This window comes from Daktulosphaira vitifoliae, unplaced genomic scaffold, assembly GCF_025091365.1.
Source record: "Daktulosphaira vitifoliae isolate Bord-2020 unplaced genomic scaffold, ASM2509136v1 Scaffold_1, whole genome shotgun sequence".
NCBI lineage: Eukaryota > Metazoa > Arthropoda > Insecta > Hemiptera > Phylloxeridae > Daktulosphaira > Daktulosphaira vitifoliae.
In genome coordinates, this window is record NW_026099572.1 from 43,646,062 (window position 1) to 43,718,150 (window position 72,089).

Consider the following 72,089-nt stretch of genomic DNA (forward strand, 5'->3'; position numbering starts at 1 on the left):
GCTTAATAAAATTGAATTTTTATTTTGAGTTTACAGATTATTATTCAAAAGACAAGTATCATTAGTATTTTACCTTTTCCATCAAAAATTAGCTATACAAGTATTATAGACTGATTGAAACATAACTGACCATAATATAAATCCCTGCATGTTTATGGATAACTGTAACTATATATTTAAAAAATACAATTTATTTTTAAGATAATTTTAATTTTAGTTTAATAATTAAAGTAACACAAACATAATATAAACAAGATAATTTATTCATTGTTTTACATTCATCTCAATTTCATAATTCATTACTGGTGTACAATAATAGGCTTTTTATAACCTACAGCCTTAAAAGTAAATATAATAATAATTAACATAACACATTATTTACTATAATGAACACAGTAGTTTCGTTTTAAAATTCATCAAAAATCTCTGTACATTAAAAATTGAACAATTTTAAAAGTATTAATTACAATGCATGTATGTTACTTAATTAACATATTTTTATTTGGTTTGGTAAAAATATTAACATTAATAAAAAAATACGAGTCTGCATAATCACAAGTTTTATAAATTGTTAAATCTATGAGACATTTATAATAATATGTATATTCATTACTATTTTTATCAAATAACGTAAGCAATGTTTTGACAAAAATAAAAATAAAAAAAGTTAAGAAACTACTGCAATATTCATCTAAGGCTTACTACTCCATAATTTTTCTAGGAAAAAAACAATAAAAATAAAACTAGAACTTTTATCTAATAATACATAAAATTTGGTCTAACAAAAGTATATTTAAATTCGATTTAAACATAAACTAAACAATAAAATTTTGCAGCGAGTTCATATAAAATGAACTATTAAGTTTTTACAATTGAAGTTTTTTTCAATAAAATATATAACTATTTTAAGTTTCATATTGCAAAATATTAAAAGTAGCAAACATTATTACCCAATTGTAAAATTTAGAGCTATTGGTATAATTGGTCAAGGTCTACTAACCTTAATGCCAAACATTTGCAACTAATTCTTTTGCAATTTATCTTTTCTTTTAATTATATAGTAATACTAATCCCAAATTATAATTAACTAGCTTTCACAAATATTTTTTAATAGGCAAATAAAACAAATTATAAAGAAATAATTAAATATAAAACACTGGATTAATAATTTAGCTAAATAACAATAACTCTAATGTGGTAAGATAAAGAAAAACAAAATTAATATAATAAATTTTAGCGATCACAAGGTGACCGATAATGTCAATATCACGGTATCTTTTTAATGAAAACTATTTCCATAATTAGTTAGGTAATGAATAACATAAAATTAAGATTGAAATAGAGCAATATGAAGTTTACGGCAACAAAATGGTAAATTAGACCTCAGCTACTACTTAAATTATAATTACTGGATAATAACAAAAAATAATACTAACATAACTATTTTAGAAGTATATTTTATCTATACAGGTTATTAACATTCTTTCTATTTTTTATTTAAAGTAACAAAATTGCTACTTCATTTATGACCCTAGTAAATTAAAAAAAAAAATTATACAATGACTTAAATAAATCTCTAATGTTTGATGATTTAACCACCAATGAGTCATTACAAGTAGCCAAGGTCTACAATGGTAAGTAAAATATCACTTCAAAATAAGGTAACAGTATCAATTGTTTGGAAATGGGTCTTCTTCTAAACACGATTATCCTAAAAAATAAAAATTTCAATTAATTAAAATGATTATTTTAGAAAATTGTGAATTAAAAAATATAATAAATATAGCTAAGGGCGTAGGGATCCACCTCAATTATTTATTACTATTTAAAAATTTTTGAAAAGAGAGTTTGAATATACTAAACGTCTTACCCACATATAGCTATTAAAAGTAACATGATTGTGAGTATATTATCAAAATATTACTTTAAATAAAAGTAAAATTATTATTTAAATTAAAACTCTTATATTAATATTAAATTTATTTACTTTAACATTTATATTTGAGCTGGAATACTAGACGTAGATGCAACTTCCATCATCTCATCTTGGTTCTGATTTAGGAAAGTATTACTATTGACAGTAGTCAACACATGAGGTCTATATGGTTGTCGGGCTGAATGACTCGTAAAAGGTCTTGCACACGCATCAAATAACCTTGATTGATCAATTTCTCTACGATTTGTAGTATTAGGCCTAACAATTCGAGGTTGATTCATGGCAACTGGATTAGATCTAATTACATTTGGGTACGGGGATGGTAATGGTGATTGAGATGAGGATTTTTCAGTTTCCATTTCTTCATCAATCCTAGTTGCTGATAATTGGGCACAAGTTGAAGCTATGTGTTCAAAATCACTAAATGGATTAAGATTTCTAGGTACCTAGAGTAAAATTAAAAAAAAAAATTAATAATAAAATGTACCCCTGTTATAATAAACAAAAAAAATACCACTCTATGAAATTGGTCTGTAGATTTTTTGGAATCACAGCATCCAGCTTGAACTATAGTTGGTGTTGACTTATGTATTCTTGGGTCAAGTTTTTGTTTTTTTTGCATTACATTTTTGGGAAAATGGTCTTCTTCTTCCATTGATTTTTCCATAGTTTCTTCTGCTCTATGATGAGCATTAATTGCATGGTCGCGACCTGTACTTGTTCCAAAAGTATCTAATAAAGATGGTGCTATGTAGGTGAAACCCTGAAAAACAAATGTATTATACAAAATACAAATGTCTTTTTTTATTTTTAATACTCCATAAATTAAAATTATAAACAGATTAAGTTAAGATGCATAAAACAACACAAATATTTTAGTTTAATCTCAACTTACATCAAATTTGAATTCATCATTATCATGTGGCATAAATGAGTCTTCAACAGGTGAATCAACTGGAAGTTGATTAGTAAATCTGGAGTCAAACTGAGTAGTATCTTCTGCGCCTGCCTAAAATTAAAAAATATAAAAAGTTTACTACATTTTTAGTTAATTAAAAAAAAATGAAAATAAATGAGACAAAAGTTAATTTAGAAAAAACATAAAATAAAATGATTTGATTTAATAAATAAATTAAATCCCGCTAATAAAAAAGAAAATTATTAATTTCAGAATAATTCCAAACATACTAATTTTGGTTTATATGGAGCCTCACAAGAACGATTAATAATATCTCTCCACACAATTTTTTGGAAGAAACGATGATTTTTTATGTCATCTCCTTGATTTGGACCTGAACCAAGTCTATGGCTTACTTGCCTCTAATAAGTTATAATATAATAATTAATAAATCAGAAAAGAAAATTTTAATTTGACTTAAATAAAATAAATTGTACAAAATGTTTATTGAAAGATAAGTTTAAAAATTAAAATTTAAACTATATAATACCTTAAGTAACTTTCTCATTAAATCTTTTGCTTCAGGAGATACATAAGGAGGCATAATAAGTTTTCCTCTAAGAATTTTTTCAATTGTTTTTTTTCTGTTATCAGCACTAAATGGGGGCTATGAAAAATATAACATTATCAATAAGTATAAAAAAATGGAAAGACACTGTATTTTTTTCACTAACAGTTCCAGTTAACATATCAAACATTAAAGCGCCTAGTGACCACCAATCAACAGGTTTTCCATGGCCGCTTCTAGTTAATATTTCTGGTGCCCTATAAAAAGCAAATTATTATATTATATAAATGTAAGCATATGCTTATAATAACTTACATGTATTCAATTGTACCACAAAAGGTATGGGTCACACTACCCTCATGAACATGTTCTTTACACAGACCAAAATCTGTTAACTTTAAATGCCCTTCATGATCCAATAAAACATTTTCTGGTTTTAAATCTCTAAACAACAATATAATATAATTAATTAAATTATCAATTTTTACCAAATTTCAAAATTAATTATCCAATTACATAAAAATCAAAATGTTACACAAAAAATATCATATTTTATAAAATAATTTTTGTAAGAATTAAATGATTTAGTTTACCTATATATAATGCCTTGACTATGTAAATGTTGTATAGCAATAATAATTTCTGCTAAATAAAAACTGTAAAAAAATATTTAATTATAGGAACATCAAAAAATCTATAATTTAACACTACATTATTTATTTAAAAAAAAAAACATTTTTTCTAATGTATTCAGATTATACAAAAAGATAATCAAATTAATATTTAATTAATTAATTGAAATACATAAGAATAAATTTAGGTTTTTTTCTTATAGTAAGATATAAATTTTTACTAAAATCTTAATATGATAGTAAAATCTTAATTATTAATTTTAGATTTTTTTAAAGAAAAATCAAAGTTCTAAATCAATAAAATGAAATATTGTAATTACATTTTTGTATGCACTTTTAATTCATTGCAATACTAAAATGCGGGTCATGGCCAAGGAAACAATTTCTTCATTAGGTCAATTTAGCATGGAATGACCTACATTTTTATGAAGTGTTGAAATCATAAAAGTTACTCTCTAATCACAAATTAAACATGAAACATAACTTTAAATGATTTAAATTATTTAAGAACCTAATTAGACATGATCAGAACTAATTTACTATGTAAATTAAATGAAACATTAGCCTCTATTTAGCGAAATAAAAATATTATTGAGTTTAACAACAGTATATATTAAAATTTGTTTAAAATTGAATTCAATTTTATCTAATCCTTCCAAAGTAATAATTTATATTTCAATAATTAATAAATAATAATGATAATGTTCAAATCTTATTTTAAAAGCAAATTGAAAAGTAACTGAAAAATTAAAAATTTTTAATAAAATTACCATGCTGTGTCTTCTAAAAAAATTCCTTCACGTTCCAAATGCATGAAAAGTTCACCTCCATTTAAATATTCTAAAATGAGATATAATTTTCCATTTGTTTGAAATGCATAATATAAACTGACAATAAATGGATGCTAAAATATAAATAATGATTAATATTTTTTATTTTAAATTATATTAAAATAAAAATCAATTTAATATAATAAATTATTGAACCTTAACAGCTTCAAGGATGTTTCGTTCAGCTTTAGTATGAGCCATATCTTTAGAATTTCGTACTATCGTAGCTTTTCTAAGAACTTTCATAGCAAATATGCGATTTGCATCTTTACCAGTTTTTTTTCTAACTTGAAATACTTTTCCATAGCCACCTTTGCCCAAAACTTTCAAAATACTGAAACATTCTGGGGATAGCTTTTCCTTTGTTTGATTTACAGTTTTATCAGATAACTTTAAAGTTTCAACATCGCTTGACCTACAAATTATATTTAATTTATTTTTAAGTAAATAAAATATTTTATCAATTAATAAACTTTTCAAATGGCCGACTATCAAAAGTATACTGGAAATCATTTGAAAAAAGAGACATGGTACAGGATTAGAGCCTGCTATCCAAGGTGTGGTAGAAACAAACCTTACCATTAGATTATTATGCATTTATGACTCAGATCTCGGTACACTTCAATATAGGTTGATAACAAGATGTGCAACTGAGAGAAACAGAGTACTGTGATATTGTGTATCAATGTGAATAGTTTAAACATAAAAATGTATATCATAATACATTTTGACTAGAACAATTATAGTAATTAACTGCCACTGCATAAACGTTAGGCTTACAATAATTTATAAACTGGGTAAAACCAAATTCACTAATCATAGAAATACAAGAAACTAAGAATAGGAATTTTAAACTATTGCTTCAAAAATTAATGTTATATAACAATCTATGAAATTAAATGTGGTATTTTATATTTATCTCAGAAATATTAATTAAAAAACATGATTGAATTCACTTACTTTTCATCATATTCATAAATATTAGGCTCTTGAACATAACAAGCCTGAAAATATAAATATTATTAATAATCACAAAAAAAACAGCTTTGGTACATTAATAGCTTACTGCTAATGACAACTATTTAATAAAATAACAAGTTCAAATTAAAATAACTTTATCAAATATTAAACAGCTTAAAAAGGGTCTATATAGATCTTATGGGCAAAAACAAAAATGTTTTGCCCATTTCATAACTTGTATAATTTTTACTCAGTATTAATCATTTTAAGAAATACAACTGTGCAATAATTAGATAACTACACATGATTAAAGTGATTAGATTTTTATCAGATATTATTTATTTTAAAACAAAAAATAAACTATTAAATTAGTATAATACAAAATTCATTAAATTAAAGATCATTATAATTAATTCTTATCAAATAACAATTAATTTAATATAATCTGCATATATAATTCAATTAGTAATATAACACATAAAAAAACTACTAAAATAGTAGTTTATTTTAATTAAATATAATTATTACTATTCTTGTAACCCCAAAACTTTTACCACCTCTTAAACAGTCAATTATGAANTAATTAAATATAATTATTACTATTCTTGTAACCCCAAAACTTTTACCACCTCTTAAACAGTCAATTATGAAAATTAGACAAGTCATTATTCCTTATTTTGTAATACCTCGTGAATTGCATTAAGAATAGATTGATCTATAGTAACATTTATAATAATGGTTCTATCAATAACTAAAATTTAAAAAAATTATTGAATAACAATTATGATTCTTTTCAGATAAAATTAAAACACTATTGTAATCAGATTAATATTTTCCTAAATTGTGTGCTATTGAAATTACTTTTTTTTTTCAATTAATTGTTCCCGTTATTCTATGACCTTTTAAATATAAAAATATAAATAATAAATGTTGTCACTAGATAACTTTATATACTATTATTATAAATATAAAACTATGAAAACAATTATAAAATATATTATAATAATACATATAGACTATTTGAACATTTCTCATTAAAAAATAAGTTCAATGTTTTTCAAAAGATTTTTGCTTTAGTTAAAGTAATCATTAAAAAATAATTTGCTAATAGCTGTGTTAATGCTAAAATTTCCACACAAATAAAATATAAACCACTTGTTATGTAAATAAATAAACTGTCAATAGATAATTGAAGTTACAATGAAGGTCAATCAGGTTGTGTTAATGATAAAAATTTTAAAAATTAATCCTATATATATTTATGAAAATTTTTCTAACAAAGATTAAAATAAAGATTATTTTTACTTTTTGTAATCTATACACTTAAAAAGAAAATAGCTCACTAAGGAAAATTGTTTATAAATTAATTTGTAAGCATTTATAATTTAACATTAATCACTAAACAAACTACCATATAAAATGTCACCCTACTAATATTACATAATTCAATTATTTTAACATTATCTCTAAGTTAAATTATAACCAAATAAACAATGTAATTATTTATTTTCTACAAAGTTTAATTTTTTTAATGTTATATAAATCAGAGAGAAATAGTATTAATTAATGTCCAGATAATTCACATTTTTTATTTAAAATATATACACATCAATAATTTACTAGAATTAATGTTTAAATAAAAATTGAACACATTACATAAACATTTTTAACAAAATACTTAAAAATTGAAAAAGAAGTTTTGAGTAAGAAATACTTACAAAGCATAAAAATAACTTTAAAATACTTAGATTAGAAAATAAATTAGAAAATGTATTTATTTTTACTACATCTAATTTTATTGAATATTTATAGATGACGCAACTTTATTTACTAAGATCATCAAGTTCTAATCTGTATAATAAATAATAGAGAAACAATAACACATTTGAAGGGGGCTATATATAATTTATCCACTTTAAAAATAATACATACATATTTTATGATTTCCTAGGGAGGCTAATTATTTTCTCAGGGATTAAGCCCCTTAAACTACAGCTAGTTATACTAATGATATCTAGTTAGTATGCATTTTATAATTTTTTAAATTTATTTATTGTAATACAATAATAATAATATACGAATAAACGTGTATAACACGGAATAGTAATAAAACATGCTAGGTTTACATTGTTTACCTTTTTCATTCATAAAAAGTGATGCAGAAGTACTTTAGTATTCTAATTGTATTATAAATAAACATTAATATTTTATTAACAATGTTTTTTAAACATTTTATTTTTAATTTTACCTAATCATAATTTTATATAATACACACATCTTGTAAATAAATACAAATTATGCATAATAATTTTTAAATTCAATATAATACAGTGTCTAAAACCCTTTATTCAAGCACTTTTTAGCTTATAAGTGTACAATTTTAATCAGGCACTTAAAATTATATTGGCAACCAATGATATTAAAAGCATTAATAAGTGTGTATTTGTAATATTCTAAGAGTTTCTACATGATATAAAATGGTTTCAAGTTGAAATGTATAAAGAATAGTTTAAAACACAAATATTGGAGTAAAATCTTTTTTCAAAACAAGTCTCATAAACATAATAGTTACATAACCATGTGAATATAAAACTACAATTGATAATAAGCATAAATAAAATAAAAAATGTAACATCATTAATATTTTTACATAGATCAGCATCTGAGATTATTATGAAAAAATGATGTCAACAAAATCATCATTAAGATAAAACTAGGTTGTATTAAATTTGTTGAAATTTAAAATTTGTATGAATTTCCAAAACAACTTAAATTAAAGATCTAATTTTTAATTTTTATAAAGTTTTCACCGATATAAGAAAAACTATACACTGTGTATTTTTATTAATGATTACCTCTTCAATTTCCAATAACTCATCGTCAGAGTCACTATTGTTTTTTGGTTGTTTAGAAGCATCATTGTTTTGTAGTTCTATATCAAATACAACAACCTCGGCCATGGCTTTCACGGCAAAGTATTGTATTATAATTCAATGATAAAAATTAATTTCTGGCGACGTCAAATTAATATCGTTGCACACGGAAAATGGACAGCATATCGCTGTCAATAAAAATTCCGGAATATATCAAATTGTGTAAGTAAAATAAAACGTGAATTTCACTAGTATTTATGATGAACTTTAACAACTAAAATCCAAGTTTTATGAATTTCCACGACTGCGACGATATTGTAGTGCGAATGTTCACTAATCACACGTAGAAAATTCTATACATAAAATCGGCAATATGGCAAAACTGCAGTACTACGATTGGATCGGAATGAAAGGAATGTCGTGGTTGAGTAAAGTATTCTGTTTTACTTACAATCGATGTTGCGCATGGTATCGTTAGTTGGTGATTAGTTAGTTGGTAGGAGAAAGGCAAAAATATTTGTGTTACGGGTAAACGCTCTTATTACCAATGATCTATTGGTCGAATTTTTTTATGATAACATTTATATACCAAGCATATGTAATAATTCTCCATACGCAAAAAATAAGACAGTAAATAAAAAAATTAGACTTTAAGATTATGAGGTATTTGGATTTAGGTTTTACACTTCTTATAACAACTTTCATCAAAATATCGAACATTTATTATGAATTGGTATTAAACTACTTAGAAAATTATTAAACATATGTAGGATGTATTCGGAGAATAAATTTTATTTTTGATCTCCTGAAAAGTAAGAAAAAGTGATTTACTGCCTTATTCGTTGCCCATATCAAATTAATGAATGATAATTTTGCAATGAAACATTCTTATTGTTTAAGAGTTATATTTACTTGTAAAATGTATTTTAAGCCGACTGTTAAATTTATTGTGAAACTTATTTAAAATTGTATTTTTATTTTTAAAATAAATTGTTGCAGGGTAAACGGCACTATAGAATTGCAAATGACGATTCTTATAATTAGTATGTCGTAGAGTATTTTTTATTGTTCTAAAAATAAGGCTTTTGTAAGGAAACAAGAAACTTATTAAGGAAGTTAAATCTGTTAATTGATTCAAAAATCAAAATATTATTTAATACCTTTTTAAGTTTATTACTAAGTATTGAACTCGATTATTAAAAATGTGGTAGTATACCAGTGACTGGTGATGTTACCCTACTAAATTTCTAATAAAAAATAAACTAAAACAAGTTTTTTAACATTTTTTCATTATTACAAATGAAAATTAATTAAAACTTTTTGACATAAATCAATGGGCCGTATAAAGCGATTAAAATTTATGTAAATATTCATCCAAGAAAAATCATAAAAAATTAATAGTAATCATTCAAAAATAATTTTATATAAATTGTTAAATAAAATTGAATACCACGTTAAGTTTTCTGTGTCTATAAATCTGAATCATAGTTATTTTTTTAATACAAACATTAAAATAAAATAAATTAGGGAATTCATGTAAACACTATTATCACCTATTTAATTCAATAATTCATAATTATTCTTTGAATTGTGATTCAATTTGAACATTTTTGAAACTTGTAAAATTTTTCTTTTTAATTGTATAGATTAAATTTACTTTTTTGGTAAACGTAGAATTTACTACAGAGTTCTGGCTTGAAGATTAAATCTGAAAAAGTCTATTTATAGTAATTGTTTAATATTTACTAATGAATCTTCCTGTATTTATTATGTTTTTTATTTACTTTTCTTTTACCCAAAAAAGTAAAAAAGAAAATTAAAACAACATTTGTCCTTATATAATAAGAATTAATCACTTGTGTCTAATATTATTTAAAAGTAAAAATTTATTTTTGATGTTAATTTAAAACAAAAAAAAATTTAACTCAAAAAGCCACAAAAATTACTAAAAAATTGCTGATATATATTTCGGCAACAATGTTACCATTATCAACACTAAACACATAATTTTATCCTTACGTAAGCACATTATTATATCCAGTGGCGGCTTGTGGCTTGGACGACGAGACGATTGCACCCTCTACTAAAATTAATTAAAATAAGAAAATTATTTGTACTTTCTTAATTCTACATTTCTGTTAAAAATGCTAACTTTTAAATAGTAAAATAGTTATAATAACTAGCGTACGCAAGGGGGGGTTTTGGGGGTTGAAACCCATCCAAAATTATAAGCTAAGCGATAATTTTGGGCGATAAACAATAAGTACCAGCAGCGTCGGCCAAACAATATTTTGAAACGTATGTTAAAGTGAGACGCCAATCGTGTGCGTGCGGGTACGGTTTAGCTGCAATCTTATGTACCGGTTTTGGATGACAGGCAGCATCGTCCATACGATAAAATATTAGTATATTTATTTTTAGAATTAACTGCTTGTAGCTATCGGTTGCTATTATAGTATAATCGCTATTATTATTATTATTATTTTCATTTCTATTATCTACTGCGACCTTTAAAATAATAATATGTGTATTGTGTTTTATTTTATTATGTATAATTTGACAATTTTTTATACCTATGACTAGCGGTATTATATTTAAATTCGCATCCCCACCACCAGCACCCATGAGTCATCATTGATTATATCACCAAGTACAAAAGAGTTTAAGGAGCAATTTAAGGGAGCCTAGACACCGAAAATATAGAAAATTCTAATTATTGTGTATTATAACAAAAAAAAAAAATTATATTTTTAAGGGTATGGTTATACTTATAAACTGTTAAAATTTTGCAGATAAATGAAATAATTACTTAAAATATTTAATTTTTATTTCAAATATGATCTAACTTTTAAGTATTATTTGAGATTGGTAATTGCATCAAATATAAGTAAGTAGTTCTTACTTTATTTATAATATCATAATTTATAACATATACCTTAAAATATTAATCATAATCAATGTATTAAAATAATACTGATTACACATAAGCATATTCAAAAGGAAAACTTATCTTCTTCTCCTTCTCCTTAATCCCAACTACTTGGGATCGGCCACCCTTATCCTAAACTTCCAATTGACACGATCTCCCACATCCTCTACGCTCACATCAGCTGTCCTCATATTGCATTCAATAAAATCTCTCCATCTCTTTTAGTCTTCCTCTACCTCTTCTTCCTTCAACATTCATTTCTACAACTGTTATTACAGCTTCCGATTCTTCTCTTCCCATACATTATCAAACCATCTAAGTCTATTTTTTCTCATCTTATCCACGATTGACGCTACACCTATACTCCCTTTTATATGCTCATTTCTTATCCTATCTTCTCTAGTCACTCCACTCATCCATCTAAGCATTCTCTGCTCTACTTTCTTATCAAACGCCCTACACTTTGAACCATACATCATAGATGGCCTTATTACAGTCTTGTAGAATTTACCTTACAGCCTCATTAGGATTCTTTTATCGCATAGGACAGCAGACGCTTCTCTCCACTTCAACCACCTGCACTGAATTCTGTATCTTACATCCTCGTCAATACAACCACTCGTTCGCACAACTGATCCTAAATACCTAAAACTAACACTTCTCCAATCACGTCCTCACCTATTGTCACTGATCTCGTTATTTCACCTACCTCGTGTTCTCCTTTATCAAACTCGTACTATATACTCTATCTTACTCCTACTTATTCTTAAACCACTTTTTTCAAGAGCTAATCTCCACACCTCTAGCCTTTGATGATTTTCCTCCCTATTTTCTCCTATTAACACTATTTCGTCAGCAAACAACATGCACCAAGGCACCTCTCCTTGTATTTCTCTTGTAATTTCATTCATAACTATAGAAAATAAGAAAGTGCTTAAAGCAGAACCCTGATGCACTCCTACTCTTACCCGAAAACCTTCTGTTACTCCTCCCACACTTTTTACTCTAGTACAAGTGCCATCATACATATACCCTATTATATTAATGTACCTATTCGGGACTCCTTTTCTCATTAATACCCACTTTAGAAACTCTCTCGGTACTCTATCATACGCTTTCTCCAAATCTATAAATACCATACAAAGCTTTTTCTTTTTTTCCCCTAAACTTTTTTTAATGTTACCTCACACAAAATAATGGTTCCATTGTTGACTTACTAGGCATAAATTAAAACTGGTTTTTAAATACCAATGTCCCATTTCTTATTCTCTTATGCCTATAATTTCCACACTCCTGTATGTCACCTTTACCTTTAAATATCGACACCACAATACTATGCCTTCATTCATTTAGAGTTTTCGCTTTTAATAAGATTTTATTTAAAAGTTCCTTCAACTACCTTATGCCAACACTGCCTAATATTTTCCATACTTCTACTGACACTTCATCTGTTCCCACTGCTTTATTCTTTATCATTGATGCTAAAGCCTCTGATACCTCTTTCTCACTAATTAAATCTACCAGTCCCTCGTTCCACGAGATATCCTTTAATGTCTCTTTTGGGTATTCTTTATTCAATAATTTTTCAAAATACTCTTGCCACCTACTTTTCACATCATCATCACTCCAGAGTACCTTATTATCAACACTTTTTATACATCTTATATAATGATAATCTTTAGACCTTTTCTCTCTTATCTTTACAAGTCTAGAGATTTCTTTCTCGCATTCCTTTGTTCCTAGCCTATCATACAACTCATTATACCTCTTTAACTTCGCCTTACTTACCGCACACTTGGCTTCTTTGCACAAGCGTTTATACTCCATCTAATCTTCTCTCCTTTTCCTCTTCTGCCATACTTTGAATTGATTTTTCTTTATGCTTTTTCTACTTTCTATGATTTTTTTAACGTCCTTATCCCACCACCAGATTTCCTTGTTTCCTCGCATTCTACTCCTACTCTCACCAACAATCTCCTTTGTAGTATTCTTTATAATGTTCTTCCCTCTTTCTAAAATAAATATTAACCACAACAAGATCATAAGATACTGCGAAATCCACGATTCTTTCTTCAGCCTCATTCTTCCCAGCAAAACCATAACCTCCATGTACTGTTTCATATCCTCTCCTCTCATTACCTACATGTCCATTCATAACTCCACCTATCACCTTATCCTCATTGCCAGGTACCCTTTGCATCACCTCGTCTATCTCTCACCAAAACACTTCCTTGTCTATTTCATCACATCCTACTTGTGGTGCATAGACACTTATTTCATTCAGCACTTTTTCCTCGAATATCAATTTCACGACTATAATCCTGTCACTTTTCCTAGCTACTTCTATAACTTTACTTTTTTTTTCTCATCCATTATTATCCCTACACCATTCTTTGTACTATACTTTCCTGAGTATATTATTTAATAACCCTCACCCATTTCTCTTGATTTCTCTCTTTTCCACTTAGTTTCCTGCACACAACAAATGTTAACTTTTTTCCTCTCCAATACTTCTACTAATTCTCTACTTCTACCAGTTAACGTTCCAAGAAAAAAAATAATAATAATTAAATAATATTAATAACACTTTATAATAATTGTAAAGCATATTAAATAACATTATTGCTATTTGTGTTGCATACTAGAGCCTAAAAGTAATTTATAGCTGAAATATTATAAACGTATAAACTTTATTTGTATAAAAAAGAAGAGACAGAACAAATTAATATTAGCTACATAAAATTAATGCTTCACTTAAAATTTTCTGTTATGTTCAATCAAATTTTCAATCATAAAAATAAATTATGTGAGCTTAGTTATTAATTCCTTATACAGTCTTAATGAGCGTTAGCAGCTTATAAATAGGATTCTCTGAAGGAATATCCTGGAGCCATTTATCTAATAATAAGAAATCTGCAGATTCAACTTCGTTACATGGATCTTGTTCTTTACTAAGTGGCTGGAAAACAAAGTACTTCCCTGATAACAAAATTTAAATTTTACAAATCAATAAGTAAATACTTAAAATCTTAGTAGTCGTATCCAAACTATTTTTAAGAGAGGAAGTTAAATTAAAAATAGTTTCTCTCGATTAAAGCTAAAAATACAAGAAAAACTTTTTTATAATATTTAATGATCATATCAAAATATCCGGTAGTTTATATACTTTACCCTTAATAATAAAATACATAGTATTTTTTATTTATAACAATAAAAAACATAAAATAAATAAAAAAAAAAATTCTTTACTAAGTGTAAATCGATTTGTATTTCATGTATTTTGATTTCGATTTGAAATAAAAATTTCATATTTTACTTTGTTTTGTTAATAAAAAAAAATTTCGATTAGTCCTAGAAAACGGTGCACTTAGTTGAGAATTAATATTTTCGTTTATTATTATAAAGAACGACCACGACTCTGATCAATTAGTCAGTTATAATCCGTTCTATTCTATATTTGAGTAATCGATTGTGCATTATTCCACAGAAAACTATCTATAGTGAAAAAAAGGGTGTGCACAAACATGATAAAAATGTCATAATGTCTATCATAATAAGTGAAATGATAGCTAATAATAAAATTTGATTGGTATTCGATTAATGACAAACTCCGTTAGAAAATTTAAGGAATCTATCAATCATCTGTTTTATTGATATTCTACACACAATAAACTTCATATGCTATTCTATTAACTTAAGATCCAAACGATTTTAGCTTCAATGCGAAACTGAGAAGTTATTAATTTTACTTTTACCATTTTTTCTTAGCTCTCATGGAACCGATTTTTCGTAATGTCAGAATTGTAGTTAAAACTACTATTATCTGATATTCGCTGGAGCAACAACAATACAATCTCAGCTGGTGATATTTAGTACTTGGAAAAGTTAGTTTAAATTAATGGTAGTGCGTTAATAAGAATAAAAGTATTTTTGAACTATAAAAGCGTGTTTATTTATAAGCAAAGTCTTAGCTATATTAACAGATATACATTTTATACTAAGTGAAAGAAGATGAGCTAAGATTTAAAAATACACACAAAGAATACATGTACAGACTGCATGAGCAAAACTATGGTGAGAACATGAAAAATGAAAAGAAATAAATGAGCGGAAAATCTCTGGTTACCATAAAAAAAATATAAGTTTTACAAAATTTGGTTAAGATTGATCAAAATTAACACATGCTGCAAGTGAGTTCAAAAATTGAATTCTAGGGTTAGTGTTTTAGATTTATGTAAATTACTCAAAAATTACGACTCTTACAGTAAAAAAAAAAACCCAATTCAGCACAGTGGGGTCGCGGCACAGTGAGGACATGGCATATTTGTATCCAGTATAGATCTAATCTGACAGTGATTAAAATCACTATCATAAGAAACACTTCGATGCAAATCTGTAGATAGTGATTAATTCTAAGAAATTCGTGGATAATAACAAAAGCAACATCAACTTCTATTTCTTTAATTGTATTCAGATTAGTAATTCTTGGGTTCAAAAATATAATATATATATATATATATATATATTTTAAATTATATATTATATAATTTTAATTTTTAATATGTTAAAAGTAATTACTTTTAATCTACTTTTTTTTGCTCTTTAAAGTGAAAGTGTATAATAAAAAAAATATATAAATTTATTACCATAACGTTTAGCTTATCTTACACGTTTCAAATTGACATAATTAAATAGAAAAAAATGGTATTGTCAAAATTAATATGCACTCTCGAAATTTTATAATTACTATTTACAATAAATTTATTAGTAAAGATCGATTTTTTATCGTAATAGATCACTTAAATAAAAATCATAGTATTCATTTCGAATTAGCTTTTGGTATTTAAAAAGATTCTATAATTGAAATTAGTAGAACTGAATTAATTTTAATGATTTACTTTAATTAAAAAAACCAATGAAAAAAAGTCGTCAAAAATATCTACTCAATTGAGCGAATTATAAATGTTGATTATAATTGTAAAAATCGATTGCTAAATTCAGGTGAAACTAAAAATCATTTTTTTTTAGATTTGTAATTTATATAGCAACATGTTACCAAAAAATTTGGAATGTTATAAACTATTAGTAACACACACAAATAAAAAAATTAATAAATTACAAAGTAAAATTATTTACTTTTACAGTTGAATACTTTTATCATATCAAATTTAATTCGTCAATAATACATTAAAAATATTAGAAATGAATCATTTTGATTGTTAGTATAAATAATGCTGTTTAAGGCACTCTTTATTTGATTAAGTGATTTTTTTTCAATTTTTGAGGGTAATGCATTCAACTAAATACGAATAGTAATCATTTAAAAAAATAGGTTAACCAAGGGTTGGAAAAATAAATCGCAGCCACAAAAAGAAACACATAGTAAAATAATATTAACATGAATATTAACAATAATAACATAACTGTCTATAATTTCAATATGAATAAGAAATATCTTCTTATGAAGGGAGACTACAGTGATGGGATCCTTGATATTTATCGAAGTTAATGAATCTAAATGAGATAAAAATCTAATGATTTAAAAATTTTTCTAACTCAAAAAAAAATGCAAAGTATTAATTGCCACAGGTGGATTCAAACCTGGTACCCTAACTGTGAAAGACACAAGTGTTACCGATTCGACAATTATTCGTCGCTTTTGCAGTTTAATAAAATTAGTAATTTAAGCTAATTCAAATTTAAAGTTCTTTTTTCGACTTTAAAAAAGCAAAAAAAATTGAAATAAGTTTAACTTCATATGTCTTATGAACTTTATTCTAAATAATAATATAAACTTTAATTTAAGATTAAATAAAAGTGTCAATGTTTCCAGAACATTTTCAAAAATTACTTTGAAAAAGCTTAACTTGTGTGCAAAAAATGATTTTTTAAATTCCTCCTGTGGGAAGATTATATCAAATGAACGAAAAATATCTAAGGTTTCAATATAAAAAAAATAATTTTAATTTGTTCATTTTACAAAAAGTTATGGCAGTTGTAAGTATTAAAATATTTTAATATTTTATATGTTTAGTATTAAGTTTTTTATATGTTAAGTAATAAACAGTGATTTTTACACATTTTTACATTTTAGTAATGCTGCACTGACCTTGGATTTCTAGCTACCATATTTAACAGTTTATATAAAGAAATTAGCGATTAATTTTTTCAATCTAATGCATTCGGCTGATAGTGCAAAATACTATAATTTAACTGCCCCCCCTTCTGTACGACATCTCAAGCGTGGATGCCCACACGAACTTTTAATCTAATTGTCATTCTTCTTCTTCTCAGCTTACCAGTCCATTAAGGACCATTGCTGCCTTCAACAGGTCCACCCATCTCTCTCTATTGTAAGTCAATTCATATGCCACATTCTGGTCTATGGCTTTCAAATCCTTGGCAGCTACATCGATCCACCGGGTCCTGGGTCTTTTTTTGTTCATTTTTTCACGAGTACTTTTTTTATTAACTGACCATCCGCTCTCCAAGTGTGTCCAAACCACTCTAGTATTTCATTCCTTATAAAGGCTAGAATGTTTGGTCTTTTGTATAATTTCTGTAGCTCTTAATTTTTTCTTCAGTCAAACGTATTTGTTTCTCGGTTAAAGCGTGGTTCAAATATATTCCGCAGTATTTTTCTTTCAAATATTATCAGCTTTCTCTCATCGCCTTTTGTTAATGACCATGTCTCACTCGCGTGCGTCACTATTGGTCGCAAATAGTTATGGTATAAGCGTATCTTTGATGTCCATGATAGTAATTTTGATTTTAGGAGCTTAATTATACTATCGTAACACCTGTTCCCACTCACGATTCTTTCATTTATCTCATGGTAAATATTATTATTGTTATTGACGTTTACTCCCAGATACTTGAAGTTGTCCACTGCTTCAAATTTCCAATTGTCTACCAATAGGTCGTTTATGATTAGATTGGTCCTTGACATCACCATGTACTTATTTTTATTTTCATTTACATATATGCCCATTGACATGCTTGCCTTAATTAGTATCTCGGTTGTCTGGGCAACCTCCTCCTTAGTCTCTCTCATCACTACAATATCATCGGCGTAAGCCAAAATCACTGAATCTCCACTTATCTTCATTTGCCGTTGTTTATGGATATCTCTTACTATTTTTTCAAGAGCTAGGTTGAATAATGTAGGAGATAGTGCGTTACGCCCCCTGGCGTAAGCCGGTTTTTACCTCAATTGGCTCCGAGTCATTCTGCAAAAATCGTATTTTGCAAATTGTCTTATCGCTGTAGATTTTTATCAGATTTACATATTTCCCCGGTATTTCAAGTATTTCCAATCCCTTCCCTTACTCGCCCCTGTCAATACTATCATATGCCTGTTTGTAATCTATAAATACTAAATGCAGATCTTCATCAAATTCGTAGTACTTTTCCATAATTTGTCTTAATACAAATATGTGGTCGGTGGTTGACTTGCTCTTTCGAAACCCACATTGATAACTCCCGATAATATCATTGGCATATGTATTAATTCTTTTAAATATTATTGTTGTTAAGACTTTATATCCCACGTCCAGTAAGGAAATACCACTGTAGTTTTCTGTTTCTGCTGGGTTTTCCATTTTTAATATAGGACAAATAATAGCAGTGTTCCATTCGTCTGATATCGTTTCTGTTCTCCATATTTCTCTAATCAATTCTGTTAGTTTTCTCCTTAACGTTGTCCCTCATTTCTTTAACAGCTCTGCTACTACACCATCTTTGCCTGGTGCTTTATTATTTTTAAGGCCGTCCACTACCCAATCAATTTCCTCATGAGAGGGTTCCTTAATTTCCGGTTCTACAGTGTGGAATTCTATTTCTTCCTTTTCCGTGTTGTGAAGCGGTCTGTTTAGTAGCTTTTCGAAGAAATCCTTAAATTCATTAACTATCTGTTTTTCGTCAGTGATTAGAGTTCCGTTTTTATTTGTCAAGATTTTTGTTTGCGGCTTTTAGTCCGCTTTGATTACCAGCTTTGTTGAAGAAAGTTTTTGTATTGTACCTGTTAATCTCTAATTTTTCGATCATTTCCTTTTCAAATTGACGCTTTTATGTTCTTAAAATCTTGTTAGTAGTCTTTCTTTGTTCCTTGTATTTATCTGTAACATCAATTGATGGATTCTGAAGGGCTGTCTTTCTGAGCTCATTTCTTTTATCTATTGCTTCTTTGCAACCAGCTCTTCTGTCTCATTCTTTTTTCCATGCCCAGAGCTTCACTTGCACTAATGATCACTGCCTCTCTTAATTGACTCCAACCGGAGTTGATGGTTTGTAATTCACTTTCTCTGCCTGGTTGATTATCTTGTATATTGTCATGTACTTTTTCAACAAATATCTCTAGAGCTTCGGGGTCGGCTAATCTCTGTAAGTTATATTTTTCAATAGGTATTTTTTTCACCATATTCCGTTTTGTAGACAGCAAATAGTAGGTAATGGTCCGAGTCGGCATCCACTCCTCTGTAAGTTCTCACCTTTCTGATACGGCTGGCATTGTTTTTATTATTATAATTGTCATTATTATTATTTTTTTTTCTCTTCATACTATAACTTATGTATATCCTAATGTAAATAGCTAGTTGTAATTAGTTTAATCATAGAATAGTGTAAATAGTATCATTTTTTAATGACCTTGTATATATTTATGATAGTTAGTTTCTAAATGTCAAAAAATCTACTTTGTTAATTGTAAGTCTAGATGACGAGATGTCAGGAAGACTTTATAAATAAATAAAAATTACATTTTTCGTTTAATTCAACGGGCATTTACACACAGCAGAAAATGTGTCCGGACAATTTTTTTTTTTTGTACTTATAGTGCATAAAATTATCTTTAATTTGACATATATTTGAAGCTTGGAGTATTTCCGGAATATTTTCAAAAGTTAAGTTAAAATGTTTCTACTTTCCACTCATATTTTTAAAAATTTAAACCCTCCTGTATAAAGGGTAATGGTCCGATTTACAAAAAACGTAAGTCGGATGATATATATATATATATATTATATATTATTTAAAAACAAAAATTTGTATTGATCCATAAATTTGTCAAAAAGTTATAGTAATTTAAAGTTGAAAAAATAAAATATGAAATCGAAAATTTTAACATCAAAATTACATATCATTTAAATGCGCCAACTATTTTCATATATAAGATAACTCATCTGGAAAATTTTTTTTTTTAACTTATATTACATAACATTATTTTAACATATGTTTGAAGATCGGAGTATTTTCTGAACATTTTCAAAACTTAAGTTGAAAAAGTAAAATTTTTTTGCAGAAGTTGCTATTTTGAATCCTCCCCTGTGGGCAGGTAAAGAGTCAGATTTACAAAAAAATTATATCAAATAAAAGGCAAATGTCTAAAGTTTAACATAAAAAAAAATGAATTGTCTTGTTAATTTTTGAAAAAGTTATGGTACTTTTAAGAAAAAAAGTAAAAAAAATGACAAAATTTACCGATTTGAAAAATTGTAGTTTTTTTGGAGATATCCCCAATTTACAGGAAGTCAGGGATTTTTTTTCAATTTTTAAGGGTTATGTCTTAAACTATATAAGATTTGTGATCTTTTGACATATTGTTCATCAAAATCGGTCTAGTGAGAGCTGAGAAAGAGTGGCAACAGACACACACACAAAAAAAAACACATCATGATCAGCTTTCCTAGCTTACCAGCTCATGATACCTTATCATCTAAGCTAAAAATTAATCAATTACAAAGTAAAATTTTTAATTTTGTAGTTGAAACCTATTATCATATCAAATCTAATTCGACAATAATTACTTAGAAAACATTAGAAATTAATGATTTTAATTGTCTATATGGAGAATGTGAGCTAAGTAACTTTTTAATTGATAAAGTGGAATTTTTTTTCTCTATTTTTGAGGGTAATATGTTCGACTTGATACGAATCGTAAACATTAGATGTATCATAGAAAAAAGTAGCTCAAGTGAGACCTGAGAAAATAAATGATAGCTACAAAAAAAACCACATAGTAAAATAATATTAATATAAATTTTTTCCCACGAGAGGAGACTAAAGTAATGGCATCCTTGATATTTATTGAAGTTATTATATCTAAATGAGATAAAAATCAAATAAGTTAAACATTTTTTTCTTACTCAAAAAGAATTAAGAAAAAATTAAAAAAGATTCAGAGCCACAAGCGTGAAAGATACAAGTGTTACCGTCTCAGAAACCGTACGTCGCATTTGTCACTTAATAAAAATGGTAATTTAGCTAGTTCAAATTTTAAAGTTATTTTTTTCGACTTCAAAGAAACAAAAAAATTTGAATATGTTTAACTTTTTATAATATGTCAATTAGATTGATAGAATATTTATGAAAATCAGTGTAATCCCTTTGTAAAGTATTTTAAGATAAAATAAAATACAAAACCACGTATATTAACACAAAAATAGCATGTGGTAGCCATTTTCACCGTCAAGGCAAAATAAAATATTATTTTTTTTTTCATAATTATGTATATTACATTATATTTAATTTAAGATACATATAAAAGTGTCAGAGTTTTCGGAACACTTTCAAAAGTTAAGTTGAAAAGAGTAATTTTTTGTGAAAAAGTTGTCATTTTAAATCCCCTACTGTGGGCAGGTAAAGGGTCAAATTTATAAAAAAAAATATACCAAATAGGTAAAGACATCAATCATCTATAAAAAAAAATATTATATTGATTTGTTCATTTTTGAAAATGGCAGATTTAAGTAAAAAAAAATTCGAAAATTAGCGATTTATAAATTCATAATTTTTTTGAAGGTTTTCTCCACTTACGGGGAACGATAGACATTTTTTCAATTTTTGAGGGTAATGTCTCCGACCAGATACGATTTGAGATCTTTTGACGTATCGTTGAAAGAAATCGGTTTTGTGAGAGGTGATAAAAAGTGGTAACAGACACAAAAAAAAACATCGAAGCTAAAAAAATAATAAATAAAAAATAAATAAATAAATAAAAAAATACATCATAGTAAAATTAATACCTTCTCAATNAGCTAAAAAAATAATAAATAAAAAATAAATAAATAAATAAAAAAATACATCATAGTAAAATTAATACCTTCTCAATTTCGCATCGAAGCTAATAAACCTACTATTAAAATCGACTATCAAAATAAAAAAAACCTCAATTTTTTTTTAATTAAACAAATAATTGATCAAATATTAAATATTTAAGTGAAAATTTAAAACATAAAAATCGTAAAATTACAAATATACAAATTATTGTGGAATTTAACAAATTTGCATCGAAGCGCTTTTTATGATAGTGATTTTAATCACATTCTATAGATATCATCTATACACAGTCCAACTATCCCACGTCCCCACTGTAATGAGGTTTTTTATTATTTATAACAATATAAAAAAATTACCTTATTGTTATAAAATAAAAATAATCATTGAAAATTTTCTGATACCATTTATGGGACAATCAAAATCAAACTTTTTAAATAAAGCACCTTTTTTGAATATTTTAAAAATATATAAATAAAGTACTGAATAAAAAAAACTATAATCTTTGAAAATAATTAGACTGAAATTTTAAAATGGTCAATAAAATTTGTTAGGCCACATTTGATAATATAGTAACAATAAATATATGGGTAATCTCAAAATCTAAACTCAATAATTAACGATTTTTTTTTAATTTAATTTTAAAAAAAATTGAATTAACTGATTTTTTAGCAATTATAATTTTTTATTTTTTAGCCATAATTTTTTTTGTCAAATAAATTCAATTGACGAGTTAGGTCGATGTTATAGTATAGGCCTCTCGTATTTTGACTAGAAGCAACTGACATCTAAATTATATTATATAGATATGCTAGTAAAAATAAATATGTTATTATATTAACAATGTCATGAAATCTTTTACCATACAAACGTTCAGCAGCGCTACATAATCCACACCATTCTCGAAAATTCAAATCTTGATTATGTGACCATTGAATAATATTTTGAAAGTCTATCGCTTCTTGTTCAGTAAACGGTCTTCCCATAACTTCACTTAACGCAGCAAAAAAATGCTGGAAAAAAGTTTATATTTATTATTATTAATTTTTACAGTTTACACTATTATACATTTTACTTACTCTTTCATTAATAAGTCTGGTAGTAGAACTTAAATATTTTTCAAACACTCTAGAAAATATTATCATACAGCTACTAGCAATTTTTACATTACTTTTTAAGTAATCTAAGGGCTTCATGTCTATGAAACATTAACTTTTTATTGTTGTTTATTCTAATAAATACAATTATACTTTTTAAAACCTTTGAGGCTTTTTCGATCAATAGGCAATTCAAATCGTATATTTTTTCTAGAAAATGTTCTAGGCAAACCTGGTAAATTTATATTTTTTGTTGTCATTCCGATGTCTTGTTTAAGAACTTCTAATTCTTCATTAATTTTTTGATTAGTTATTTTCGATCTCATTCTTAAAGCTTCTTCTAATGCTATATGTTTCTTACGATAAAATTTCACGAATAAAAAAAATAACATTTTATTGTAAATAAATCTAAATAAAATACATTGATACTTTAAAGTACCTTAGTATCGAATTCAATGTCAACATCTACTAATTGTAATTCTCTTTGTAGTTCTTTTAACACGACTGGATCTATGAAAAAATTGTCCTTTTCTTCTTCATTTTTATGATTTTCAACATCTTCTGTAGCTTCATCATGCTCGACAACACTTCTAACAGGAGAATTAGGATTCATACTGGAAATCTATTACAGTAATAATAATAAATTAATAAATATCAACATTTTCCATTTGATATTAATAATTTTAAAACACAGGATGTCCCAGACTATTCTGATAGATTCTATAACTTTTGATCCACTAAATATATTTTGTTGTTAACCTTTTATAAGCAACTTTCACAATTAAGGATTACATTAAAGCATATGTTTTATTATTTGTCTCTAATAAGAAAAAATAAAAACAACATTTTTAAGTTTTTCGAAATTTCAGAATAGATATTTTTTGGCCCATTTTCACGAAAAATGTTGATGGGTCCAAAACAACATTAGGATAAGTACTTTTTAAGTTATAAGCAATTTTATACATTGAGTGGATGTGTAGTGCGCGTGGGTTCGTGCTGGTATACAATTTGTACTTCTCACACACACTATCTGATTGGATCGACCCGAAAGGATAATTTATTCAAGTCAGATCATGTGTACTCTATATGAACTATTGTATGACAAATGTCCTGTCGGGTCTTGTCAGGTGGCCATGCCATTTGACCAGTCAACCCTTATTATTAACTGACCAAATTGAGTGACTGCCGTACCATGTGTATGTATCGTCTGATTTGGTCAGACCGACAAGATACCTGATTAAATCAGATAGTGTGTAGAAGCCTTAATATTGTAAATACTTAACCTAAAATTGTTATCGACCTATCAACAATTTTTTTACAAAAAGAGCTAATAAAGTCTATTATAAAATTTAAAAAAAAAAAATGTGTTTTTATATTTTCTTATTAGAAACTAAAATAAAAAAATGCTTTTAACGTAATCAAAAAATGTAAAAATTATATAAAAAGAAAGGAATATTATATATTTAGCGGATCAAAAGTTATAGAAGTGTCAGAGTAGACTCTATATCATTTACTTGAGTTTCTAATGGTTCTTGAAATCCTTTAAAATCTTTTATGTTACGTTGTTTTGAAATCTTCTTGTCGAATTTTTGTTTAGCTTTTTTTCCGATTTTTACTGGTTTTCCTTTTCTCCAAGTTACTTCTTTAATTTCATTGTTATCTTTTTGCACGTCAAGTTTCCTTGATAAATCTAGGTGACGCTAAATAACTAAACTAGATAAACATAATTTTAATTTACAATAGTGTACAATATTACTTACTAAGTTATCGGCTATGTAGTCAACTTGTTTTTCAGTTATATTTATTTTTTGGCGAAACTGTTTTTTACATTTTGATTTTTTATTTGATGATAATTTTTTATCTTTAAGTAAATCGTTTTGATACACTGACTTTGTAATGGATGGCATATGAAGTACAGAACCTTGGCATAAAGAAAAAGCTTCACAAAAATCATAACTGACAACTCCCTTAGCAGCGTAAATATAAATTAAGTTATTAACAAATTTATCATTATAATAATTTATTAATAACTGATAATAGCTAATTTTCAACTTTAAATAAGTTTTATATTTACTGAAATAAATTTATTTTTATATCATTTATAAGAATTTTTTCCTACCAACAATTATAAGTACTTTTTAAAAATACAATAAAAATATTATAATCAATTAAATTTTTTTGAAATTAGTACATAAATAAGTATACATACATTTATGTATGTTTAATATTTACAAAAAATAATCGTACTGAAAATTTTATAGATGACTGTTGACTCCTACTACGACCCAATTCTAAAACTAGCTTTGATTTGTCTAACTTTTGCTCTTGTATAGGTATTTTAGGTATAATTGTAACTGGTAGTGGACTGGTAGCTCTTGAGTCAGTTTCTGTATATTTTCTAAATAATTCCTCTGGTACAATTATGTTGATTTCATCGATGTCAGGAATATTGAATGATGATTTTGGGTCCAAAGTCTAAGAAAAAAATAATAACAACTAAGTAACAATAGACTTAATAGAATTTACGAATTATATAAACTACAATTTAAATTATGTATTAACTAATCGAAAGTTGTTGTTAGAAATTACATTATTCCTCCCAACATTATTTGAAGTTATTTTGGTTTTAAAAGACACATCATTTATATTTTGTCATTTGAAATAAAATAATATCGTCAAAAGATGATGTAAAAATTACATAATCTATTTGTGTTCAAGGTTTCTTTTTTGTGTTCTTTGTGTTTGGCATCTGTTTAGCACGGAAAATGGTTGATACCTGCATAAAGGAAGTGTGTAACATGCTCAATTTTTACTATTGGATACCAACTTACTAAGGCATCTTTAGCTTTTTTTACAAGATCCTTAATTTCATTATCAAGAGGATGATTGCACAATACTGAACAACCATATGGATATGGGTTATACAGAGTTGCCAAAGGTTTCATTACAAATGGCGCTGGATTACATAATAGTCCAGTCAATTCGATTGACCTTTCCTAAAAATAATTATTTTATTTATATAACTTAATAAAATAAAATAAATATATATGTATACATTTTTTCTTAGCTTTTATTATTTAATTATTTATTGTTTTTATTATAATTTTCGTATGTAAATTAATACATTTCAGGGTGTAATATATACATTTTTTATGAATATTTATAATTATATTTTCCGAGCAATTTCAAAAGTGACGTTTTTTTAGGATTGGTGAGAAGTGAAAAGCTCCATTATTACTCTAATTCTTGTTTCGATTTCACAGTACACTAATATGGCAATAAAAATAAAGTAAGGTTTAACTTTTAAAAAATGTCAGAATAGTTTTACAAAATTTTATCTCACCTAGTATTAAATTTTTGGAAATTTTACAACACTATATTTAATAAAAGTTATTTATAACATTAGCTATTTTTACAAATATATTTACAAATTATTTTATAATTTTCATTTTTGAGATAAATATTTTTAATTTTCAATTAATATTTCTAATTTATTTTTAATTTTATGTTATTTTCTTAGATAGCTCATTTTCATTTATATTTAAAAAAATTAGGAGTTTACCGTTTTAAGGAATATAAGATGGACCTAAAAATTATTAAACTACTAATTTAAATAAAAAATAAACAATACTAAACAAAACTAAACAAAACTAAAAAAAAAAATTATTAAAATTATTATATAAAAATAAATTTAGTGTTCAACAATAAGCAATTACCATTTTTACCTAATATGTAAACATAAAAAAAATTGCTAGAGTAAACAAAATAAAATTTTACGTGACTCTTTTCAATGGTTTTTATTTAAATATTAAATATTCTAAGTATTTAGAATAATGTGTTCAATTTCAAATACAGTTCTATGTATTTTGAGTAATATTTTTGTTTATTTATTTTTTATAGATCCAAAAAATACATTATTGTAATTATCTCAGGCTACTAAAGCTTAAATATTAATAATAATACTAATAATAAACAAGAGCATACAAGTATAATTCGTTATTTATAAAATAATAATAAAATTTATTTTCCAAATAAAAAATAAAAATACTTACATGTTCTAAATTATCATTTTTATATGTTTCCGATAACGGTGCAGCTAATAATCCTGTTCGACTAACCATTTTATTTTATAGTTATGATGCTTAAAAACGACTCATTAAATCTGGATGTAAAAATAATTAATATAAAATTTTTTTTCAAATAATTTTATTGGGCAATTCTACAAAAACAATGATGAATTTTAATTATACTATTTAACTACAATAAATATAATACATTTTTCTTAACTAATAACATTTAAAAAAATATTTTTAAAGTTCGTTGTGTATGATCAATGTATCCATTAACACTTCGATTTAACGCATAAAGAATAAATATGTTACCCTGACAACAGTTGAGTTGTTTGGACATAAAATCATAAAGTATAAGAATGCCGTAAAACACAAATAAAAAAAATATGTTTCAATTTATTTATTTATATCTTTTATTGGCTTAGAAGATTTAATTATTATTCATAACCAGTTACTTGACGTAAAATTCAGGGTTCAGAAAAAGTTTTTTTTCACTTTAATTCAACAGTTATATGTTATTTTAAAGTTCTTTTATTAAAAAAAAAATTGTCTGTTTTTTTAATACTGTTTAAAATATATTTAAAACAAGTTTATTTAAACGAAATAAATTATACTTTATTTTAATTAAATTTATGTTAATTAGAAATATTCTATAAAGAACTTAAATACTATTGATACTTTATTAAATACTATTGATATTTAATAAATACAAAATAGGATAAGTAACATATAAATTTATTTTATAGTTTGCAAGTAGAATTCAAAATTTTATTTTTATTTTTGTAATTTTTTGCCATCATTCACATTACATTACAGTTTTTTTAAAGGTAATTAAAAAATATATCTCCTTTTTCTATTTAAAAATTATGGTTTTATCAAACATTTTTTGAAATTAAAAAAACGTATATTTTATACTACTTTTAAGTATTTTTTTTTTGTGTTAAGTCATTAATATAACTTATAATAATCATTTTTTAAGGTTTTTTAGGTAAAACTTTCGAGTTTTATTAAAAATATAACCTGTCTAACTGATTTTTGTGATTTTATATGCCAAATATAATTCATTAAGTAAATAAAAATGAAAAAACTCAATAAAAATATTATTTAAACTATCAAAATAAAATGTAATATTTTTAAAAAATTAAAAAAGATTTAAAAAGAAAACATGTTTTTAAAGATTAAACATATTGTTTTAATCATATTATGTTTCATTTCAATTATTTTAAACAAGATAAAAAAATTGTTAAAAAAAAATATTTAAAACTGAAAACCCTGCTGGTAAACATTAAAAGCCATTATTTTATTTATAATTTGTATTGAACACCTCGTAATATCCTACTCTAAATGATAAAATAATACTTTTACAATAAAATTTGTACATTAAATTGTTATAAACTTCGTCATTTTTTATCATGAGTGCAAGAGCGTCACAAATCAAAATTTATAATTTTTGAAATTTGCTATAATTATATACAGTATACTGTACTTGATATTAAATGTATTTAGAACTATTGATTTATCATTTACCACTAGAATTCTGTTAAATCAATAATAATTAAGAGAATTTTTTTAGTTTTATTTAGTATTATTATAGATTTGGTTTAGTATTATTTAAATCTTAATTATAAGTGTTTAAATATTGTACTGGTCTTTTGAAAGTTATTGACATGTAGACTACATGTAGTATTATTCTATCAAGTTTATTATGAATTATTTGCAAGAATAAATATATTATATTTGAGGTACCTTATGTATACAAGGAATTGTTTGTTGCATTGATAACATCAGATGAATTCTATTAAAGAAACTCGATAATAATCTTTAATCATACATTTTAATCAATTTTTATCATTATTTACCATCGTTTTTAAAATAGGTTTAAAGTACCACAATCTTTTTGATAAGACAATTATGAAAAAAATAATTATTTGTTTATTAAAATACTGTAATCTACAATTCATAACTTTAAAGTCTGAAGATCATAAATTAAAACACTTTAAAAATTTATGTAACTCTTCTCAATGTATTAAATATTATTAAACTAAATACAAAATTTATGAAAATGGCCTACTATGTAAAATTGAATACATGGCTGATAGTTTTTATTTATAATTAATCAATGTGTAGAATGTAATTAGTTTTTCTCTTTTAGTGAGTTTTAAAAATACAATGTATTAGTGATATATGATTTTTTACCAACTTAGATTAATAAATTAAAAATAATGATTTTATTATGTAACCTATAATAATAACGCTTTGATTTATTTTTATCATTAATATGTACAAGTAGTATCTAAAGAGAAAAGTTTTTCTTAAATTATAGGAATAAGTTTTGATTTTTAAAATTAAGGTTTTAAATTAAGTAGGCATAGTCCTATCATTATATCTGCAAATTAAATCTATACTTATACATGTTTTTTAAAAATGTTTTCAAACATGAGGATCATTATTAACATTAGTTTATTATGGATAATTTAATAATCGATATATATTGCCAAACAGATTTTTCTACAAGAAACAATATTTAAATGCAAAAAATTGCATTAACGCATAATATATTTATGTATTTACATATTATTTAAATATACCAAATGAATTAGTCATATAAAAAACAGCATAAGTTACCAAATTAAAATTTTAAATATATTTAAAAATAAAAATTGAACATGTTAGTGACCTGTATAGTTGTGATGATTCTAATTTACTGCACCTGATGTTTTAATTAAATGTAAGTCTGCCAAATTTCATTGTTATAAAGTAGGTGTAATTTTTTTTATTACCATAAGATTTGAAAAAATCAAACTTTAAAAATTAGTGACTTATGTCAATTTTGAAATAATCGATTCAAAAGAGCTTTAAAAAGTAATGGTGTAATGAAATATTTTACGTGTATTTATCCAGTGATATTAAAGTATTATATAGTGAAATTCTACAAAAATTATTTTATTATGCAATAAATAGAATTTGCTTGAAATGTTTAAAATGTAATCATATCTGTTCTTTGTGAATGTAAAGAAAATAATAAACAACTTAACTTTAAACTAATAGGTTATCATCATTTGCTAGAAGTGTATACTTTAATATTTTTTTAAGTAGAACATTGCAGTATGAACACAATTATTATTTTAAATAAAGTAGTATCATTTTAACTGTTATGATAACCTCTTTGATAATCGAGCTGACCCCTTATTACCTCATATATTTTTAAACAAGATTAAGATAGTAAAATAAATTGTACTTCAAATTATACTCAGTAACTCTTATTAAAAATATTTTTAACAACAGCTAATATTATACTAGATACACGTAAATAATAATTTGTAATACACCTTCAACTAATAAGAGATTTTTTTTTATTATAAAGAAAAATCTATACTTATTTATTTGTATAGTTTATATAATAACAATACCAAGAAAGATTTATAGTAAAATATTAATCTCTTGCAATCTCTTTAAGTTTGATATTTAAATCAAAACTGACACTTAAAGTATGATTGGACTGATCATTATAATCTGAATTGAATTATCCATTAGACAATATGTCTACAAGAAATAATGAACCTACGAATTTATTTTAGAAACTTTTTGCTTATCGCCCCTGTGAAAATGTTATATTTTTTAATTTTTTCAAATTAGTTCTAGGGACTAAGAATAGTTTAATCCGGTCCTAATTATAGTATAATAACAGATATTATCATAAATATTAATAACCCTAAATAATTATATACTATTTTTGAGATATTTCTTAACAGTTCATAGTTCGGTATAAAAAAAAACAAACAACATAAAAAAGAAATGACTCATTGCTTTAAATATACAAATAATGATCTTCATTCTTCATTATGAACACTTCTACTCATAATTATTAATGAAATCACAATAGTTAATATGTATTTCGTAAATAAGAAATTTATTTAATACTATAATCTCTTTTTCTGTCTGTATGTATATTTAATTCATTTCCTTTTATATTAATAAAATATCTATATTAATTAGTAATTAAAAAAAAAAAATTATTTTTTATAAGGGTTAAACCGTATTATTATTATGTAACATAAAATGAAAATTATTTAGTAGTATATCGACTAGGGAGGGAGAAAGCAACAATTCTAGTTTGATGTAAATATCTATATTTATTACACGGTACCATATTACTATATGCATCAGTTTTTAAAACCGGTGTTTGAGGTCGTCTCCTGTAGTCTGCTTTAACATTCCACTGAGAACGCATCCGACTCCTACGTACATAAGAACATACATACTTCCACAAATATATTATTTTAAACACTCGTTACTCATATAGTTAATCGATTAGTTAGTAATAAAATAATGGTGAACGAAAGAAGTAGTTTGACCAAAGTGGTTGGCAAGACCAAGCAAATGTTACGCTATGGAGCAACATCAGGCGACCACGAATCTTTCGAATACACATCATTTGGTGGAAAACGTAAATATAGCAAAATCAGGTAGGATTTTACGTCTAATACTCGGTTACTAAACAACAGCTGTATTTTTTTTTTAATGTAAACTCGTTTAATTTCAATAATCACTGTAATGATTCCCACTCGGAATGCTTATGCTTCTGCTTAGTTTATTTTGCTTAAAATATATTTTTTTAACCAAAATTACTTTTACTAGATCATTAATTTCTCTCTTATTTCAATACTTGTTAGTATTAATGCATATAATTAAGTATGCATATTGGTTCTAGTTATACATTTATTTAAATATGTAATTTATAAAATCTAATATTATGTATTTTTGAGTTATATTTAGAACGAAGAAATACATTTGTTAATTTTAAAAACCAACACTTCTGTATCAAATGTGTAATTATAAGAACCGTTTTGTATTAGTTATAGTTTGACAAAATTGATATTTTATTTTTAATTTTTATAAAGTTTATTTAATAAAAACAGCCTTTATAAAATTTTGTTAGTAATTTCATAATCATAGATGTAGATAGGGGGTGTTTGCTAGGAGACTTGACCTCCCTAAAAACTTAACCACACCACACTACACTTATGTACCTCATTGAAAAATTCGTCTAAATTATAATACAAAACTTCTGATTTGAAATACCTAATGATTCCATTATTTTTAATGATTATTGAATACATTTTTGACCCAAGGTCTCATTATATTTAATTTACGATTAGTAATAGTTACTCTAATTTCTTATAATTTAACAAGATTATATTAACTATTATGTAACATGGAACACCCATCGAATTTTTATATCTTATTTATATTTTGGATTAGCATGTATAAAAACACATTTTTTAAATTATTTAATTGTTTTTCATAGTAATTTATATAATGAGCCTTTTCTAATATATATTTTAGAATTTGTATTAACCATGATTTTAATGCTTTACAGAAAAAAACATAATATTTCAACTAAATAAGTGAACATAAGTTTTATCAACGTCATTGGCTTCAAAACAATAACAATTTAAAAACTTATTATAACATTAATTTTAACTCTCTTCAATTATTTCAACCCTATTTGTTAGTAATTTTTAAGAAATAAGTAACCATGTTAAGAGTTTCGGTATTATAAATAAAATGAAATTATTTATAGGTAATTTGAAATACTTTCCAATTTAATGAGGCTAATATGAAAATAATAGTTAACCTAATATTTCAGGTATCACTTAATGACTATTAGCTGTATTGACGTATTTACCATAATTTTTCGACTATCATGTATTTTTATAATATAATTGTTAACTTTTTTTCTCCTATTTATACTAAAACATTCGCCATCGTGTTTTAATTAACTTTTACGTTAATTAATAATAACCACATATTGTATACTATTAAAATTTAATGAACTAGAATATTGTAAATAACTACAGATCCAGTAAAATAAACTGAATATAATTTTTGTATGTAAAATTTTTTTCTCTTATATAAATAATTGATAGTATAAGTAGTATGTTTGTTATGGCTATAGTAAATATAAGCCTACCACCATAGTTCAGTGAATGTGTTACACGTCCGGATGAATTTATAAAAATAATTAAGTTCAATAAAATCTGTTAAATATATTGGTCATAATTTATAATAGTTATTTTGTTTGTTACCATCATTGGTTTTTTTTGATAAATTATTTGCTTTTAAAAAGTCAGCCGGTTAATGGGTTTTTAACTTTAATTCTAAAACATAACGAAATTCATAAACCAGTTATGAGACATTACCTACAGGGAAATACCAGTGAATTAATTCATTTATTTTAAACATGTAAACATAGTTTTTATTTAGATTTTTAGAAAAAAACTAGTTCTGAATATAACGTTTAACCTTTGAGTTTATATAATGAATTTTACTAACTTATGGTTTCAGGCGTAAAAAAGCTGTAAATTTTTCAATTTGATGATATCTTAGCATTATGGGGGGCACATGGAAAACAAACGCTCCGAAGCCTCATTTCGAATTCTACTAACCTAATCATTATTAATGATAGTTATTCTGGTTTTTTTTTTTGCTCATCACTTTTTTTTATAATAGCAATATTTTCCATTAGAGGATCCATCTACGATGCCGCCTCGGGGCCCATATCAGTCTTAATCCGGCCTTGTATCTTTAAACAAACTTATTGCTATCTGTGACGCCAGTCAAATATTTTTAGGTAACAACTATGTACAATTATAATTGATAATAGATTTAAAATTAGGATACAGAGCATTTAACCTTCACATTCATAAAATGGTTAATTAAATGCATCCTTTTTAAATTGGTACTTACAATTCCTTCAACTTCATATTCACTTACTAGTAAATATTTTATTTAAAATGAATTAAGATACACATCCGTGTATATTTTAAATAAGGACGTGACGAAACTTCTTTGAGAATACTAGTTAGATTAATTTTTATTTAAATCTTGAAAGATTTGAACTAATTATTTCACAAAAATAAATTTTAGCTTTATACATGCCGAATAATAATCAATATTATTTAAGCTAATATTTTTCACATAACTTCTTAATATTAAGTAAAACTAGAAAAAATATCAAGATAAATACACTTAGATTATAAATAAAATAAAATTTGTAGTTAATATCATAAAAATAGTGCTAAAAGTAAATTTATTTTTCAAGTTTGAGTGAGTCATCAAATGTTTAACAGCATTATAACTTGCGGCAATAATGTATTTCTTAGTACGGTTATATCATTAGAATAAGTTCATAAAATAAATTGTTTACCTTAAACTTGAAATGTACTCTACAGACATATAAAAATAGGCTCATTTTCAGCACCAGAGTAAAATAGGTGGATCATGAGAGAAGAAAAATACTATTTTTCTTCTCAGAACCCACTTCTTTTAAAATATATTATATTTCCTATACAGTGAATGCGTCATGCATTTACGTAATTATAGTATTATGAAGAAAAAAATTGAATTAACAACTAGTCTCATTTACATATTATCGTAAAAAAGCGTAGTGCTAACAAAAATAATACAAAATATTTACGTAGGCATGCAGTAGATGAGATTTATTCTTATTAATTGATAACAAATATTTTATATGATATTTTTATTAATTCTCAAGTATTAGAATTTCCAATAGTCAAGCGAGAGAAAAAATATGATTCTGTGGTGGTTTTTGTTTAAGTTCTTAACATACTTATATTAACATTAATAAATCCATTCATGCGTATAACTTAACAAGCTTATTAACTCAGAAAATGAAATTCTATAAAAATTTAATCAACGCTTTATCATTTATATTATTGCATGTTTTTTTCAATGCCGTTAACAAAAAACAATTCTAACCTGATGTAACTGGACTGATATTCAAATAGTTAAACACTAATTGTATGCAATGTTATTTATATACCTATAATTTATGGGCTCCAGATGATTATTTTCGTTTTTTTTTATAAACTACATTTAAGTGAATCAAGGATACAAACCTGTTAAATTATTATAAACATTTCATAAAAACAAATTGTTGGTATTAATATTACTGTATTGAATACTTCTCGTATTTAGAACTACTTAAACAATTTCAGAGCATGGTATCATTTTTGCAATACATCATGCACAAGCATTTATCATAAAATATCACAATTTATAGTAGCATCAAAATAAATGGTGCATGTAAAAAGTTACCGAAAATGGTATTACTATGGATATCATATAGACGACAATATTTGTTTAATAATGTTTCAGTGAAGACGATATGCATTATAACATAAAAGCGGACTTTTTGTTGGAATCTGTAAATCGTAGGTTCAAGAAAATTGTATTAACTACATATGCCTTGGGAATGGTGATGATGGTTGCTGGTTGCCTATTGATACTTTGAAAATCAAAGACTTTAAATTTTTATTCACATCTAAATTAAATAAAAAATATAATTTTATTAACAAATTATAGCAACTAATAAAAATTATTTTTAAAAACTTTTATTATGATTGTAAAATAAACCACTAGTCCTTGGTAAAATAACATAAAGACTTAAATGATATTGGGGATTTGTTAATTTTTTGTTAATGTTATTGTGTGTTAAGTTATTTTTAATGTTAAAAAATTTCAGCTATGGTGCTATTTTATTTGTTATTAATCAACTATTTAGTGTTCAAAATTAAACTAAAAAATTGTTATGTATGACCTTAATTTATTTTTTGTTTAAATTATTACAAACATTTAAAATTTGAAGAAAAAAATTTACTGAAGTGTATAGTTTATGTTTCCATTATATGTCAGATAAAAAATTTTTACTACACATTTTTTTCCGACTTCAAATTTTATATTTTTAAGCAAATAAAATTTTAAATTATACATTACTCATATAAATATTAAGACAATTTTAAATGTATATGAGTTACTATTCACGTGTTCCAATTAGTAATTTAATATTATATTGTACTTATCTTGATNTTTTACTACACATTTTTTTCCGACTTCAAATTTTATATTTTTAAGCAAATAAAATTTTAAATTATACATTACTCATATAAGTATTAAGACAATTTTAAATGTATATGAGTTACTATTCACGTGTTCCAATTAGTAATTTAATATTATATTGTACTTATCTTGATGACGCACACTGTTTGAGGTCTCAATCTTTTTTCCCGTGAAAGTTTTTATTTTCTGTGAAAGATTTATTGAATAAATTTTATTCAAGCTTGAACTTCATTAACTTACAACTCAACTTTGGCATCAGCACTATTTTTTTTTATATTAGAAACTCATTATCTTGTAATAAATTTAAGATTTTAATTTGTGGTCCAAATTAAACTTAAAAAGGAAAATTAATATTTATTTATTGAGTAAATTATTCAATTAATAGTTATTTAGAAAATTTAATTATAAAAATAATATTTTGTAATTTTAACTATTCACATTATTGAAGCTTATTAGAACTACTTTCTTGATAATCTAAATACAATAGAAAACATGTTTTTGTGACAAAATGCTTTCAATGCCAATAGAAAATAACAATATGCTAATTCAATTTAAAAATAACAATCCTAGATAAACTAAATACAAGAATTACAATTTATAATGTGATGTAAATTTTTTTATTTGTTCAGTTCCTTATAAAGCCAATGACTATAATTATTTTTATAATATTTCATGCTTTGTATCCATTACATGATTTATTCGTCAATAAATGTAATATAAATTTTATTAATTAACATTATGATTTACTAATAATATAAATTATTTTCATATAAGTTTTGTGTATATAATATCCAAGTAAGCAATCATAAATTAACTAAACAATTTACTATTTGACATACTTATTTGTATATTGTATAAGAATGTTATTTACTATACTTAGTTTAATTTATTTACTTCATTGTCAACCACAGATTGATTTATTTTATTCGATCATTAATGTCTAGTTAAAAAAGAAAAATTACTTTTTTTTTGCCTGTTAAATACTAGTAGTTATTTTCTTCTTTCACTGGCTTTTAGTATAATGGATTATGGTTTAATGTTTAAGTGTATGATTTGTAACTAATTAATTGAAATGGTGATGGTTATAACAGTGATTTATCAAAAATAAGTTTCAACAGTATTTCATAGATATTTTGATGGATTTGATTTTTAGATTCTTAAAAAAGTTATGGACTTGGAATTTTTCATCAAAGAATGATCATAAAGAAATCATGCCCCTGGAAGATGATATTCCCATACCACAAAAACAAGTGACGGTAGCTACGTATGCCTTGTGTTTCATCATGATGTTAGCTGGTCTGTCAGTTAAAAAAAATTAAACGATATAAAAATATTTTTTTTTTAAATAAGCAGTACATCTTTTATATAAAATTATTGATTTATTTGGTACACCTCTGCAAAGCTTGATTATGCTTTAAGGTTAATACAAATATTATTTTTTTTGTATTCTGTTTAATTTTTTACTTTTTGTTATTTTAGAAAACTTTGAATTATAAAAATAGACGTTTAATGTTACCTAAAAAAAATTAAATGTTTGATAATTAAAAAAAAAAACTCATGTATATTAATCATTAAATATAAACTAAAATTTTTACTAATTTAATAGATTCAAATTAGATATTAATTATTAATGAAGATCCTAATATTGTTAATTTTACATGATTTTTTTTTATAAATATCGCAAAGTCTACTTAATTATTCATTTTTGTAATTATACTTAGCTTCATTACGACATTTATTATTCTAGACTTATCATTGTTTTGTCACAATTGTTATGATAATACATTAATGTAAGCTCAACATTGCCATTTTAAGATTTGGTTCCTAGTTATTTCTAGTTTTAATTACATTTTAACATTGTTAATATATATATAAAATAAAATTTTATTCTTCACTACAGAATTCATTTTTTTTCTCATTTTTATGTGATATGAATTGTAAGAACAAGATTTTGGGATATATCTTAACTTATATAAAAATATAACATAAAAATTATGTGTTAAAAAATTCATATATTTCTGAATATTCAAAATATTTAAGAGTGTAAAATATATAAAAGTAATATCACAATAATTGAAAAAATATTTAATTTATGGTTGAGGATCTCGTACAAAAATAAATCGGATTTATACTGGGTCATGTGTTAGAAGCGTAGTTTTAGGAGGATTATGAGAATAGATCCCCAGAACAAAGTTGTTTACATAGTGAAGATATAATTTTGTGTCGTTTAACGAGGATTGTAAAAAAATGTATATTACACTCCGAACAAAACCTATAACTATATCACTATCGTGGGCATAGATTTAGATAATAAACTAGATTACTAACTAGCCTATATTGTATTGCCTGTGTTCGCTGGTAATGCCAAATAGACGCCATTTTTTTGAAGTCAAACATTTTTCCTATCGGAGCAAAAAATTGTTAAAACAAAATAATTTGTACACGAAGTATAGGAAAAAAAGTTAGGCCTCAAAAAAGATAGTGGCCATTTAGATTTAACCGTATTCACGATTTATCAATCTAGTTTATTATGCATATTTGTATGGTTCCGAGTTACTAATAATATTTGATATATTATTATATAATATTTAATTTGCAAACAAGTGTTTATAAGATTCTTGGTTTTAATACAATTATTAATAATATAATCACTTCAGTACTGTTAATTCATAAGCGTGACCTAAATGAGGACCTGAAAAATACTATGAAATGTGCTGTTTTAGATGAATAAAAGTCCACCCAAATAAATTTGAATCCAAAAGATAGATTTAAAATTAATAAATGTTTGAATAAATATTTAAAACATTATTCTGTATACAAAGTGATTAACGATAAGACGTTCTTTTTCTTGGAAATGAGTTAACATTTTTTATTTATGTTAAGGAAATTATTGTTTGATTCAGAAAACTACAATAATATATAGTTAAATAATTTGTTTTCATCCCGTCTGGAACAAAAACATAAAATTTAATTCTTTGATAAAAACTCCAATTTTAATTTGGTGATATGATAGAAAAAAAATTTCAAATAGTTTTATTCATACATTTCTATCTAATCAATCGTAAATATTTTAAAATTGTACTTATAATGCAAATTTATTTGGTTTTTAATACCGGAGGCAAAAGATTTCTCGGTAGTAAACTTGCGCTGAATATAATAGTATACTTCTAGTAATATACATGAATTATTAAAGATAAGATTTCTGTGAGAAGAATTTATCGATTTTTATCTCGACAAATGACAACTACTGTATACTAAATAGCTATTTATCAATAGAAAATTGGCTAAAATCACTAAAGTTCAACAATCAATAACAGAAGAATAGTTTACTTTGTAAAAAAAAAAAAATAAGAATAATATCGCTTGATGTTTTTTTCTATCATATAACAAACTAAAAATAGGGTTTCAACACTAAAGGGATGAAAAAAATTATTTTACTATATATTATTAAAGTTTTTTGAATCAAACTATATTTTTCTTTGTGAAAATTAAAAATGTTCAATAGTTCTAATGAATATGTGTCTTATTCTTAATGAATCATTTAGTATACATTGGAGAAATATGTTCATTGTACATTTATATCTATTGTATGATGCACTTTAAATTTATTTAAATTATAATTAGAAAGCTTTTAGCATTATAGAAACCAAACGAGAACCATTATAGTTTATTTTTGGCCCAAAAAGGAGCCTATGTAAATGGCAATGACCATATATATATTTATTTTTGTATCCGTGTGTGCGATTACTCCCGTTTTTATAAGTGCAATTTTGCACAATACTTTCAAATACCACAAAAAGTATCTAATTTAAGCTATCAGTACCGTAATTTTGAAAAATTTTTCTCAATCAAAATAAATAAGAGAAATATACTAAATAATTACAAATGTCATAAAATAGTCGATGTTAATACTTTTGATTTCCTCTTTATATTGAAATAACTATTTGAAAATTGGATATTAATGCGAAATTTATATTGATAATACTACAAACATTTGACTTGCAGATAACGTACTTTATTCTTAAATTTAATGATTAACTAAGGGACATAAAAATCATATCGACATTTTTTTCTTCTTAATTTTTAATAATATTCCAAAAAATCCTTCCTATATTAAACCTATGTAAAATTAAAGCTAATAAAATGTGATTTAAAATTAAAAAATTATCTGAAATCATAATTTTTGGAAGTTGTCTTGATTTAAACCAAAAATCATACAATTTTTGTTAAAAATTGTCGATTTTCAAGCTTTTTTAATAGCAACGGAATACCTATATTTTTATAAATTTGAAAATTAAAATTTTAAAATGAATACTTTATAATTAAATATTATAACGTTTTGATAAATACTTTTTATTCGTACCTATAGATAAAAGTAGGTTAAACAAATAAAAAAAAACCTACCACAATTAAAACTCCTCTGACTAATCGGTGGCAAACAAAATTATACTGTGATACGTACTTTTATTCGTCTTCCAACACACGTTTTATTTCATGTCCTTACCGGAAAGCCAAAATCCATCTACGAAATACTAATTTTAAAATGCCTCAACTCATTATTTGTATAGTCTAGTTTTTTTACATAATTTCATAGTAGTTTTGATGCATATGATTTATAGTAAACGTTTTACATTTAGTGAAAAGAAATTTTATAATAAAAGTCTTACAAAAAAATTCTGAAAATATATTAATTATTCGCTATATTTGTTAAAATGAAGTATATCACATTAATAATAACAGTTATATCATTTTTTTAAATATTGTACAAATTACTATGCCAAAATTATAGAACTATAGTTGAACATTAATGAAATATTGTTATTCTTAACATACGTTTGAAAACAAGAAAAATATTTTAACGTAATGAATACTTAAATATTATCATAAGTTAAAAATTTAAGAAAGATTAACAGCATATAATAATGTAGAATATAATTTGTTTTATCAGTTATTGTTGATAATTTTTTACTAATTAAAAATTAAATTTGTTAAATGATTTCTTAATTATTTAACAAATATATAATTATTTATTGTAAATAAATTAGACTAGGAACTCAAATCGTTAACTATTAATAAGGATTCACAATATTTTGTTATTTAATTGTACTAAAATGTACTTGTAAAATTTTAAAAACAATTAAAGTTATTTATTAATAGCCAGATGTATTTCCAGGTCGTCTAAAGTCAGACATTGCAGTTATTTGACCGGTTTTAGTCCTATATATAGCAGTGACGGCTGAACCTTCATTTATTTTAAGTCTTTTTACCGGATGACCAATTTCCTTTAATTTCTCAATTACATTCTAAAATATTGACATATATTTTTGAAACATCATTGAATTAGTAAAAATAAACTTTTTTTAAATTTTAAATAATCTCAAATTACAGAGGGCTGGTCTACAGAAACTTCATATTATCTGAGGCTGTTGAAACCCATTCACCCTTCTAAATTACGTTAATGAGCGTTTTTAAGACTTTATTACAGTGAACTCTATAGTATAACTTACTTTTACAAAAATTTATAGATTTTTCATAGAAATAATAAGTTCAAATAAAAGTGGTTTGTTAAATATGATTGAATGATATTTAACAAATATCATAACAAAATTATGAACATATTTATAATTAATTCCTACCCTAAGTACGCCGTATTCATAATCAACTCTCATTGGTACCAATTGATGATAAAACCTTGGTTCATCTACAGCTTCTTTTAAAGTTTTATTAAACCATAATATAAGACTAGAAACCTAAAAAAAAATAAGTTTAAAAATATTTTAGTTATTAATATTACTTGTGTCGTTTTTATAGATTATTAAAGATTTTTTTGTTTAAATAAGAAATATAATGATATTAAAATTCAATTTATTTTTACATAAAAAAAAATTATTAGTCAAGTAGCCAGAAAACTTTAAGTGGTAATTTTTAATATAAATCTTTTATTATTTCTTAAAATAAGAACATACAAGTTACTTATGTGTTTAAAAAAGTATATCTTAATTAAGCATTCGAATGTTTTTTTAATGTTAGGGTAAAATACAATAGCAGTTTAGTGAAAAAAATCATGAAATATCTAAACCCCGCATGTTAACTATCATAAATGTCATTGTAAAGATATTTCCTAATCGCCTAGATATTCTGTGATGTATAGGTTGTATTTTGTCAGATAATGGGATTATGACTTCAATTAGTCTCCCTTGGCAAACTGATACATTCGTTAAGAATATCAAACTAGTAACAGTACAATAGGCTCTCTGTCTGAATAGTAAAAATCTTTCATTATATTTTGGGAAAAACTAATTTTTTAGCAATTGATTCTGTTCAAGTTTACTTTCACTTGAAAAATTATATAAAGTAAATGAGAAGCATTTTAAATTCTACTATTTAACTATGGTTAAGCTTATTTGTTAGTGTCTATATCATATATCTAATGTATATGTTTGGTAGAGAACGCCTTTAGCAAAGACCTATTGGACCAGTTGTCACAAACACCGTTGATTATACCATATCGTGTGACAGTTAATCTCTAGCGTCTTTGCTTTACTCACCCCCTTGCCCTCCAGGCACTGCAAATCCATGTCAATTGACATCCTTGTACAGTTCATCGTCGTAAGTCAATGAGTTTGTTGTTTTATGCGTCATCTTTTTTTGTAGCAAGCGCCTTCGCTTGAATGGTAAATTGTTCGGTCATTGTACGCCGTTATTTTATTATTTGTTTGTTACACCCTTGTGCTCAAAGTTTTCTTGCCCTTGCACTAAATAACTTCATTGCCATGGTCACTTTTACGCCGTCTGTTTTCATCTGCTATTACGTGCCTGCACTACACTTCCACTTGTGATACTCAGATGTTCGACACCATTACCACAAAATCTCATACAGTCCACTCACCACTAACAACAACTTCATCTATTCAGTTGAGCTTTAAAACATTTTTTAATGTTATTTATTATTTGTTTTAATTTAGTTTAACTATTTTGTTTTATGCCGCTTCGCCGGCCATTAGTATTTAAGGGCCCCCCGTTACCCCTTAAATTTAAGATACTCTTTGAAAAACTTCTAATATATATGTTTGTTATTTAATTATTATCTACTCTCGTTACTTATTGGGTGTGTGGTTAACCGTCATCCTCCCAAGTGAACCCTCTTCTCCCGCTTTAATAATAGCGATTTTAAACAGGTTTAAGGTAAAACGGAACTCTAATGCGGTACACAACTAGCCGTCCTATGATCTAGCTGCTTCATACAAAACAGTGTAAATGGTGTATCAAGTATATTTTCTCACAAAAGCTGTAGATAGTGTTATTTTTGACCCTCCTGCTCCTCCTATAGCTAACACAACGTTTCCTTTGTCATCTGTTATTACTGCAGGACACATCGACGACATTGGTCTTTTTCCTGGTTTTATAAAGTTAGCTGGTGATGGAGGTATACCAAAGTAATTATTGACTCCTGGTGTCGAAAAATCATCCATTTCATTATTTAAAATTATTCCTGTACTTTCAGAAACAACACCAGAACCAAAACTAAATAAAATTGTTCAAGTTAGCAAATATTTAAAAATTATTTTCGTTGTTGAGAAAATATTTTGATAGTTAATTAATTAAACATATTGCTGTTTATAATTACTATGTATTCAAAGTGCTAGTAGCAACAGCCGCGTTTCCAAAATTATCTAAAACGACAACATTAGCTGTACCGTGATCTGCAGGTATTGCAAAATCAGCTCCATAATACCTTGGATCTAATGAAGTAAAATTATCGCTTATTTTGTTTCTAATTTTACTCATGTACTCGTCTGATTTAATTTTTTCAAAAATCTGAAAACAAATTTTTGTTAACAAAATTGACATCTTAATTTTTTAAGCAATAATTAAAACTAAATAAATATGTACTTCGGTAACATTCACAAAATTTTTGTCACCTAAATGAGTTCGTTCACCATAAGCAAATTTAAAAGCTTCTATTATCCGTTGAGCATTCAAACCATCGTTGGATGCAGGTAACTTCCCATCAAGAACTCTTAAAATATAAGCCAACACTACACCAGAACCTGGAGGTGGTCCAGCAAAAAGTTTAAAACCGTTTTTTATAGTTACGTTGAACGTCTCTTCTATTTCGACTCTACAAATTATTATATAATTAATATTGATAAAAGTGGCTTTTAAAACTTATTATGAACAAGTTTGTAAGGACCCTTGTATTGATTATAGATGTCTCGCACTCTTAATTTTTAAAGTCACATTTTATTTCTTTGTTAAATGAACCTATGAAATATTTTACTTGTTTCTAATGAGCAGTATAAACAAATCGTAATAATATCAATAGTAAAAAAGTAATTTTTTTAAAAATGATTTTAATGTGGAATTCAAAAAAACAACTGCAAGTATAATATGCTTGAAAATAATTTTTTCTTTGATTTTTACAGGTTCCTATTTACAAAATTTTCTGCCATAAAATTGGAGGGACTTAGGGTGACTTAACACCAAACATGAAAAATAGATGACTTTTCTTACGGCCCTCGATTTTTTAAATATTTTTGGTCATTTTTTTTGCTAATTGTGAGGTAAGTTCATGTAAGTGAAGTAAGAAAAACTTTTGAAACTACTCAAGAAAAAGGATTTTTTTTAGTCCTGCTCCAAATTGTATACAAAAATTCTACCCAAATATTTAGCCCAAATTAATTCATCTTAATTCGTTTTAAATAGTTCTATTTTTACTAAAATTAAGTCATGAATATTACTAATTAATTTCAATTTTATATACATTCATTAATTTTATGTACATTGAATAATTGTTTTCATAAAACTCACTTGTAATTTGCTAAATCTTCTGCTGTAATAATTCCTCCGTTATTTGCAATATCTTCTATAAACTTGGCTGTCAATGACCCGTTGTATAATGCATTTCCTCCTTCTTCTGCTATAATTCTCATTGATTTTGCTAATTTTGGTAACTTGTAAGTGTCTCCAGCCCTTTTTACGTGACCGGTATTTTTATCAACAAACTTATCCCTAAAATAAAATAAATTTTTTAATAAAACTTCAAAATTAATTAATAATTTAAAAATTTACCTAAGTTCCGTATAATTTTGCACAATACTTTCATATCGTGCCAATATTAGCGCCAAACGTTGACTAACAACAATACCTTCTTCACATTTTTTAATAGTTGGCTCAAATAATGATTTCCATTTAATGTTACCGCTACCATATTTATTATACACATCCCAATATCCTTTAAGTTCCCCTGGTATAGCAACCGCTAAACCTCCTGTGTATTATATCAAACTGTTAGATCTATTTAGTAATAGTTTATTTTGTATAAAATGAAAAAATTAAAATATGATAAGTAAATTTTTAAAAACATCTTGCATTAGTGTTTTATGTAAATTAATCAAAATAGATAAATACTAACCAATTAAAGACTTATGCGGATCATTAATGTACATTGTTTCATTTACATTTGCTGGAGCCGATTCTCTTGCATTGATTGATATTGCTGTTTTAGAAGTGGCATTATATAATGTCATCAAAAATCCTCCTCCTAAACCCATTAATTCAGGACAATATACACCATCACATATTAATGTTGCAATAACAGAGTCAACAGCATTCCCTCCATTTTTTAAAATATCCCTATGAAACAATAACTAATTTAATAATAAAAAAATTACCAAACATAAAAAAAAATGTCAAACTTAAAGTGAAACTAAATAGAATTGTTAACAGGAGCGCCAAAACTATTTTTTACATGGGGCGCAAAGATTTAATAACTAAAAACTTTTCCCTTGATTGTTATAAAACTAGAAAAGCAGGTAAACTACTATTTGTGGTATTTAGCGATCATATAAAAATAAATCCAGTAGTTCAAAAACTTTATAATCCATGTTATTTTTTATAATATTATTAAGAATCATTGAAAACATACTAAAATATAGTTTATAACATTAGTTATAATTTTTAGTTTCGATACCAAGTTAAGAATATATATATTGGTTTTGTCATGGTGTGTTATATAAGTCCATGAAAATTTTCAGCTCTCACTTAAGTGATTTTAACTATCAATACGTCAAAAAAACCCGATTTAATATAATCAAACCTCTCAGTATTTTGAAAAATCCTTCGATTCTATAAATAAAAAAAAAAAATCTTAAAAATACTCTACTTTAAAAAATGGCATCTTTAAAAAAAATTGTCTACATTTTAAAAATGCTATGACTTTTTTGAAATCACTGAATATAATGAAATTTTAATATAGTAAATTAGAGGGAATAAGCTTTTTTTAATATGTTTTTATCACAAAATCTGAAATAAATAATAAAATATTATCTTTAATTCAAATTATTAAAGAAAATATTTTTAAATTAACCCATATCATTATCAACAATACATTTTTTTAAATTATTATTATTTGACAGATTTAATTGGGATGTGCGCGAAATAATACTTTTGCTAGCCGTTTTTTGACTAAAGGGACAATCACCCCGCCGGCTACGATGTCACTGAGTGTGAGTTTTTCTCAACAGTTTCTATAAAAATTTGTACTTTCGTATTAGCATTTAACTTGAAAATTTGAATCCAAAAGATAATTCAAAGAAAAATATATATTAAACTCCTCAATTTTAAAATCATACTTATCTTTTTAAGTTTTATTTACAGAATAATTTCTATAAATAAGAACATATTTCTAACAAATTTAGACTAAAGAATAGGTACATAACTATTAAATAATTTTTGAACATATTGTTAAAATTCGGATTTTTGTAACGCAGTGCTGCGTAAAATGATGACATATCGATGAACGATTAATTATAATTAATAAAAGAATAATTATTCTTCAATACGAAATAAACAAGAAACATTAGAATAATGGTGATAATAAGTTAAAAATAAAAATTAATAATATGTTATCAAATCTGTTACTGTAATATATTAAAAATAGACTAGGAAAGTCATAATTAAATACGTAATACAGGCATAATATACACATATATTCATTTACTTAAAAAAGAAACGAAATTAAAATCAATTAAATTTATTATTTATAATTTACTCTCTCCGTAACATGTAAAATGAAAGATAAACATATTTTTAACCATCTTAGCACTTATGTGTAACTTATAACATACTCTTAATAGTGCCAAAGTCATATACTGTTATGACCTTGATAATACATGGCCCATATTGAGTCGTTAATGAACTAACAGAGTTATTTTTGGGAAAAAAGGAAATTTCAGAGACGTTTGTACTTTAAGGGTGTTCAAGTCTCGAAAAGTATTAAGAGTGGCTAAACAAAATTATTTATCACCTAAATGTACTAAATCGTCCTTTCATAATATAAAAATCTATACCCGGGAGGGTATCCAAAACACTTTTTTGATAGGGGCTCAAATATATATACAAGACGATTGACTTACCACGAACGACTTAATAAATCAAAATATAAAAATAATATTAATAATTTCTTTTTTTGGTTTATTTTAGTTTATTAATTTTCTCAATTTATCATTCATGAAGTATTTTTTTATGTTCGTAAACCTTATAAGGGTGTGAACTTTAATGTATCAAATTTCAACACACATAATTAACTAGCTTATTTATTAGATAATTATTTAATTAAAAAAATCAATAGTCAATAACAACATTTAGACCAGTATTTTGGAATTAATTGACATGTTTATATTTAGGAAGGAAGAGTACCATCGTATTAGTTAATAATTTCTATAATAGTGATCCAAAAGTTGTTATGGACTTTTCCAATCAAATAAGATCTTACCTCTACCTTAAAAATAATCTTTTAAAAATTAAAAAAATAAGATTTATTTCTAGATACCTCAAAATTTAATTTGATTTTAACAAGAATTATTATATAAGTAGCTAACAAAAAAATTATAATTAATATTTTTTATTAACAAAAAATTTAAATTGTAAATAAAGATATAAATATGTACTTTCCGATTTGAGCACAAGGTTCACCGTTAGATACTACACCAGCGTTCTCATAAACAACCATTGGTATAATAGACGGTGGCAGTGGAAATTCTGAATCTAAAATTTCTGAACTTTTTGGAATATCATCATGAACAAAAGAAAACACAAAAAGGATTGAAATTACTACAATCAAAGCTACTACACCAGCCAAAATATTGCAACGACGTGAATTCAATCTGAAAATATTTTTTTAATTAGAATATTGTAATCCTATTAATACAAAATAACAAATATATTATGATAATATTAAATTTAGTGAATAAAAATTATTACTGATATTTATCTACTACTATCTTGTAGTATATATATTTTAACTATTTATTTTTACAGTTCTTTAACATTAGTAGAAAAACTATTATAGTATCAGCTGGGTTGATTTATTTCAACAAATGGATAATTTATGAAAAATTTTGGGGGTTAAAAATATGGTTCAATAATAAATGACATTTTCTTAAAGAATATATTTTTTTATGAATTTTTGAAGGATAGCAAACAATTTTTATGGTATCTAACCTCCTCCCTAATTTATATGTTATCAATATTCCAATAACTTATAACTACGAGAACGAAATGCCAATTATCATCTAAACTTGTTATTAATTATTTTTTTATTTAATTACTTACAATATATATATATATATTTATATATATACATTGTTATATACATAAGTGAATTTATTCCAATCTAATATACTTCTGATCCTTCAAGAAGTAAGAAGTTGTTCATGATTTCATAATTATATATATAGACATAAACAATTACATAAAGTTATTTTTATAAGACACAATTTATTATAGTAAATAGATAATTTTTTAAAAATATTATTGAGATGATCATTATAAAATAATGAAACTATCAATTAATTAGGCATACTATATCGAGATTTTCTAAAGATGAAAATTATCGTGGCAAATTTTTAATAGTATAAGAAATCAAAGTAAAATAAATTACAATGTATTTTGAAGCTTGTTCAAAGTTCAGTAAGAAGACCGTAAACATATATGACATATTATCAATAAAGAAATAATTCGGAACATTATAAATAAAAATTTTATATTTGCTAACAGTACACTAGATTAAAAGGTACATGTCATTATTTTTCAATACGTTTTTGTCATATCGCTTTTGAATGCTCAAATATATTCAAATCTAGTAGTATAGTCTGGATTTTATACGACACCATTTACATATTTCTATCAATCTAAAGTGCTTATTAAATTTTAATTGTACCCATAAAAATATTGCTTAATACTCTCATGTTAATTAAAAATGATTAAAAAATATTTATATGCGATCAGTCTTTTAACATTATATACTAATTAAAAAGTTTTTTAAATATATATTATGACTAAAAAAAACATTTTTTATATAATTTATGTTGTACTGATTCGTTAACATATTAAAATATTCACTATAAAAATTTAAGATAATATGATAAGGCCCGGATTACCCTTATTTTAGGACTCAGAACCCCAATAGATATACTATTTTGATAAGCTCCAAGAAACGTTATTTTGTATTTTTTTATAAAACAATGTTTTTTTTTTACAACAAAAATAAAAATTACAAATGATATAAAAAAAATTAATAATAGTAATATATCCTTGAATTTTTTATAACTTTGAAGTTTTTCTACTAATTAGGCTAAACACGAGAATAGATCCTTTTTTCTTTGTAGGATCTTATATCTCGTGAGCCCATGAGCAATGATCCACATTGACTCCCCCTAAATCTAGGTCTGGATACAAATCATGCTGTGATTATTACTTATTAACGTGTTAGTCATCCTAATTATTAATAAAAACGATATTCATATAACATTAGGTTTTAGTTCAATATAAACAATTATAACAATTTAAAATAAATTAAAGTAATTTTATTTTATAAAATCTACTGAGTGAAAAATTGATTTCATATCTATAGAAAAATTTAGTTAAAAATATCTTTAGTTATTTATAATAAGATCAAAAAACAAGATTCACCAAATTTGACAATTTAAATTTTTATAACTTGATATATAAATTGTAGATATAAGGAAAATACATATATATATATATACATATATATATTGATAGCCGCATTGATCTTTCTGTTTTAAACCATACATCCTATAGTATAATTATAATTAAATTGCAACTCAACTCAAGTTAACTTATTATATTTATAATACTATAAATTAATGGTATAAAGTAGCCACTAATCAAATATAAATAATAACTTGTAATATAACAAAAATATATTACGATTTTTTGTATATCAGAGACGTTTTTTCATTACATAAAGTCGCATCGTCCATAACTAAATTTTGCCACAATCAACACATTACACGGACAAACTGATAGTAAAACTAAAAGCTACGGTAGACCAACACCTTTATTTATAAGAGATAATAAAAAAATCTTTTGATTATGCAATATCACAATTTGATTTCATTAAATTAACGATTATAGTTTTGATATACGAATAAATATAGTACCTGGATAACACGCCCATGTCTTGATTAGCTTTAATCCAATCTGAAAAAAAAATCCATATGTATTATTCTCAATATTCAACAATGTATATTATTATAAATAATAGACCACTAATGAAAATGTTGCTAAAATCCATTATATATTATAATTACCGCTAATTATTGAACTTTCTTGACATTACACGCCAAATAACATTTTTAAGAGTATTTCTCATATTATATATAGATGATTACATTGTTTTACAACTTATAGTTTACCTATGCAGATTATTTCAAGTGGAAGTTATGTTAATTAGTATATAAAATAATAGCACATGAGTGTAAATTACTTCTGTATCGAAACGTATTAGTATTTCTTATAAGAATGATAAACATTTGTAGTAGTTTTATGAGTGACTAATCAATAATAATCTGTAGCTATGTACATTAAACCTTATAATGTAAGGATCAAATTAATCTTTTCCCTCATTCCACTACAAAGAAATATTTGGGAATTTTATTAGAAATATTCATTTTAAATGTTTATATATATTAACAAAAATTATCCAAACACACTTGAGTATTGTTTATTCTTTACAGTGGTCCAAATTTTAAAATATGATAATTTTACCATTGAAATTTTTTTTAATGTTATCTGTAAATATTTTATTAAAAATTGAAATGGCTTAAACATAAATTGATTAATTTCCGTCACTCTTTGCACTTACAATATTATTATATACTATTATAAAGAGAGTGATAATAAAATAACAATATTATTAATATTATGTTTTTTTTCTAATTAAAAACAGATTTTTTCGTAAAAATATGGTTATTCCTATAAATTAGAGATTGAGTGAATATAAAAACTGCTATCTTGTAACAATGGTATATCATTTAAAAATTATAATTTTATGTAAATTTGAAACAATAATTGATGTTAAAAACCTACATTTTAATACTTCTTTTATTTTTATTTGCTGGTATGATGTTTCTCGTGAATGAAAAAGGAAGGTGAATGATTATTGACAAAATGTAAAATATGAGTTGTAATATTTTTGTACTATACAAACACTCCTAGTTTATTATTTGAAGAATCTTGACAGTACTCCACACAAATGAAGACAGTTGTAGCTAAATAAATCGAGACTTACACAATACTTATGAAATTGACGTATTATATAATTACATTCTTTTTTGTCATCTAAGCGAATAATGATTTTAAGCTAATCAAATTCCACTAATCATTACAAAAAAAAAGTTCATCCGCAGTAACTTTTTTACTGTAGTTCTTTTTAAGGATGAAGGTTATACGTTAATTTATAAATAGATGATTTAATAATCTATTCACAAAATAATTGATGTCAACTATTCTTCAAAATAAAGTTGTTTACAAAAAAAAAGATTCGTATTATTTTTTGTATATTTTTTGAGAATTTTACAATTTTTCAATAGTATGAATATCATTTATAATTACATTATTGTTCCGTAAATTTAGAAATGTAAATATTTTCTATTATGTTAATCGGTGATAAAAAAGTTGACCTAATATTTCAATTTTATCGATTTTACAATTTATGTACCAAATTCAATACATTGTATAATAATATGTGATAAGGTTTTTTTATACTTATTATTTATTAACTATTTAACAATTAAGTTCAACTTTTAGTATTTATTTTCAAATATCAGTGGTTCCATTATTCCATAAATAGTAAAACGTTGTTTATAAATTTAACATGAAATATTTGGATAACCATAATTTACTACTAATTATTTAATTATTATTGAATTTGATTAATTTGCCTACCTTTGTTTTTTTTTGGTATATGATTTATATAAATTATACAATAAATAAACGTTGAAAGCGTTGTCAATTGGTTATTAGGCTTTACGTTGATTATATAAATTATAAAATATCAATTTATAGTTTATAATGAAGGATTATAATTTATTATAATTTCTTCCACAAAACACTAACACACAACTCGCGATTTGGATTAAACTTGCCGGCGTGCAAGGAATAGGTGTACAGTACTCCTCCCAAGCATTCCAACTGGTTTTATGATTATTCTGTGTGGTCATGTTCACAAATCACATTTCACGACACAATAAGAGACTAACATGGAGAGGGGATCTATACATGTGGCCTTGAAAATCTTGGAATTCTATTATTACTTTTGGAGTAAACAAAGCTGACAGATCATTTTGTGTCACCAAAAATAAAACGTAAATTATTAAAGTTCATTGATTAGAATTTTCATTAATTAAGTTTCGTATAACATCTTGTTTGTATAATATCACATAATGAAAGATAGTTTTTCATTATTCATATTTTAAATTCTAAATAATCCAACTAATGGTAATATTACATATGAGGTACAAAGTGAATAATATACTTCGGCGTTTCTAGGACATACTTGAATTTCAACAGAAATATTAAAATGTAGATTCAGATTTAGACTTTGGGCCCGAGGTACTTCGGTACCTTGAAAGGACCCTCTATTGTAAATATCACTGTCATAAAAATGTGATGAACAAAAAAAAAACCAGAAAACTGATGTCACCAATCATTACACAATTTGTGATGAGGCATCTGTGTCACTCCTTAATCGGATCCTAGTAAAATGTATATTCATATCCAATTGCTTAAGATTTTAAATTCAATTATACAGTATTATAAAAAGAAACGATTTTGCGGTTTAGGCAACAAAAATGTGTTGGAGTTCAGATCGTAAGACGATTAATTTTTTTTTTAATACAACATAAAAAATGTTTATTGATAATACCTAATTCGATAATGAAATATATAACTTCATAAAATTAAACTTTTTATTAAATTATTGCTAAGAAAAAAGAAGTCCGAAAATTTTTTTTCTATAATAAAGTACATTACATTAGCTTCAATTTAATATATATATAAAAGTGTCAGACTTTCCGGAACATTTTCAAAAGTCGAATAGAAAAAATTAATTTTTTGTGAAAAAGTTGTCATTTTAAATCCCCCCCTATGGGCAGGTAAAGGGTCAGATTTATAAAAAAAATATACCAAATGAGAGGTAATAAATAATATCATGCATCTATAAAAATTAAAATAATATTGATTTGGTTATTTTTAAAAAAGTTATGGCAGTTTTTAGTAAAAAAAATTGAAAAAATTTCGAAAATTAGCCATTTTTAAATTTGTAATTTTTTTGGGGATTATGGGGATCGAAGGAAATGTTTACAATTTTTGAGGGTTAAAATATAAACTAAAAATCGAGAATTTCAACACAAAAGTAGCATATTTTTGAATACAGTAACCATTATCACTATGAAGACAAAATAAAGTCCGAAATTTTTTTTTTTTATATTAAATTATATTACATAAGCTTCAATTTAAGATTTATATAAACGTGTCAGTATTTCCGTAACAAATTCAAAAGTAAATTCTTTGTAAAAAAATTGTCATTTTAAATCCCCCCTTTTATGCAGATAAAGAGTCAAATTTATAAAAAATGATAAGTAAATATCTCATGGATATAAAAATATATGTATTATCAATATATATATATATATATTGATTTGGTAATTTTTTAAAAATTTATGACAGTTTTAGGTAAAAAAATTGAAAAAATGTCAAAAATTAGCGATATTTAAATTTGTAATTTTTTTGGAGATTATGGGGATCGAGGGAAATGTTTTCAATTTTTGAGGGTAATGTCTTTAACTAGATACGATTTGTGATCTTTTTACGTATCGTTGAAAGAAATCGGTTTGGCGAGAGCTGAGAAAAAGTGGTAACAGACACAAAAAAAAAACACATCATAATAAATTTAATACCTTCTCAGCTTCGCATCGAAGCTAAAATTACAAAAAGTTAAAATCGTAAAAAATCTTTAATAATTTAATAAAGTGTAATTGGGTCATATAACAATAACTGTTAAACAATACACGTATATAAGAGCACTCAAAATTTATGCTACTGATCAGCATAATCGCATGCGTCTATTCAAGATAAAAATTTATACGGTCTGGCTTATCTATGTGTATTTAATCTATGGTGATAGTGACAAAAAAATCGTTAATGTCTTATAATTGTTAATAACAAAAGAAAAAAACCCAGCACAGTTAATGGCAGCACTGCTATAAAAAAATTATGGCAGTTTTAAGTAAAAAAAATTGAAAAAATGTCGAATATTAGCAAATTTTTAATTTGTAATTTTTTTGGAGATTTCTCAATTTACGGGGAACGAGTTAAATTTTTTCAATTTTTGAGGGTAATGTCCTTGACTAGACACGATTTGTGATCTTTTGACGTATCGTTGAAAGAAATCAGTTCGGTGAGAGCTGAGAAAAAGTGGCAACAGACTTCAAGAAATACTTTAAAAATTTTAAATACTAAACTAAAAAAAAAAAGATGTTAAAAACCGAGACATAAATGATATCAAATCATATTTATCTGAACTTTCATTTAACATTTTTCTTAATTTAATTTAAAAGTTATGTAGTGTTCTCTTCTAAAAATAAAAAAAAACCAATACATTTTAACTAAACCAAGCAAAAATTCACTGACATTCTTAAGACACGTAATCATTTAATTATTGTTTACATAATACTGGTCGAACAAGTAATGAACGATATCACGGAATTTCATAAAAAATTAGCAACAGAATATTGCTTAATGTTTATTATTAAAAGTTGACATACCCCAAACATTTTTTACTTCTTATAGTCTATAAAATTAATGTCAGGTTGATGTTGTCTCGTTGACTTTAGTAAAACATATAATACAGTTGATCATGACCTTCTTATTTTGAGTTTGAACTACTTGATATTGGTTATATCATATTTTCCTGACTATAATCATATCTTTCATCCAGGAAACATTTAAAATATTTATAGAAAGTACTTGAGTCTGAGAGTGCTATAATACCGACAGTAGTTGCGCCATTAATCTTTCCAAACAATGCTCTTTTATATTTTTTAACTTTTGATAATCGGATGAATTATATAGATTTCGGTAATTCATTTGACTTTTAGTCTTTAAGACAACAGCAAATGGCTTAAATCATTTAAAAAATAAAACAATTATTTTAACCGGATACTAAATATTTTAACTTATTGTCAATTTTTCGATATTTTAACAACCAGATTACGCGGTTTAAAGTGTAACTAATAATTAAATATTTTCTCTATCAATATAATATATTCAAACTTTATTTGATTTCATATTTCTTTAATAAAATAAATTTAATTAGTTAAAATTCCGTGTACATGTACCTCTACTTGATATAGATAATAATAAAATTGTTATTATTATTATTAACTTATAAATATTAGTGTATTATCTATATCTTTGTAACCTCTATTACAAATTTTCAGTCACTATGAAGTATGAAGGTGATAACAAGATAACGTTATCATTGTAATTGATTATAAATTAAACATTCGAATAAAATTACGTCTTCCTACTTAATTTTTTTATTTATATACAATAGAGTTTAATTAATAAAAATAGCATTGTAGACAATTGAATATTATTAATTTTAAACATGTTTATATTTTAATGATTAATCGTTTAAAAAAATGTAATTGTTTTTCTGTAACTTATAATTAAAAATTGTCATTATGAATCAATTGTTGAAATTATCTTAATTGTTTTAAATATATTGCTGTATTTAAAAATGTCTAATGTTTTTTGTCTGTCATGTGGAAAGATTTTCTATTCAGTTTCATACGAAGAAAAGTCGTTTTATCCTTGATATTTGGATGTTCACTTACATATTGTATTGTTAGTTTTCTTTTAATTGTAAGTATACAAATTATAAAGGTATTTATTTATAAATTTGAATTACTAATACTGTACATTTCTAATATTGTAATTTGGAATAATGTCAATCAAATATTGATGCTTACTGTAAAAAATCATATTTAAATCTAAATTATAAACATGGCCTATCTACAGTATTATTATATTTATTTGGAGAACTTGTCCAAATAATGTGTATAAAGCATAAATATTCTAAGATATTACTATCCCATAGGTTTTAAAATATTCATAAAATAATAAGTAAAATAATTTATTTTTAATGTATCATAAATTTTATTCATGTTCATATTATATTATTTCCCACTAGAATTATGATTATGTATTGTACATTTAATTCTATTAATCAGTTAGACTATTTTGTCTTATATTGTACCGGAGTTAGGGAAAGCCTTCAAAACAAAGTAGTTTACTACCTCTTTAGGGTTTTTATTAGTATATAATTATATTTGATGTGTGATGAAATTGGAATATTTTGTTTTACTTGGTATTTTGTCATTTATATCCAGCATAATTTGTGTTAGATTAGTACCAGCCTGAGTTTTTAACTAATATTTTAAGTAAATTAAACATTTAATAGTCTCCGAAAACGTTTGATACATGGAAATTACCTCACAAACTGGATCACAGTTCTTTTGTGTGGATTTCTTCAGAAGGAGAATGGAACAACACCTTACGAAAAAATTGCAGGAACACTGTTCAAGGCAAAGAATTAGTTGCAGATGACAGGGGTAATCCAAATTGTTTTATTGTTGTTATAATTTTTTTTTTTTTTATTTATTTATTTATAGTTAAAAATAAATAAATTATCAGATTAAATAATTTATTATGTATATAATTTTTTAAAATACATTTAAAATTTTGCATATAAAAAAATCAATTTCTAAAAATTTGTGTAATCTAGTGTAAACGTAATTAGTAATTTTGCAATACATTATAAAGAAATAATATTTTATAAAAAATAAATGATTTTGACTCGTATCATTTTCAGTAATTTTGTATTAGATTTAAGATTTATATTTATGTTTTAGGTTATATTTGCCAAAGAAATGATCTCTTAGCTAATAACTGTTGTGGAATTACTGAAAAACGCTATTTATGTGAATCTTGCAATACAGATGGCTGTTGCATGGTATATGAACATTGTGTTTCATGTTGTCTTGATCCACAAAAAGTATTTAAATAATTTAAACTGTTCAGAAGATATTATTAAATTGTCATTTAATTTTTTATAGAAAAAATTGTTGCAAAAAGTGTTAGGAAAGGCTTCAGAAACATTTCGTATATTATTTGCTGCAATTAATGACCATTTTGAACTGTGCTTAGCTAAATGCCGAACAAGTTCTCAAAGTGTACAACATGAAAATACTTATTTAAAACCGAACAAACATTGCTATACTACTGCTGACAAACTACCTTAACAATATTTAATAGAATAAAAAGGAAGTCTGTTATTCTTAAACTTCTTGAAATACTTAAATATTGTACAAACATGTGTAAACTGCTGTTATAATAATATTTCTTGTAAGGACTTATAAGTACTACATGGGTTGATAGTTGAAGTTAATTTTCTGTGTACATTAGTGTACTTATTTATCTAATGTTAATAGGTATGTTAAAAAATACTTTCATAAATAAAACTTTTATCATTAAAATAATAAGTAATATTTTTATATTGGAACCATATTTATTTATATGAAAACTATTTTAATATTTTTGTAAATTATATGTTAACCTAGATATTAAAAAATAAAATATAAAGTCTTATAATTCAATCATAAATTATTATAATTTATAACTCAATTATGATTATAAAATTATAGTCCTGCATATAATTTCTTATGACTTTTTTTTTCTGTTAATTGAATGCTTTGAATGCTTGAATGTTAGTTACTTATAAAATCACTTAATATTTACAGATTAACATAATGTTTAAATACTATTATTTAGGTCTGATTGTCAAATGAATGACTTTTGTGGTTTTTGCATTTAGTCCTAAGATTTCCCATAAACGTTCTGATTTGAAGTTTTATTTGACTAAAAATATATGTGTAATGACATATAATACTTAACAATATTGAAAAACCAATTTCATTGGGATATAGTAAACTATTTTTTAAATAAAATCACAACAAATTTATTTTCAAACCCATTATTAATATATGTTTTTCTCACATCTCAACTTCTCAACCATACAAACCAAAAATCTAAAAATTCTTAAATGAAATCTTTAATTCATTTTTTTGTTTAAAGTTTTTTTATACACCATATGAGCAACTTTAACTAATTGAATTTTAAAATGTTCTTAAGTATCTTGTTCAGTAAGTAATAATTTATCATAAATTTATTTGAGGTATTTATTAAAAAAAAAAAATACTCTAAATCTAGCTTACAAAAAATATCAAAACATTATACAAATAAAACTAAATTTATTTTACTCTTGAAAATAATAACTGCAATTATCAAATAAAGAATAAAAAATTTAACCTACAATAGAAGTAATTAATACTTTTTTAAATGAACAATCATTTAGCTTGAAGTTACTTAACAAATTATTACAGTAGAACATAATATATAAATTATCATTTTTATGAATATACTTTAAAAAATGTTGTATTAGTATAACACGTAAAATTTTATGATTGAACATTATTTTTAAAACTTTGAATACAATGATAATGAGTTTAACTGTATTAATGAAGTTCTTCAAAATAGTAATTTACCTGAAATGTTTTTTTTTTTTTGTAAAAGTTGACGTATATAATAAATTTGGAACTGAATAAATTTTGATTTGGTTTAAAAAGCATTTCACAAATAATTGAAATTTAAATTATCATGTTTAAAAAAAAATTTACAAAAAAAGAATAAATTTGATCGAAATTATATTATTAAAAAAGAAATCCATGTAAATTAAAATATAAAATTATTGTTAAGTCAACTTTATCAAAAATATTTCTAATAGATAATTACTTGAAATACTTATTTACTCATTGATCATAATTAGCAATATTTTATGTTAAAGTCTATATAATCAATCAAATGTTTTTTAAATATTACTCAGAAATTTTTATAGAGATATCTAATAAGTAGATACTCAACTAATTAAATCTATTTATATAATTAAAATACTATACTGAGGAAATAATCCAAAAATGTACAAACATTAAAAATTTTAAGCCTTTTTGTATGATAGTAAACCTATGTTTAAATAAATGTAGGGATGGGTAAGTATCCCAAATGTATTCTTAACTACGGCACTGGTTGAAAATACAATACATTTAAGGGTTAATATTACAACTAATAATATAATTAAAACAATATAATGTACAATACTAATATTATACTTAGCTTATGAAAGTAATACTAATATTGTTACAATATAAATCTAAAACAATGGCAACAATTTTAATCCATAAAATTTATTTGTCGATAAAATATTCTTACACATGGTAAGTTAATTTCAATGGTTAAAAGATATTTACATTAGAAACCACATGATGGTAAACAATTTTTTATAAGAGATAATTTTCGTAAAGGAAATCGTACGAAGAAAATTATTTGATTTGAGATCCAGATATAGGTATATTATATTATTAATAGGTTAGATATTCATTCGAATTTTGTACATTGGTAAATGTTTAAAAAAAAAGGTACACTTTATTTTTTGATGGTTTTTGTAGAATTTAACACTAATAATTATAGTAAATTTAACGAATAATAGTAGTTCACATATGAATGAAAAGAATTCTCTTAAAAAATTAATCAGTACATCATGCCTGGATGGATTCCAGAACGGTGGAAAAAAACATTGGGGTTGTTAGACATGGTTGGTTCCATCGTTGTGTATATACTGTTATCCATTCCCGCAAAATTGCACATGTCTAAAACACATTTAGATTATTACAGTAATATATAACATTCACTAATTGTATTTTTACCTGGTGGACATCTAGTATACTGTTGGTGGGCATTTCCGCCACCTCCATGATGAGGATAGTAACAATAAGGATAATAATGGTGAGGGTACGTAGGTGGTGCAACAAGTGCTACTCGATCTGCAATTAAGTAAAAACTATTACTATTTTAAAACAAATTGCACACATGAATTCTAGACAACTGAAGTCATCGAAATTAAAATATATATATGAGGATAAAATAGGTTTGACGTTAAAAATATTAAATAGTGTTAGAACTTCGGTTACATATAAAATAATTAACTTGTTGTATTGGTAAGGTGAGTGTACAGGAGCCATAGTTAGTGTTTCTAATTCGTCACTGTCATCAGTTAAACTTTTAACGACATGACACATGAAAACGTAAGAGCGTTCCAGTAAACGAAAAACTCATTAGTAAGTAATTTCAGAGCAAAATACACTTTTCTTTCCATCAACCAATTCAAATCACTTTATTCTCATTTATGAAATCGTCTAAATGTAATATTAACTCAAATATTTTGGCGATAAAGAATTGTGCTCTTAATCAGTTTTAAAAAAATATCGCGTTACCTACGCATATACTAATATTTGTTTTCAGACAAATTTATCCCAAAATATTTTTTCGTTATAAAATTTCTCAGCTGTACACATATTAACACTTTTTTTCTTTATTTTAATTAAATAAGAAAAAATAAAATGACAATTAAGCTTATCGCAAAAGTAAAATGTATTATGTACATTTTTTTATCATTATTCACAATAATAATCAATTAAATATGACTAATTATTTATTTTCTAAATACCTATATCTCCTAAAAACTTTGGTTTTTTTATTTACTGCTACAACATAAGTAATGACAACTTGTTATGGTGTAGATAACTACGTATTAACGTGAATTATCAAAACATAACTGTCATCTGTTTACAAGTAAAATATATAATTTAAATTTATACCGCATTAACTAAATAATCTCGGAATGAAGTGTCAAATTAATAAAATCGTTAAAAATGTATTAGGGAAAACAAGAGTACAGTTACAACACATTGGTTTAAACTTGAAAATTAAATATATAAGAAACAAACAGTACAGTGAAAAATTAAGCATAGTAAAATAATTCTTAGGTAACAATCTTGGCAATGGAGTAAAATATATACTTAAGGCTAAACTATTAAACAACTATTAAAATATGCAGTTGAAACAGATAAAAAATCTAACATTTTTTGAATGTTCGATTTCTCAGAGAAAATATTCCGTCATAAAGAAGATCACGCAACGTTAATCAAATTTGTAGTCTTCACCTATCCTTAAAAAAAAACTTTGAAGTGATGTTCTTTTAAACTAGCTGTTACACAACTATAGACTACAACGATTACGAAAAACCCGACTGATTGTCTACGGGTCTTCTTAAGTTCAAACAATAATTTCTTTACAGCCGATAAGCGTTGTGTCTTTAAACACTATGTAGTTCTTAATAGCGTGAGTAATTTAAGCAACTTAATAACAAAGATTCTAGTCCTGAATAAACATAGCAGACAAATACGACAAGAGTTACAACGGTAAACAAAAAATGTGCCTATGCACGTAATTCATATTTAGAGTTAGCAACTAATAAAAAATATTTAAAACTATTGGTTTAGACTATCAAATAAAAGTCGCTGACGGGAACGATGCTTTTTAAATTTGTCAATGAAAATTACCTCCAAAAGTGTTGATTGTCGATGTATGTTTCACCGGAGTCATGAAAGGTTTGAAATGGAAAAACGATGGAGACGCTGGTCGACTCATTGTGCTCAGTTTGTCCTCGTCATAAAGTCCATCCCGCCCCATAGCCGCCAACTGTCGGCCTTTGGGCATGAACATGACCAGCAAAACTAAGGCGGCCGTGGCGCCAAGGCCAAGGGCCAAACAACCGTCTTGGTCGCCCGGCTGTGTGGCCCAAAGCCCTGCTAATGCCCAACCAACGCACAACGGAGTGGTACATCCAACGGCTAATCCAATGTACATAGCTTCTCGGTAATTGTCACGTATATGTCTTGATTTGACAGCCAACACGATGACGGCGAACAATAACGTTGCTGGATATACCATTGAACCCAACATATGTTGATACTTCGTGTCACAACTGTTATCTAAGCTGGTCGCCCACTGTGATGAATAAAATAGTACTTTTGTAACAAAAATGTTTTGAAAAATTATTATTTCTATTTATTTAACTATTTATCAGATATGATAAATCACCTAATATTTCTATTATTTAAATAAAAGTTAGTGAAAATCTAAAAAAAAAAACACGGGTAATAAATATTAGAGTTTTTCCCGGACATTACAAAATCTTACGCACTGTCTGTATAGGCAATTTTTTTTTTTTTTAACGCTCTTCCACATGACCCACTTAATGATATGATGGGATGTAGATGCTCTGAAGCATCGCCCGTGTAAACTAAGAATTTGACGGTGAGTGAGCAATGTGGCGTCGCGGAAAGCACTTTCTTTGCAGATGTATTAGTTTGTTGATTAAGGAAAATCAGGACAGGAGAATTATTTAATGCGTGTGCGAGTTCTTTTCCCATTTTTGACGTTAAACTTGGTTTCTTTTAATAAATTTGGAAGTTGCTACTGATAAATGATTATTTTAAATTTAATTAATTATAGCCAAACGGATAATATTAATTTTAAACTAATCATAAATAATTTATTTTTTCGTATTGACTTATTTTAGATCAAAAAGTAATTATTTTTCATAATTTTTCATTTAAGAAGATCTAGACTTGATCGTTAACTTTTGGCGTATCGTTAAAGTTGGAGTTGAGATTTTATGACAAGAAACACAAAAAACTTACAACAATTAAAACGATATATATTTTTTTTTTGTGTATATCTTTATCTTTTAAGTGTGTCACATATTTTACTTGAGTTATAATGAACAGAAAATCAAATTTTTCAAAGAAATGTTTAATTAGCATTTAAAACAATAATGTATTTATGACACTTACTTGTGAAGGCACTAACTGAGGAGGTGAAAATATGAGCCATTGAGTGCCAATAGCTAGTTGTATGGCAACCGTGAAGAATAATAAAAGAGCCTGATACGGTGCGGGTAGATAAACACCTCCATTAAGACTTATGAGGAAAACACATTTGACAAGTAATGTGCCGAATACCATTGAGTAACCAAGTCCCGTGCACAGCCTTACGGTGGCACAAGTTAAAACTGTTGGTTGTGTGCACATAAGTCCACTAACGGCTGCACACATGAACAGACCACCGAGTAATGCTTGTCCCAAAAATAAATGTCTTCTACTAGGTTCTGTTTTCCTAGTTTTGCATAGAACGAATATCTGTAATGAAATTAATATAGGTTTCAAAGTCATTAAATCGAAGATATTTTCAAAATAAATTATATTTTATATATCTATTTTAAATATTTAAGTATACAAAAATTACCTCAAATGTTAATATTAAGGTCATGGTAAGTACAGATAATACAAGTACCGGCAAAACCCAGGCGTCTCGTCGCAACACAGTGAGTGTGGCTGCAGCATATTGGACTCCCGAGGTAGGGGACCCTGTAGTAATTATTCCAGAACCCGGAGATGGAGTAAAAGGGCTGGACGGTAACAAGAACATATCCGAGTTCATGCCCATCCTACTACCACCCCCAGTCATTTGAACCACACTAGCAGCTGCCTCCATATCACCGTTTTCTACTCATAGTGTCTGTAAAAATAAGACAAAATTTCATGAGTTATATGTTTAATGAAATCCTAAAAATATTTTTAATTGAATTCATAGAAACATGATGAATTAATTTTATGACTAATGAACTTATTCTAATTTCATGGTTATAAAAATTGGTTCGTTTTTAAATAGTGACAAAATATTATAATTTTACTCAAGATAAAAAAATTGATTTATATATTTTTATTAAAATATACCCTTTTGCAAATTGTTTGAACAATAAAAAGTCGAATTACGGTTAAGACTTCAAAATCAAATTAACTGAAAGTAATAAATTAGTCCGTCGTCGATAATTGAAGAAAAATAGCAACGCAATTAAATGCAATGGACGTTACAAGAAGAATATAATTGTAATTCGTTAATATTATATTACCTACAGTAGACATAAATATTTCATGGTAACAAGCGTAAAAACAAAGGGACGATATTTGTAATAAATTAAAACAACATTATTTATGCTTAATAATTCATAACCCTTTTCATTTAACAAGTGTCTAGGGTAAAACTAATAACACTACCTTTTTTTAGTGACACTTAACAACATCCATTACTTCATAATTAACCAATAGAGCCATGAATGTGATTCCAGCAAACTTTTTACGACAACATTATTTATAAACAATTATGATGTCTTTGTACATTTCTTCAGCAACCGGACAGATGGGCAAATACCAATAATAATTAACAACATTATCATATTCCGACTCGGCCTTCGAGGTAGAATCAAGCCAAGTTGCGTGCAAATATTGTGTATTTTTATTATTCTCGGTCTTATCAGAGACACGAAAACTCCACGGGAGCACTTGCCAGGGGTTTAATCGAATCGAATGCAAAACATATGCAATTGATTCGAGTGTACGTGCGAACACTAGCGCCGTGAAATATGCAGATCTGCGGCTATTATAATAATACAGTGGATGTGTGATAATATTATTTCAAGTAATATTATAATAAACCTAATGCATCAGATACGCACGCGGTACAAATATATTCAAACTAGTAAATTTCAAATTACAGCATCGACAGCTTGTTTATAATGAACATGGACGTTGATGGAGTATTTCATAATAAATTGGGTTAAAATTATAATTCCAAATTCGTTACACTTTTGTCAGCCAGACAAGTAAGAAACATGGAAAATGTGTTATGTCAGCAGCCAACTCCAGTAACATATTTTCCAATAAAAGTAAAAAAGAATGTCATCGGATAAAAAAAATACTACTAAAAGTTTATTCAAATTATGATAATACGATGATTAGTTCTTGTACGTTGAATATATTCATTGAAATAACGAACCAACAGGATTGGATAAATCAAGGTAGGATGATTTGTTAAAACACGAAAATTAACTTTTATACTAATTATTCGAAGAAAATCTTATGATACATAGTAGAAAGTGACAAGGCAGTGAAGAAACTAATTTCAATTTTTATTCGACCACAAAGATTATGATGAATTTAAGGATAAAAATACCCGACATACCTATATCAATGATGAAATAAGCACCAGAGTAAAATATTTATGATATATGTATAAATGATTAGTAGGAATTTAGTATTAATAACTTCACGATGAGTCCATTGCAGCCTTAGAAAAATTAAACCGCGGCCGTCGCGTCATCCTAAAATCGTGTTCAGTTTTATTTTCAATTTATTCTTTCTACAATTTCACTTTCAGAGATGGTCAAGGTTATCCGGAAATATTATATTTTTGAATGTCAATTTACACTACATTATATATGTAAGTTACAACATTGATTTATGAAAACGAAAATCGGATAAAGTTACAATACCGTGTCGCTTTAGCCCGACTATTAATTAGTGGATCCCGACAAACAGTTGATTCGTATGTTTTCGTAATAGCATTACATCAGTCGGCATTAAACGATTTATTTATCTCGTGAAATGGAAATTAATGACAATAATGTATTTTATTATGTATATATGTATATGATATGTTTTGATTTAAGGAATCTCCCGTAATAGTCGAACAACGGCAGATATCAAACTGTGATCATAAACTCAAAAAGTATGATTGATTTATTCGTATGATAAGCATAGTAATAAAAAATCATATTATTTTTGTTATATGAAACTACTTTATATAGTAAGAGTGTCATGTGTCTAAACAATTTACGTAGTTCTTCAAGTTCACTCTAACTAATGACTACTAATAAAAAAATAAAAACGGATGAAACTGAAGAAGTAAATGAAATACTTTGAAAAATTTAATTACTAACAAGTGAAGTTTAAGTTTGATTTTAGATAAAATCCGAAAAAAAATTGCATATTCCTTTAAATTAACATTTCGTAGTGTTAATTTTTACTTTCTTTGTATCAAAATTTTAATTATATTGAACCACTTGACTACTCTCGAACATATTGTTTGAACTAAACCTAACTAACGATACAGACACTATGACATGAAACACAAATTACATGAGTGAGCATTGTTTCGATCACTCGTAAAAATCAGTTCTAATTAATTACATGCTTATATGGAAGTATTGCTTAAGTAGATTTACAATGGACGAAAAATACTACGTGATAATTCATACGACACTTCCCTATCGATCAAACACAGAGCACGTACTATTTTTAGTACAAATGAAAGTGTTGGCGGAAATTTTATCGCTCTTGTTTTTATTGGTTAAAAGGAAAATGTTTGAACCGCAAACAACAGATGGAAACATTGCCACAGCCAAAAATTAAAACACACGATCGAGTAGAGCTCATTGATACAAAAACTTAATAAGAAAATACATTAAATAATGAGAATTTCTAATTCTAAATAAAATTCAATAATTTAGTTGAAATGAAAAAATACGATTAGTTTCGCTATACTTTTATCTTAATTAATACGTCTGCTATGTCTGTTAACTAATGATCATTTCTATAAATATTTTTAAAATGTTATAACGTTTCCTAATAGTTTAATAAATATTAGACATTATAGTAATCACCACATTGCAATCTGCGCACCAGGTATAGAAATTAGTTATCGATATTATTGTAGAATTGTGTCACCTGTAACCTTGTCCTAAAAAAATACAATATTTTAGTTATGAATATATATAAATACGGCCATACAATTTACAGACTTGGAAAAACTATTCTTCCATTAGGTAGTATCCAAGCAATTCACTAACATTGTATCATACAACCTTTTTAATACTCTGTCATTTTCGAAATTGCATGATATTCAAATTTTGTAACACACGAATACTCTCTGAAATTCTCTAAATATGTGCTAAAATGAGTTAAATCTACACGTTAGATCTATAATTGTTTATTTGAAGGATAAGCAATCTTTGTATTTTGTGATGAACAACGTTAAACCGGAAAAAGGTCAACGTTCCTTTTGTAAAAATAATTTTTGTGACAGCAATTATTGTCATCGCGGTCGTTGTCATTATGATTACAATATAATTATTATTGTAATAAAAATAATATGTTAAGTCGTAATTTAATAATAGGTCACAACATTCGCGGTCTGTTAACCAACAACATAAGGAAAATATTTTAATTAAAATGATACATTAAGTTGTTATTTTTTTAAATCGTCATCATACCGACATTGCTATTGCTACGAATTATCAATTAAATTTCCGCTAAAAAATTAATTATCGAAATGAAATTGCCATTTAATTGTAATGTTAAAGGAGAAAACTTTAAAAATTGTTTAATAAATTTAATAAGGTACAAAAACCTGTTATTTTTTATATAAATTTCCGAAAATGTAATAGTTACTGAAAATAAATAAGAAACTTCTATGCTCCGTTATCTATTAGATTGCAGCTTTCTAATAAATAATCTTTAACATGCTTTTTAAAAGTACTTTTTATTTTTATGTCCACACTTAAAATAGTCTGCTCTTTCAAAAATATATTTCAAATAAAACAAAATTCCGTTACAATGGTACGTTCTTTTCATAGTATTTTTACGAAGGACATTCAACTTTCAATAAGTTGAAAAGAATATTTATCCTTGACCGTGATCCGTGCCTTATAGACCTAAATACTATTTTTACTACTTTTTTTTTTTATGTCTGAATGCGTCGCAATTGTTCCTAGATCAATATATATATATATAGAATATAGTAACCGTGATAATCAAAAAATGGGTTAACATGACAAAATTATATTGAAATAGGTGTTATATAAAAATACATTACCGATAGGTAATCTTAAGAATTTACATGTATCTTCATAATATAAGATTAGAAATATTCATGTGAAATTACTGTAAGTTTTAAACATAACGTTTAATTTTAAAATTATTTTTGAGCGTGAATATAAAAAATTATATTGTTTATTGGTAGTAAATATATTTTTATATTTATTTCTATTCTTGTGCATTTTTGTAGCAGGAGTATAAAATTGTTATCGCTTACTTTTATTTACGGTCAATGTTACAAGATTCAGAAATAAAAAGTAAATACACAATTGTCTGATGGGTCGCCCACGCGGTCATTTTAACAACCAACAGTAACACTCACACGCCTTAACCGACAACAATAACTTCTTCCCCCTAAGGTTTCGTCTAACCGTCGATCACATTGCCACTTACATAGATAATGAACAACGTGCGTTCGAATAATGTGCGCGTAAAAATCATCATCTGCGGTGAAGTTATAAAAAAAATATGAAGATCGAGTGAATATAAAAATGAGTTACCAGACAGTAACACATAAGATAAAATGACCCTTCCGGGTTAACGAACGTCTCGTATATTGTTTACCGGCAAATGATTTTATGCAGCCCTTTATTACAATTACTATTCATATCCCAACTGTTAATTACAAAAAAGTAAATATGCACTGCCGGCGTGGTACTCTCCTTCTTATGGTGGCCAGTACTTCGGTTACTATGAGTTTTTGTGCTTAGTGACAATAGCGGTTGTGTGAACCGCTATGCCGCCAGTGACCCGCTGAGACTCCGACGCCATCGGACACCTCGAGTTTAATTAATAAGCTACCACTGTCTATATGCCGTTCATCCACAAACAATACCGTAGGGCGTTAAAAAAATCCGAGTGTTCCTATGCGTTCACGCATTTTATTTTCTGATATGCTGCGTGTATATGCACATTAACGGTTATATTCTGGTTATAATACATGTTATAAATTACTTCTGTAAAGCTATTCGCCTGAAGGGGTAACATAGAAGTCGTCTATACTTCTATGATTTAAAATGTATTATATAATGTTTCTAAATCAATGAACAATGATCACAGACAACAACACAGTTACAATCATAAATATTGAATGTACATTTTGTCTAATGAAAATTTCAATGTTAGTATTAGCTAATGGAAATTATGAAATGATTCCACGTTGGAATACTTTTAATAAAGATTTTTAATATACGACGAAAATTCCTCTTGGAATTTTGCTTTGCACGAACAAAACAAATGATAATTCACTTGCGTTTAATGCCTTTCAACAAGTCACGAGCTGTGTATTCTAATAAATAATGAAAACCACATTGCTAACAGGAGAAGAAATGTCAATTTCGATAGCTTTCAATTTAATAAAATAGTGTAATGTATTTAACACTTATACAAATTGTACATAGCACAGGAAGTAGAATTTATACTTAAAAGCTACACATATTTAAACTAAGTTAAAAACAAATACTACTAAAATACATTTTCTATATCGAGTCTGTTAGTTATGTTCGAATAGAACGTTAAAGTCTTTCTCACAGATTATTCAAAAATAGCACGGTCAACTTATTACACATGCAAAAAAAAAAAACTCAAAGACTTAAGGATTTAAAGTGTTGTACATTTTTGCTTTTACTTTAAATAATCACAAATACATAGAAACTATTAATTTTCGAGCTCTTTACCACTAAACTATCGTGCCATAAACAGTTGTATTAATTGTGTGAATCTGAAGATAATTACAATTGATAACAGTCCAGTGAAGTTCGGTTACCTATTAAAATACTAACATAAGGTGTTAATAATTCGCATATTCATAAGACATTTGTATACTGTGAACATACGAAATTTTACACAGATGACCAAACACGCGGACGTTGATAATTAGTATTATTATGTAGTGTTATCTGCATGTGTTTTACATTAAGTCTTCCGACCATTGTGAAGGGTTACTGGCATTAATAAGCGCTGTCGCAAATTTTGTACTCCAATAAAATATTTTAAAACGTTGATAAATTAACACATGCATATGCCTTCATATGTATTTGTGCATGTACAATTTATACTTCGATAGTATTGACATTTAACCATCGACTATTTTCTTACAATTATTGCATTCACTACGCGAATTATAAAAAGGTGAAAGTCTTTGTGCGTGAATTATGTATTTTTAAAATGTTGTACAATAACAAAATATGTGCTAAAAATGTAAGAAAAGGTCAATCGTAAGGTCAGATAAAAACTACATGTATATCGATCGTTGTACAATGTTACGAACTGTTTTTAAATATTTACAGTATCAAAACACACGCACTCATGCAAATACTACAAATGATTGTTTCTTCGATTATTAATTATTATCTAAATACGAAAGTCTCATCGACGCCACCCGTCGCTGACAGCTGTTGGCGTTAGGCCACATTGTGGTCAATGCCAGAGGCCATTACATTACTTAGTTTGAGTAACGCGCTTTCAAAGACAACTACTACTGTTATGCACAATCGGTATACTTCGTGATACATTTTCAGTCGATTACAAGCGCCTAATCACAAATCAATAAAAGTAATATGTTAATATACATACATCTAAAGTAACGAAAGGGTGCAGGTATATTTATTCAAATGTACAACGTATGTAAGACAAAATTAATGGAGTGTCTTAGAAAATTACTAATTGGTCAATAACTTCGCCTATTGTGATGACTGAATTAGAAAATTGCAAAATAATTTTTACAACTGACGTAACTTAAAGTTAACATTTGTTCAAGTCATTTTTTACGTTATACTGCAATCATTTAATGAGTTGAATTATATTAAACAATTTGTAATGATTATAATGGGCCTATTTTTGTATAATAATCCGTTTTTTATACTTAATGGTTTATAATAATGAATGAACCGTAACCTCAGTTGGTATATGAACGGGGTGTCATTTATTAATATTAATTTAAAAAAAACGAATGAATTTGAAAATGTTTATGACTCTCTTGGAGTTAGTGACATACATTTTTTACGTGTATAGATTGCCAGTATTAAATATATACAATTATACACTTATAATATACTTTATGATATAATGAATAATAAGTATAAATTATTAAGTAATCATAAGTTAAATCTTGAAAACATCATAATAATATTTCTTTTATTAGATGAAATTTTTACTATTTAATTTAATTCAAATTTTAAGTTATTCACGTGTGTAAAACTGAATATATTTACTCATGAAA

At 25.6% G+C, this 72,089-nt stretch overlaps 5 protein-coding genes and 1 long non-coding RNA gene across 9 annotated transcripts in view; 2 read left to right on the plus strand and 4 right to left on the minus strand.

The window, feature by feature from the left end:
- Positions 1–242: 242 nt before the first annotated feature.
- On the minus strand, positions 243–9,121 carry LOC126906936 (ribosomal protein S6 kinase beta-2-like). The gene is made up of 13 exons (XM_050687894.1): positions 8,680–9,121; positions 5,825–5,868; positions 5,021–5,279; positions 4,805–4,938; positions 3,996–4,058; positions 3,718–3,846; positions 3,569–3,659; positions 3,385–3,501; positions 3,125–3,256; positions 2,832–2,945; positions 2,451–2,699; positions 1,988–2,382; positions 243–1,711 (listed from the first exon to the last, which is right to left on the minus strand). Exons 1-12 carry the CDS (start codon positions 8,782–8,784, stop codon positions 1,996–1,998), a joined length of 1,824 nt encoding a protein of 607 aa, XP_050543851.1. The 5' UTR covers positions 8,785–9,121; the 3' UTR covers positions 243–1,711; positions 1,988–1,995.
- A 5,176-nt stretch (positions 9,122–14,297) lies between these two features.
- Positions 14,298–30,771, minus strand: LOC126906963 (uncharacterized). 2 transcript variants are annotated; one of them, XM_050687943.1, is made up of 11 exons: positions 30,523–30,771; positions 27,828–27,937; positions 26,607–26,771; positions 26,023–26,250; positions 25,536–25,742; positions 25,290–25,475; positions 24,215–24,397; positions 23,939–24,131; positions 23,758–23,876; positions 23,541–23,691; positions 14,298–14,605 (listed from the first exon to the last, which is right to left on the minus strand). In XM_050687943.1, the coding sequence occupies exons 2-11, from the start codon at positions 27,894–27,896 to the stop codon at positions 14,454–14,456; spliced, it is 1,653 nt and encodes a 550-aa protein (XP_050543900.1). In that variant the 5' UTR covers positions 27,897–27,937; positions 30,523–30,771; the 3' UTR covers positions 14,298–14,453. The 2 variants fall into 2 exon arrangements, with proteins under 2 accessions (XP_050543900.1, XP_050543891.1); XM_050687934.1 differs by having other exon boundaries at positions 27,828–27,994.
- Positions 30,772–30,837: 66 nt separating this feature from the next.
- On the plus strand, positions 30,838–38,669 carry LOC126907072 (uncharacterized). Its single transcript, XR_007704413.1, has 2 exons — positions 30,838–32,311; positions 37,921–38,669. It is a non-coding gene; the product is annotated as an uncharacterized LOC126907072 (long non-coding RNA).
- A 2,999-nt stretch (positions 38,670–41,668) lies between these two features.
- Positions 41,669–53,257, minus strand: LOC126906946 (scoloptoxin SSD14-like). 3 transcript variants are annotated; one of them, XM_050687905.1, is made up of 12 exons: positions 53,022–53,257; positions 51,236–51,275; positions 51,003–51,130; positions 48,719–48,934; positions 46,183–46,403; positions 45,840–46,038; positions 45,579–45,779; positions 44,661–44,889; positions 44,395–44,585; positions 44,051–44,291; positions 42,404–42,517; positions 41,670–42,070 (listed from the first exon to the last, which is right to left on the minus strand). In XM_050687905.1, the coding sequence occupies exons 3-12, from the start codon at positions 51,053–51,055 to the stop codon at positions 41,918–41,920; spliced, it is 1,818 nt and encodes a 605-aa protein (XP_050543862.1). In that variant the 5' UTR covers positions 51,056–51,130; positions 51,236–51,275; positions 53,022–53,257; the 3' UTR covers positions 41,670–41,917. The 3 variants fall into 3 exon arrangements, with proteins under 3 accessions (XP_050543878.1, XP_050543862.1, XP_050543871.1); XM_050687921.1 differs by lacking the exon at positions 51,003–51,130 and having other exon boundaries at positions 41,669–42,070; positions 53,022–53,126; XM_050687914.1 differs by lacking the exons at positions 51,003–51,130; positions 53,022–53,257 and adding an exon at positions 51,386–51,407 and having other exon boundaries at positions 41,671–42,070.
- A 3,466-nt stretch (positions 53,258–56,723) lies between these two features.
- LOC126907046 (SREBP regulating gene protein) lies at positions 56,724–58,775 on the plus strand. Its single transcript, XM_050688054.1, has 4 exons — positions 56,724–57,002; positions 57,601–57,751; positions 58,052–58,194; positions 58,256–58,775. Exons 1-4 carry the CDS (start codon positions 56,901–56,903, stop codon positions 58,439–58,441), a joined length of 582 nt encoding a protein of 193 aa, XP_050544011.1. The 5' UTR covers positions 56,724–56,900; the 3' UTR covers positions 58,442–58,775.
- A 735-nt stretch (positions 58,776–59,510) lies between these two features.
- Positions 59,511–72,089, minus strand: part of LOC126907008 (uncharacterized) — a 42,154-nt gene continuing 29,575 nt past the window's right edge. The window contains exons 4-8 of the mRNA XM_050687993.1: positions 64,401–64,673; positions 63,950–64,294; positions 62,654–63,101; positions 60,959–61,075; positions 59,511–60,901 (exon numbers count right to left, since the gene is read on the minus strand). Of these exons, the coding sequence (XP_050543950.1) occupies positions 60,783–60,901; positions 60,959–61,075; positions 62,654–63,101; positions 63,950–64,294; positions 64,401–64,649 (1,278 nt within the window). The 5' untranslated portion in view covers positions 64,650–64,673 and the 3' untranslated portion in view covers positions 59,511–60,782. The remainder of the gene's footprint in view (positions 60,902–60,958; positions 61,076–62,653; positions 63,102–63,949; positions 64,295–64,400; positions 64,674–72,089) is intronic.

Coding starts and splice junctions, on each gene's coding strand:
- LOC126906936 (XM_050687894.1), bottom strand. CDS start 8,784: ATGGCCGAGGTTGTTGTATTTGATATAGAACTACAAAACAATGATGCT. Junction 4,059..4,804: donor TTTTTAGAAGACACAGCATG/GTAATTTTATTA, acceptor ATTTTTTTACAG/TTTTTATTTAGCAGAAATTA. Junction 2,946..3,124: donor CTCCATATAAACCAAAATTA/GTATGTTTGGAA, acceptor TTTTAATTTTAG/GCAGGCGCAGAAGATACTAC.
- LOC126906963 (XM_050687943.1), bottom strand. CDS start 27,896: ATGGTTAGTCGAACAGGATTATTAGCTGCACCGTTATCGGAAACATAT. Junction 25,476..25,535: donor ACTACATAGCCGATAACTTA/GTAAGTAATATT, acceptor TTAGTTATTTAG/CGTCACCTAGATTTATCAAG. Junction 23,877..23,938: donor TGATCGAAAAAGCCTCAAAG/GTTTTAAAAAGT, acceptor AATGTTTCATAG/ACATGAAGCCCTTAGATTAC.
- LOC126906946 (XM_050687905.1), bottom strand. CDS start 51,055: ATGGACGATGCGACTTTATGTAATGAAAAAACGTCTCTGATATACAAA. Junction 44,292..44,394: donor ACTAGCACTTTGAATACATA/GTAATTATAAAC, acceptor AATTTTATTTAG/TTTTGGTTCTGGTGTTGTTT. Junction 42,518..44,050: donor TAACACTATCTACAGCTTTT/GTGAGAAAATAT, acceptor ATTTTTTTTTAG/GTTTCTAGTCTTATATTATG.
- LOC126907046 (XM_050688054.1), top strand. CDS start 56,901: ATGTGGAAAGATTTTCTATTCAGTTTCATACGAAGAAAAGTCGTTTTA. Junction 57,003..57,600: donor TTGTTAGTTTTCTTTTAATT/GTAAGTATACAA, acceptor AACATTTAATAG/TCTCCGAAAACGTTTGATAC. Junction 58,195..58,255: donor GTTGTCTTGATCCACAAAAA/GTATTTAAATAA, acceptor AATTTTTTATAG/AAAAAATTGTTGCAAAAAGT.